This window comes from Notamacropus eugenii, chromosome 5 (assembly GCF_028372415.1).
Source record: "Notamacropus eugenii isolate mMacEug1 chromosome 5, mMacEug1.pri_v2, whole genome shotgun sequence".
In the NCBI taxonomy this organism is placed as follows: Eukaryota; Metazoa; Chordata; class Mammalia; order Diprotodontia; family Macropodidae; genus Notamacropus; species Notamacropus eugenii.
In genome coordinates, this window is record NC_092876.1 from 408663566 (window position 1) to 408735654 (window position 72089).

A 72089-nucleotide genomic window follows, 5' to 3' on the forward strand; every position below is an offset into this window, starting at 1 on the left:
AGTTTATATTTTGTAGATACTCATTCATTTAATTTAGATTGCTAAATTTATTGGTTCATATTTGGGAAAATTCCTAACAATTGCCCTAATTTCCTCTTCATTGGTAATGAGTTCACCCCCTTTAATTTTTGATACTAGTAATTTGATTTTCTTCTCTCCTTTTTAAAAAAATATCAAATTAACCAATGATTTATCTGTTTTTATTTCCCCCTGCCCCATTAAACCAGCTTCTAGTTTTACTTTTTAGTTCAATAATTTTCTTACTTTTAATTTTAGTAATCTCTCCTTTGATTTTCAGGATTTCCAATTCTGGTTTTTAGTTGGGGATTTTTAATCTGTTCTTTTTCTAGTTTTTCTAGTTGCATGTCCAAATAATTGATCTGCTTTTTCTCTATGTTATTGATTTAAGCAATTAAAGATAAAAATTTTCCACTAAGTGCTGCTTTGGCTACACCCCCATAAATTTTGGTATGTTGTCACATTGTTGTCATTTTATTGTAAGAAAGTTATTAAGAGTTATAAATATTATCTTGCCACATAGAAATATAAATAGCTTAACCTTAGTGAATTTCTTATGTTTTCTCTTTCTTGTTCTTTTTTTTTTTTTTTTTACCTTTTTTATTTCCTTTGAGTATTGTATTGGGAGGTCAAATTTTTTATTCAGCTCTGATCATTTAATTAGAAATGTTTGAAAGTCCCCTATTTTGTGAAATGCCCATTTCCTCCCCCCAACCCCGCATGGTTATATTCACTTTTGTTGGGTAGTTGGTTCTTGGTTGTAATCCTAACTCCTTCACCCTCCAGTATATCGTATTCCAAGTCTTCTTGTTCTTTAATATGGAAGCTGCCAAATCCAGTGTAATCCTGACTGCAGATCAATGACATTTGAATTGTTTCCTTTTGGCTGCTTGCAAAACATTCTCCTTGAGTGTGAGTGGTCATGTTGTTCCTGGGAGTTTTCAGGCAGTGATGAGTGAATTCTTTCAATTTCTATTTTATCCTCTGATTCTAATACATCAGGACAGTTTTCTTTGATAATTTCTTAAAAGATGCTTAGGCTTTTTTTTTATCATGGCTTTCAGGTAGTCCAGTAATTTTTATATTGTCTTTTCTGGATCTATTTTCTAGGTAAGTTGTTTTTTCCAATGAGAAATTTCACATTTTCTCCTATTTTTTAAAACTTTTTTGATTGTGTCATATAGTATCTTGATGTCTCACAGAGCCATAAGGTTCCATTTATTCAATTCTAACTTATGAAATTATTTCTTCAGTCAGCTTTTTTACTTCCTTTTCCCTTAGACCAATTCTATTTTTAGGGAGTTATTTTCCTCAGTAAATTGTTGTATATCTTTTCCCATGCTATTGACTCTTTTTTTCATAATTCTCTTTCATCACTCTCATTTCTTTTCCCAGTTTTTCTCCTACTTCTCTAATTTGCTTTTTAAAATAATTTTTAAGCTTTTCCAGGAATTATTTTTGGACCTGACACTAACTTACATTTTTCTTTGAGGCTTCACATGTAACCACTTTGATACTAGTGTCCTCTTATAAGTTTATGCCTTATTACCATAGCAGTTTTCTGTAGTCAAGCTCTATTTTGGTTTTCTTTGTTCTTTTTTCTGCCTTTTTTGGTGACTTTTTATGTGAGAGTTGTGCTCTGGTCCTACACTGTCCTGAGTTTTTTGTGCTGCTGCTCTGGGTCTTACTGCTGGCTTTTGCTGGGGTTGGGGCTTAGCTGCTTGCTTTCTCTCGTGAGTAGATTTCCCTTCTGGCTTGTACTGAGGGGGTGTGGCCTCCCTGTGGGCCTTCCCTAGGTGTGGGGTTCAGCTGCAGGCCTGCTCTAGGGGTGGGGCCTTGTTGCTGGGTTGCTATGGAAGCAGGGCCTCTCTGCTAGCAGGCCCTGGAGGGGTGGCTTTGTCTTGATCTGCCTGAGGGGTAGGGCTCTACTCATAAACAGTTGTTTTCAGAGGTTCTTAATCTTGGATTCATTAACTTTATATATGCATATACCTACATGTGGATATATAGCTGTAGTTCTATATAAATATATATCTATAAGCATATAGCTATAGCTATTGCCATATATTCATAGAACTACATATCTACATAGATTTGTAGGCAGTAGATCAATTATTATATGTTTGTATTCCTATACAGCTATATAGATTTAGATCTATAGATATACCTACATATAGGTATATAGATATGTATGAATATAACTTAATAGCTATATTTTAATATAATTGGTTTCTTTTGTAATTCTATGTATTTTACTTTATGCATTTAAAAATATTACATAGGGCACAGTGGATAGAGCACTGATTCTGGATTCAGGAGAACCTGAGTTCAAATCTGACCTCAGAAATTTGACACTACCAGCTGTGTGATCCTGGGCAAGTCACTTCAACCCATTGCCTTGCAAAAAATAAAATAAAAAAACTATGTAGAGTAAGTATTGAAGGAGTCTAGGCTGGCTAACGAGTCCACCACACACACACACACACACACACACACACACACACACACACACATACACACACACAGAGCTTTAGAATCACTGACTTAGAATAATATTTAATAAATGTTTATGAATTTGGAGCAGTCCAATAGAATGTGACAGAAGACAATATCTTTTTTGGACAACAGAATATAAATTGGACAAAATATGAAATTTATTTATGTCAATTCACCAGTATACCAGGTGAAATATGAATTAAATATTTTCTGCTTTAATTCACCAGTTTACCAGACAGCATTCATGTTTTAATATTTATCAACAAGATGAGGAAATGGAGAAATATTTAGCTAATGAGTCAGAATCATTCAAACATAGACACAAACCAAGGACTAGGTGACTTCATGTATTTGGCTCGTTTCTAATACGTACTTTGTCTAATTCCTTTGGCTCTCTCTTCTCATTCAGGGCCTTGTAGATTCGGAGCAGCTTGGTGCTTCCCAGAATTTCTGATGTTCACATATGAAAGTCATAAGGCTTCTTCTTTCAGTGTTTCTTTGGTTAACTGTAGACTTTTAATTCATCAGAGAAGCCTTAAATTCTTCAAGTGAAGGACAAATCTTTTCTTAAAAACTCCAGCAAGAGAGATGTTACAGGTTGTCAAAGTAAGCTCTTCCCAAATCCTTGTTGTCAAAAGAATTCCCTTAATTCTGAAACTAAATCAATAAATAGATTAAAAAATTACCAGATTCAAAGTCTGTCTTATGAGCTGTGTTTGCTATAGTGTTATTTGAAGGTGTGATGAAAGGTCTCCTTGTCCAAAATTGTTCTCTTGTCACCCCTACCCTACTAACATGCCCATAGTAGCTGAAATTCTTCTGTTAATCACTCCTTTGTATTTAGGTTTTGAATGCCCCTGTTAAAATGAAAACATATGAGTTATAGGGATAACACACTGTGTCATTATCGTTCATTAAATCGTGTTGTAAGATTTGCTGGTGATGAGGAAAAAGGAGACAGGCCAGATGAGTTATTAGGGGAAGAGTTCAAGCAGGATAGACCGATTCTTTCTGTGTAGGGGCAAGGAGGGAAGGAAAGTGAGAGTGGATAAGGTGCCACAGTAGGAGGGCATAGGGTAGTCAGGAAGCAACAGAGATACAGCATGTGATTTATGGTCAAAGGACACGGGAGCAAAATCCAACTCTTTGAGGATCATGGAACTAGAACTAGAGAGGACTTCACAGACCAACTAATCTAATTCTTTCATTTTATAGATTAAGAAATTGGGGAGGAGGAGCAGAGCCAAGACAGCAGAATAAAAGTAGGACCTTGCTTGCCAAAAGCCCTCCAAATACCTGTGAAAATGATTCTAAACAAATTCTAGAGCAACAGAACCCACAAAATGACAGAGTGAAACAAATTTCCTATCTAAGACAACCTGAAAGGTCAACAAGAAAGATCTGTTGCATCAGGCTGGGAGAGGAGCTCAGCCCAATGCTGGCACAGATGGGCCAGAGCAAGACTTGGGGAACTGAATCACGGGCAGCTGTGGTGGTTTCTAGACTTCTTAGCCCACAAATGCCAAAAACAACTTAGAAAGTCAGTAGTAAAGGTTTGTCAGACTTGGGTGAGAGAGGAGCACATTCAGGCTCCACTTGCAGGGTGGCAGCAGTAGCAGTGGCTGCTTTAGGAGCTCTCGGCCCACAGACAGTGGGAGATGTGGGGGGATCAAGTGGTTGATTAGAGGGTGATTAGAGGGACCTCTTTGCTGGTGTAGAGGCTTTGCTTGTGCTTCAATCTGGGTCACAGTCCTGGGTGGCAGTCCTGGGATGAGGAGGAGTGCTGGTGTGGTGGAGTTTGTAGTGGTGGTGAATACAGAATCCTCCTCACAGCTCCAAGGCAGAAAAGAGTGCTTGTGGTCACTCACAGGCCAGGGCATAGGCCAGGAGAGGAGTAAACACCTCTCTTTTGATCACACAACCTTGAAAGAACTGAAAATTTACAGGTACCTAGAAGTGTCTCTGAAAACAGCCGCACAAAACCCTTGAAGCTTGGGAAGGTACACCCTCCACACTTGAACCAGAAACCTACCTTACCAAAGAGCTAAAAAATCAAATAATTGGCTGAGAAACTGAGCAAACAGTAGAAAAAAATCACACTACAGAATCTTATTTTGGTGACAAGGAAGATCAAAACATCCAACCAGAAGAAGATAAGAAGGTCAAGGCTCCTACATCCAAAGCCTCCCAGAAAAATATGAATTGGTCTCAGGCCATGGAAGAGCTCAAAAAGGATTTTGAAACTCAAGCAAGAGAAGTAGAGGAAAAATTGGGAAGAGAAATGAGAGCGATGCAAGAAAACCGTGAAAAACAAATCAACAGCTTGCTAAAGAAGACTCAAAAAAATGCTAAAGAAAATAATACCTTAAAAAATAGACTAGCCTAAATGGCAGAAGAGGTCCAAAAAGCCAATGAGGAGAAGAATGCCTTAAAAAACAGAATTGATCAGATGGAAAAGAGGGTCCAACAGCTCGCTGAAATAATTCCTTCAAAATTAGAATGGAGCAAATGGAAGCTAATGACTTTTTTGAGAAATCAAGAAATTATACATCAAAATCAAAAGATGAAAAAATAGAAGACAATGAGAAATTGAGGGCAGTGAAGTTACACAATTTGCCTATGATCATACAATTAATAAGGGTCAGAAGTAGAATTTGAACTTAGGTTTTCAAACTTCAGAACCAGTATTCTCCTTATGTTACCATTTTTTCTTCCCTATTTAATACCTGTGTAACTTTAGACAAGTCACCTGTTTTCTCTCAGCCTCAGTTCCCTTATATCTAAAATGGCAGGGGATAGGGTTGAACTATATGTTCTCTAATATCTCTTCTCACTCTAAATCCTATGATCGTGAGGACCCTGAACAGGATGAGGAGGTGTATAAAGGGAGGAGAATTATATCCCTTAAGTAGGATTGTTATTTTTGTTGATCAGTCATTTCAATTGTGTCTGACTCTTCATGACCCGATTTGGGGTTTTCTTGACAGAGATATTTGAGTAGTTTATTATCCCCTTCTCCAGCTCATTTTACAGATGAGGAAACTGAGGCAAATAGGATTATGTCATTTACTCAGCATCATGCAACTACTAAGTGTCTGAGGTTAGACTTGAAATTAGGTCTTCCTGATTCCAGGTCCTTTGCTCTAGCCACTGTGTCATCTAACTGCCCATTGGGTTGAACTAGATACACTCTAATATCCCTTCTCATTCTAAATCTATGATCATGAGAACCCTTAAAAGGATGATAGGTGCATAAAAGGAGGTGAATTTGTAACCTTAGTGTGGGATGTGTAATACCAAAGACCCACTTCTCAATTTGGCTTAAGTATAGGTCTGTCAGAAACCATGCCTCTGTCTTTTTTTTTTTTTTTAGCATCCTCTTCACAGCAGCTGGTTATTATTCTGTGCACATAGTAAGCATTCAATAAATGGATGGATGAAAATGAATGAATGAACAAATAGATGGATGAATGAAATAACTTATGGATGAATGAATACCAGAAATAAAGTGACTTCTCTCTTTTCAAAGCTGCTATTTGTTTTGAAAAACCTTTTTTTTTTACTTTAGGAAGTATGAACATTAGGCCTCCTAAATTGAATCTTTTCAATTTCAAGAGGCACTGTGAAAGCTTCTGACTTCAGATTAGGGATTTGATGAGGTCCTGTGATACTTGCATTCAGTTCTGGAAAAGAAGTAAACCCTACCTCCTTCTAGAGATCTTTCAGATTAAATGGCAAGAGATTAGCCAGCCTAATAGACTAATACTGCTTAATAGTGGCTCTAGTGAGCAAAGCTGGACTTGGGCAGTTACAAAACCCAGGGTCATGGGAGGGAAGTGACTCACAAGGATGCCCTGCTGGCTAGTATCCCAGAAAAAGAATTCCATTTACTCCAACCAGGGCCTTCTGCAGGAATTTTGTCCCAATGGGACTCCATAAATAGTTATGGGTTACATAATAAGCAAAGGGGAGATGACCACTGTCCCTCTTTCCTTCACAGCCTGACACCATCCTACTTTTCTCATGCAGTTCTCTAACACATAACTCTATTTTCTAGCTAAATTAGAACACCCTATGTATGATGGCTATTATATTTTTTGCTTTCTCAATGGATGGGGGAGGGAACAGAGGGAGAAGGAAAATTTGGAACTGAAATTAAAATAAGATAAAATAAATGAGAACACCCTTCTTTCCCTGAAAACAGTCTGTCTTTATTTATACCATTCTCTGGATGTATGATACTTTTCCTTCTTTGTTTTGCTTCTCTAATTCTTATCTATTCTTTGTTGTTCATTTTTCATTCTCAAAGAGAACCAAGGACATCAGGAGGTGATGTCTTATCTTGAAAATGAATTAGATTTAAGTGAGGCAGAGCTATGCAAAGTCATCAGCCTCACTCTCTCCCAGAGTCATCTGAGTCCAGGGCAAGACATAGGTCAAGATGACTAGTGACAGCCCCAGAATTCAGCCTTTAAAGTCTACCTCAAATGCCATCCTCTACAGGAAACCTTCCCTGATGTCTCCTAGGCAATAACATTCCCCTTAGACTATGTAAATTTCCTTGTCTTGTATCTCTATGATGAATTTATGAATGATTTGGGATTATAGCTATCTGTGTATAGGTCATATCCTTCTAGAATATAAGGTCCATGAGAAGAATTATATCTTATCTAAACTTTCTCTCTACCAAAGCTTATATAGTGCTCTGAACACAATAAATACTTAATATTCATTAAATTTGTTAATTAAATATAAATGTTCATTAAATTTATGTTAAATATTTATTATTTACTAAATTGAATTGAATCCCCCTACCACTACCACCAACCCCTTCCCCCAAAACATACTAACAAATGCTCTTTTACTCTTCAAGTTACCTTAAATTTGCTTATTTGCATACATTTTATAACTTGTGTAGAATGTAAACTTGGGTAGAATGTTCTTCTTGAGGGATGGATTATTTCATTTTTGTCTCTGTATTCCTCACTACTGAGCACCAGGAACCCAGGAACCTGGAGGGTCTTCCCTTGAGTTTCATTTTTTGGTTATTTTTTTTCTTTTATTAAAAGAGGCCATTTCTTGATTAACTACTGAAAGAGACCTATTCATTTGAATGGGTGTATCTCACTCAAAGTGAAAATCTGATAAGACCTTAGCCTAAAATGGCCAAGGTCCTGCATTGAATCCTGGGTCATCTTCATTCGCCCTGATAAATATCTGACCACTGGATCCAGATGGCTCAGGAAGAGAAAGTGAGATTGGTGACCTTGCACAGCCCTCCCTCCCTCAAATCAAGGTCAAATGCAAGTCATGTCATCATCTTGACATCATGGTCCTCTTTGAGAATGAAAAACAAACATAACAATATCCAAGTACAATGCTCTGAATGCAATAACATTTTATAAATGTTTATTGGATGGAATTGAATTCATCCCAGTGGATAGAGTGCTGGCCAGTATTCAGAGAGATGAATACTTCCTGAGTTCAAATCCAGTCCCAGACACTTACTGGTTGTATGATCCTGGGGAAGTCACTTAATCCATTTGCCTTAGTTTCCGTATCTATAAAATGAGCTGGAGAAGCAATTGCAATCCACTCTAGTATCTTTGCCAAGAAAACCCCAAATAAGGTAACAAAGAGTCAGACACAACTGAAAAAAGATTGAACAACAATGAGCACATGTTATGTTAAGCACATGTCATCTAATCCAACCTGAATCTGAAGCATAAAGTCCTTCCATAGCATCCCTGATAGCTGGACACACAGCCTACTTAAAGACTTCTAGTGATGGGGAACTCACTACTTCATGAGATTTCAACAAAATTTGTTGTTAGTTATAAAACTCAGGTCTGATCATGTGATTCTCCTGCTCAAGGATCTCTGGGGGGTCCCTAGTGCCTTTTGGAATAAAGTGTAAACTTCTCTGTTCATTAGTTGAAGCCTTTCACAATCTGACTTCAGCCTGATTAACACATTTTTTCCCTTTCACATATTTTACTTTCTAGTCAAATTTTCCTACTTGCAGTTCTCTGTATATTGCATGTCTTTGGACAGGCTGTCCCCTGTGCCTGAAATATTCTGCCTTCTTACCCCTCTCTTTTGGCAAGTGCCTTCAAGGCTTCATTCAAAGACTACCTTTAAGAAGTCTTACCTAGGCGGAGCCAAGATGGCGGAGTAGAAAGACACACATACACATAACTCCGAACCCACAACCCACAGAACATCTGTATAAAGTAACTCACGGTGAATTCTGGAGCTGTAGAGGCCACAGAACAGTGGAGCAAAGGAGATTTCTGTTCCAGAGGGACCTGCAAACCTCTCGCAAAAGGTCCGTCGTGCTGCGGATGGGGAGCCCAGCCCAGCCCTGCCGCGGCCACGGCACCGAGAGATACAGATCCAAGCAGGCTTCAGGGACGGGATCTCCAGTGGCCGCGTGGGTCCCTCCACCCACAGGTGATGGGAGTCGGTGAGAGGGTCTCTTTGGTGGGTCAAGAGGGGAGTGGGGTGCCCCCATAACTCAGGCCCCCTCGGGAGGCAGAAGCTGAAGCAGCGGCAGACCAGGGTTCCCCAAGCAGGCAGGAGCCCGGATACATTGTTGAAGGTCTCTGCATAAACCCCCTGAGCCCGTGAGGTAGCCCTGCTCCCACCTGAGCACCTGAACTTAACCTCACACTGAATAGCTGCCCTGCTCCCACCCAAAGCCCTGAGGCTGGGAAGCAGCATTTGAATCTCAGACCCCAAGCGCTGGCTGGGAGGATCAGGAGGCAAGGTGGGTGTGAGGAGAATATTCAGAGGTCAAGTCACTGGCTGGGAAAATGCCCAGAAAAGGGAAAAGAAATAAGACTATAGAAGGTTACTTTCTTGGTGAACAGGCATTTCTTCCCTTCCTTTCTGATGAGGAAGAACAATGCTTACCATCAGGCAAAGACACAGAAGTCAAGGCTTCTGTATCCCAGCCCACTCAATGGGCTCAGGCCATGGAAGAGCTCAAAAATAATTTTGAAAATCAAGTTAGAGAGGTGGAGGAAAAGCTGGGAAGAGAAATGAGAAACATGCAGTCAAAGCATGAACAGCAGGTCAGCACCCTGCTAAAGGAGACCCAAAAAAATGCTGAAGAAAATAACACCTTGAAAACTAGGCTAACTCAATTGGCAAAAGAGGTTCAAAAAGCCAATGAGGAGAAGAATGCTTTCAAAAGCAGAATTAGCCAAATGGAAAAGGAGATTCAAAAGCTCACTGAAGAAAATAGTTCTTTCAAAATTAGAATGGAACAGATGGAGGCTAATGACTTTATGAGACACCAAGAAATCACAAAATGAAACCAAAAGAATGAAAAAATGGAAGATAATGTGGAGTATCTCATTGGAGGAGCAACTGGCCTGGAGAATAGATCCAGGAGAGACAATTTGGAAATTGTGGGACTGCCTGAAAGCCATGATCAAAAAGGGAGCCTGGACATCATCTTTCATGAGGTTGTCGAGGAGGACTGCCCTGGGATTCTAGAACCAGAGGGCAAAATAGATATTCATGGAATCCACAGAACACTGCCTGAAAGAGATCCAAGGAGAGAAACTACTAGGAACATTGTGGCCATATTCTAAAGTTACCAGGTCAAGGAGAGGGTGTTGCAGGCAGCTAGAGAGAAACAATTCAAGTATTGTGGAAATACAATCAGGATAGCACAGGATCTGGCAGCTTCTGCATTGAGAGATCGAAGGGCAAGGAATAGAATGTTCCAGAGGTCAAAGGAACTAGGACTGGGACCAAGAATCACCTACCCAGCAAAACTGAGTATAATACTTCAGGGGAAAAATTGGTCTTTCAATGAAATAGAGGACTTTCAAGCATTCTTGATGAAAAGACCAGAGCTGAAAAGAAAATTTGACTTTCAAACACAAGAATGAAGAGAAGCATGAAAAGGTGAACAGCAAAGAGAAGTCATAAGGGACTTACTAAAGTTGGACTGTTTACATTCCTACATGGAAAGACAATATTTGTAACTCTTGAGACTTTTCAGTATCTGGGTACTGGGTGGGATTACACACACACACATGCACACACGCACACACACATAGAGACAGAGTGCACAGAGTGAATTGAAGAGGATGGGATCATATCTTAAAAAAAAAATGAAATCAAGCAGTGAGAGAGAAATATATTGGGAGGAGAAAGGAGGAAATGGAATGGGGCAAATTATCTCTCATAAAAGAGGCAAGCAAAAGACTTATTAGTGGAGGGATAAAGAGGGGAGGTGAGAGAAAAACATGAAGTCTACTCTCATCATATTCCACTAAAGGAAAGAATAAAATGCACACTCATTTTGGTATGAAAACCTATCTTACAATACAGGAAAGTGGGGGATAAGGGGATAAGCAGGGTGGGGGGGGATGATGGAAGGGAGGGCATGGGGAGGAGGGAGCAATTTGAGGTCAATACTCATGGGGAGGGACAGGATCAAAAGTGAATAGAAGTAATGGGGGACAGGATAGGATGGAGGGAAATATAGTTAGTCTTATACAACACAACTATTATGGAAGTCATTTGCAAAACTACACAGATTTGGCCTATATTGAATTGCTTGCCTTCCAAAGGGAAGAGGTGGGGAGGGAGGGAGGTAAAGAAGTTGGAACTCAAAGTGTTAGGAACAACTGTCGAGTAATGTTCTTGCCACTAGGAAATAAGAAATACAGGTAAAGGGGTATAGAAAGTTATCTGGCCCTACAGGACAAAAGAGAAGATGGAGACAAGGGCAGAGAGGGAAGATAGAAGAGAGATCAGATTGGTGATAGGGGAGGGGATAAAAGGGGAGAAAATTTGTAACCCAAAATTTTGTTAAAATGAATGTCAAATAAATAAATAAATGCTTAAGAAGTCTTACCCAGTTCCCTAACTTGTTAGTATCCCAAACCAGAAATTACAGTACATTCATTTATACATGTCCTGTATTTATGTACAACACCTTGTATGCCCAAGTGCAATGTCAACTTCTTGAGTGAAAGGATGGTCCCACTTCTGTATTTGTATCTGTAGCACCCAGTACGTATATATAAATATATATATGTATATGTACATGTATGTATTATGTATATCTATGTGTGCATGTATATATAATAGGCATTTCATAAATGCTTGTTGGAGGAAGCTAGGTGGCTCCATAGATAAAGAATTAGACCTAGAGTCAGGAAAACCAGAGTTCAAATCCAGCCTCTGATATTCATTAGCTGTGTGACCCTGGAGACAAGTCCTTTAGCTCTGTTTCCTCATCTATAAAATGAACTTAATAACACCTACCTCCCAGGGTTGTTGTGAGGACCAAACTAGATAATTATTGGCACAGTGCCTGGCACACGGTATGCACTTAGTAAGTGCTTGCTTCCCTCCTTCTTTGATTTATTGGTTAACTGCTACTACTTGAGGACCAATAACTGAACCTAGGAAATGGAGCGGGGATATTCCTTATGCATGGTGGTCTGGACAAAGAAAATGCTGAAGACAGTGGGGAGCAAGTCTGAGGCAGATTCTGGACCTACTGCTTCTTTTTTCTCTCTTTGTAGGAATAGATAGCACTCAAGTAGCTTGTTCTATGAGAGAGCTGGACATTTAGTTATTTTGTAATCTCTTTCTAAAATTTTTGCTTGAGGATTCAACATGTCTGTCCAACCCATTTTAGCAGTAGGGCCTTTTTCTCGGTGAATTATTTCTTGCACTTAAATCTGGTGAGCCAGGGTGGAGTGAATGAGACAGTGAATTTAGCTCTAATAGAATTCCTCTGGGTCCCATCAAGTCCAGCTCCTGCTCAGACAATAAGGGGTGACCTTTCCAGACAGGATATGACAACCCACACAATTAACATGCATGAGCGAAATGGGGTCATTTCTGCTGTCCAGTCTCATCTCCCCTCTCCTTATTCCTGTACCCTTGATGACTTTTGTCTACAAAGAAAAAAAAAAACTGGGACAACTTTAGCCAAATGTCTGTGTGAGAATCTGTCTTTCCTCATTAAAGAGCTTTCTGAAATGGCAGTGTGTGCAGGGGTATCTGAGGTCAAGACAAAGATGACTACATAGGATTTGGTGTTTGTGGATATTTTTTAATGGCCTCTAGAGTTTGTCATTTCCGTCTCTCTCCGTAAACAGCATCATTCTCAGAAATGAGCCAAAAGCAAAAGTTGTAGGAAACCAGCCTTGTTGCTGGTTTATAGCTGGATTATAGGAGATTTTTCTTCAAGACCCCACTTCACATTCTGTGATCCATAACATTTTTGAAACAAAAAACAAATTGTAAGCTCTGGTTAATCAAACAAATCAAGAATTTCGCAGTTATCCCCTTTGCAACAGCAGTTAGGGCTACATGCCTTCCTTCCACCAATCAAATATTTGTCTGGCTCTTAGTCTATAAAATGTCAAGGCTCTAAATGAAGAACTCCTTCACTCCATGCCCAAATTTCTCTCCCCCAGCAAATTAGCTTGCACAGTAACCAGGCCTGGGCACCCACACACAACACAGCCATAGGAAATCTCTCCCTATGCTTCTAAATTTGCAATCTGCTTTGCAAATATATCGTCAGGCAACTTTGGGGAAGAGATGACATTTTTGGCTATCTTCTGGGGCATGGGATCACAAGGCTTAATCATGCAGTTTAAACACACACACACACACACACACTCAAACTATTAACTAATACTTAAGAACTAGCAATCAAGGAAGTCTTGAGTTTGACTTCAGAAGGGGAGGAGAAATTGATAAATGATCAAAAGATATAAACAGGAAATTTTCAGATGAAGAAATTGAAATCATCTACAGTCATATGAAGAAATGCTCTAAGTCACAATTGATTAAAGAAATGCAAATTAAAACAGCTCTGAAGTACCACATCACACCTATCAAATTGGCTAACATGATAAAACAGGAAAATGATAAATTTTGGAAAAGATGTGGGAAATTTGAAACACTAATGCATTGTTGGTGGAATTGTGAACTGATCCAAACATCCTGGAGAGTAATTTGGAACTATGCCCAAAGGGCTATAAAAGTGTGCATTCCCTTTTACTCAGCTATACCACTACTAGGTCTGTATTCCAAAGAGACCAAAAACATGGGAAAAGGGCCCACGTGTACAAAATTATTTATAGCAGCTCTTTTTATGGTGGCAAAAAATTGGAAATTGAGGGAATGCACATCAAGTGGGGAATGAGTGAACAAGATGTGGTATATGAACGTAATGGAATACTATTGTGCTATAAGAAATAATGAGCAGGTAGATTTCAGAAAAACCTGGAAAGACTTAAATGAATCAGTTCTGAGTGAAGTGAGCAGAACCAGGAGAACATCGTGTGATGATCAACCATAATCGACTTAGCTCTTCTCAGAAATACAAGGATCAATTCAAATCAATGAGAAAAAAATTCCAAAATACTCATGATGGAAAATGCTGTCCACATCCAGAGAAAGAACTACAGAGTCTGAATCCAGATTGAGGAATACTATTGTTATCTTCTTTCCCATGGTTTTTCCCCTGGGTTCTAATTCTTCTTTACAACATGACTAATGTGGAAATATGTTTAATATGATTGTAAATGTATAGCCTATATCAAGTTGCATGCCATCTTGGGAAAGGGAGAGTGGAGAGAGGGGGTGAAAATTTAGAACTCAAAGTCTTATAGAAGTGAATGCTGAACATTAAAAACAAATAGCTAAAAAAATTTTAAAATTAGTAAGTTAAAGAAAAAAAGAAGGGGTGGAAAGAATATAGTGCTGCTGTCTGGAGAAGTGGGAAAGAATCTCAAAACATACAGGCTTCTAGCAGAAATCCTAAATGTTATAGATGTCAGGCAAAGATTTTTCCAAGAACACTCAAAAAATAGGTGGCACATAATTGATGTATGAGGGCCATAGCATTTACTCTGAGTGATTTCACTGACATAGACCCAGGAACCAGATCTAGGTCACTGACTGGAATTCTGACATAAAGGATCCTTTAGTTTTATCCTCTTGGTCCAGCCATGGGGCAAGAGTAAAGGAAGCAAAGTTGTGCAGTGGAAAGTGCAATAGATTTGGAGAGAAAGGAAGGAAGCAATGGAGGAAAAGAAGCAAAAGAAGGAAGGAAGGAAGGAAGGAAGGAAGGAAGGAAGGAAGGAAGGAAGGAAGGAAGGAAGGAAGGAAGGAAGGAAGGAAGGAAGGAAGGAAAGAAGGAAGGAAGGAAAGAAGGAAGGAAGGAAGGAAGGAAGGAAGGAAGGAAGGAAGGAAGGAAGGAAGGAAGGAAGGAAGGAAGGAAGGAAACAATTTATTAAGTGACTACTATGTGCCAGGCATTGGGCTGAGTGCTTTAGAAATATTATCTCATTTAATCCTAGCAGAAATCATGAGAGGTAGGTGCTATTATTATCCCCATTTTACAGTAGAGAAAACTAAGGTTAAGTGACTTTCCTCTAGGATCACAGAGCTAGTAAGTCTCTTAGGCTGAACTTGAAGTCAGATTTTCCTGATTCCAGGCCCAGTGCTATATCTACTAGACCACCTAGCTGCCTCATAATTCTGGGTTCTCTCCTTACTTCTCTCAGCCTTAGTATCCTCATTCATGTAATGAAGGGGTTGAATGAGAAGGATTCTAAGGTCTCTTTCAACTTTAATTGATGTATTATGTATTTAATTGATGTATGGTGCGTATATGTAATTGATGCAGGATGTATTTAACTGACGTGTGAGTGCCATATAATCTTGTGATATTGAGGATTTTCCAATAAGTTTTTGTATATGCCACTCGTAGGAACCCAACATACACAGAGTACACTTACTGGCATCTATGTAGGCGAGAGAACACTGGAACTGGGGTAAAGAAGACCTGAGCTCAAATTCAGCCTCAGACTCTTAGTACTCTGTGTGACCCTGGGCAAGTCACTTAGCTTCTGTCTGCCTTAGTTTCTCTATCTGTAAAATTGGAATAATGGCACCTGCCTCCCTAGGTGATTGTATGGATAAAAAGAGTTAAAATTTGAAAAGAGCTTTACAAACCTTAAGGCTTTATATAAAGGATGGCAAACATGTTAACTTTACCTGTAGCATGATGGAGTAGGCAGTGACATCATTCATTTTACGGACATGACACAAACCTTTGCCTCCTCTTGCCAGAATTCCACAATTCTCTCCCTTTATAGTCTGCTAGAGTGCCTGAAATTTCACCATTCAAGCTTCACTATTTTCAGTTAAGTCATTTTGTTTTCTAAGAGTTCTCTGTTAAAATATGAGTCAACAGTTCGATGTGCCAACCAAAAGAGCTAATCCAATCTTGGGCTGCATTAGGGAGGGCAAAGCTTCCAAGAATAGGGAATGGTGATGGTTCCACCATACTCTGCTCTCCCCACATCTCATTTGGAGTATTGTATTCAGTTCTAGGAAGGACAGTGATGAACTGAAGAATATATATGGGAGAAAAACGAGAATAGTGAATGACCTTGAGTTCCCATCATATGACCAGCTGAAGGAGCTAAGGAATGCTGAGCCTGAAGAAGGGAAAACTAGGGGTGGGGCAATAGGAAGAGAGACATGAGAGCTCTATTTAAGTATTTGAGTTCTTTAAAAAGGAATTAGATTCATTCTGATCTTAAACGCCACTGGAGTGTAGATGCATTAGACACCTTTAAGATGCCTCAAGACAGAAAGATTCCAAGCTTCTCTGAGTTTTTAAACCCTCATCGACTATTAACATTTTTGAATTAGTTTATTAAATCCTTACCAACTTGTCACTGAAAGCTAGGTGGCTGTGGGATGAAGTAAGTGATTATGGGACAGAAACATAGATTCCTTAAGAATGGCTTAAGAAACTTAAGCCAGAGTTAAGGGTGACAAAGATTATTGATGTTTTATAGTGTCTGGGATATAAGAACAAAGGACGAAGTCAATGGATAGGGTTCATATTGGGGGTGGGAGGGAAGGAGGAGGAGCGATAGGTTAGAAAGAAGAAGAGAAAACTCCCCACATAGATTTCCTTGGGTCACCATTTGAAAAGAGAAGAGCTCTCTCCTTCCAGAACAACCATTTTACAAAAGCATTTGAGTTCCAAGAGCATGAGTGCTTCAGCCTCTAGTAAGGACTTGCTGAAGAAAATTTGAAAAAAGATAGAATGTTATCTGATCTTCTGCCCACCAGACTATTGTGGGAAAGGGGGCAAGAGCAGGGAGCTCTCTCCATGAATTTTTGTTGTTTTTCTAGCAGGAGACAACTTAGGAGGTCAATTTACTAGCTGTGAAATGCTTTTAACATTCACTAAAAGCTATGAAATTTCTGTTTCTCTTCTGTGAGAGAACTGGGCTGCCTCCTTTCACATTGGAATGAGGAATTGTATTTGGAATCAACACTCGTTTTATTTCTTAAAGTCTTCCCAACCTTTTCCCCTTCCCTCTTCACAACCCACTAATTAAATCCAGTTTTTTGGGTTATTTGAATTCTCATTTGTGAAATATATATATATATACATATACATATACACACATATATATGCATGTATATGTGTGTATGTATATGTCTGTGTGTATATATGTGTATGTATATGTCTCTGTATGTGTGTATAGTGGAAACACTAAAGAACTCTGGAGAAAAAAAATAATACCCTTTAGGAATAAATGGATTTTAAGCATTGTCTCCAACTCTTGTCAAAGGCATTGGTGGCACCACAGTGATACAATGCTAGACTTAGAATTAGAAAGAATTGGATTCGAATCCCACCAATGGATTCATCCTAGCTGTGTGAACTTTAACCCTCTATCCTCACATAACCTCTTGGCACCTCTAGCAACTCCCTAGAACTTATTTAATTTAGCAAGTGGAGCTGCTCAGCTGACAAATACATCACAGATTTTCCCAAAGACTCCTCTTTCCAGCTCTTAACAAACCTTCAAGAGGGTTCACACTAATTAAAATTAAGCCTCAGAGTAGTAAAAATTATACCCTCTGGTACAGTGTTACAGACAAAAGTAAATATAATAAAATATTTCTTTCTCATAGATAGGTCCAGCATGGAATGTGGAATGAACATTGGTCTTGGAATTGGAAGAATTAGTTTCAGCACTTTCTAGTTGTATTGAATTTTAGGAGTTTTTAGGTGACCACAGTGAAGAGTGCTGGTGCTCGAGTCAGGAAGACTCTTCTTTATTGAGTTGAAATCTGGCCTAAGACACTAGTAATATGAACCTGAGCAAGTCACTTAACCCTGTTTGCCTCAGTTTCCTCATCTATAAAATGAGTCAGAGAAGGAAATGGCAAATTGCTCCAGTATCTTTGCCAATACACCCCCAAAAATGGGGTTACAAAGAGTTGGACATGACTGAAACAACTCAGGAACAAAAAAAAAAACAAATTACTATAGGTTCATACAGGTTAGCAAATAGCTGAGCCAGGATTTGAACCCAGACCCTGTGGCAAAAAAACCCAATTATCTCTCCATTAGGGTAAACCATTTAATTTCTCTGTTTCTTCTTGTTTTCAGAATTGTTTTTAATGGTGTCTCAGAAAACATGATAATATCTCATTCTCGTCTTTGTGGATGGGATTCAAAAGGAATATTCCAAAGATATACTGCTCTTCTACTCTGATTCCTATGTGTGTATATAGATACACACATGTATACATGCATGTATACATATATACACATACATGTATATACATACATATACATATATGGGTGTATGTATATGTATACACACATATATAGAGAGAGTGTTGTAAAGGTGAATAATCACTTCTCGTAACTGAATAAGAGAATTTGAATATAAAATTATCTTACGGAGGATCATAGAAAGTATCTATTTCTATTATTATTATTATTATCAGTATTATTATTACCACCTTTGACTCCAAGACTTTATCCCTCTTCTGATTTTCATCTTTAGGGCTCCTAATGGGTCAGCTTCAAGCTCCATTGTGTCCCCCCAGGCAGGCAAATTCTCCCAAAAAAGACACAGAGAGATTTTGCCATGGAGGGATGGTGAATGAATGGTAAATTGGCAATTTGGGTTGCTTGAATGAGAGTAATCAGGGTGTAGGCAAACAGAAAGCTTGATGTAAGTTGATTGGTTCTCTGATCTCATCAATGTGGGTGGGTCCCTCACTGGTGCCTTGATTCATGCCTTCTCATCCTAGACAAAATTTTTTCATACTCTCTCATCCATTCTTCCTAAATTCTGTAAGTCTATTAAAAGTCTATCCCTGTGTACCAGTCTAGCACTTGGGCTATGAAAAAAAAATTAAATAAGCCTTTGAAAATGTGACTTACTATGCCAGTACTGTATGTATTCAGGATACTAGTAACAGGTTATGATATTAAACATTTTGTTGGTCAAAAGAAAGAATTTTGGGGCAGCTAGCTGGTGCAGTGGATAAAGTGCCAGACTTGGAGCCAGGAAGATTCATCTACCCAAGTTCAAATCTGACCTCAGATACTTACTATCTCTGTGACCCTGGGCAAGTCACTTAACTCTATTTGTCATAGTTTCCTCATTTGTAAATTTTAGCATGATTGGTTTCCTTTGTAATCCTATGTGTTTTATTTTATATAGTTGAAGACATTCTGAGAAAGGATCCATAGACTTCCAAAGGGATACATGAGACAGAAAAAGGTTGATAACCTCTTAAGACTTTTTTTATCTAACCACAAAGCTAAAAAGAACAGCTATTATCTTTGATAGATATTATTAAATAATAGTAAAACCACCTAGATGGTATTTCTCCATCGTATTCAGTGTTGGAGGGCATTAAATTCACTTACTGCAGTTTAGTAAGAGATTCAGAATGAGGTCAGTTTCATCTTTTTTTTTTTTTTTTTTTTTACTCCTTTATGGAAAATGCAGAGGGAGTCAGATTCATTTTCCCTTTGTATCATACTACCAAGACTTGGATACGTTGAAAATTTATCAAGCAGCTTGAACTGGGAGGAGGCATTTGAGTTGCTCAGGCTTCACTTTTTCTTCAAATTTCCTGGTTTCACTCTGCAGTCAGTATCTCTTCTGCTCATTTTTCCTAGGGTCCCCGGTCAGAGGAAAACAAGTCAGTTCCTGAAAGCCTTTCTTCATTTAATTATAAAATTGAAATTTTTTTCATCAGCAAACATATGTTGTCTCTCCTTCTCAGGATTTCCTCCCCCTCCTCCACCACCCACCGGGGGAACAGAAAAACAAAACCTTTATGTATTTACTTTTAGTTTTCAACATTCACTTTTACAAGATTTTGAGTTCTAAATTTTCCTCCCTCCCTTTCTTCCCTCCCCCTTTCCCAAGATGGTATGCAATCTGATATAGGCTGTACTTGTACGATTATATTAAACATATTTTTGCATTCGTCATGTTGTGAAAGAAGAATCAGAACAAAAGGGAAAAACCACGAGAAAGAAAAAAGAGAGAAAATAGTATGCTTAGATTTGCATTCAGACTGTGGATGTGGATAGCATTTTCTATCATAACTCTTTTGAAATTGTCTTAGATCACTGCATTGCTGAGAAGTTAAGTCTATCAATTGGTCATCCCACAATGTTGCTGTTATTGTGTACAATGTTCTCCTGGTTCTGCTCCCCTCACACAGTATCAGTTCATGGAAATCTTTCCTAAAATTTGCCTGCTCATCATTTCTCATGGAACAGTAATATTTGATTACATTCATATACCCAACTTGTTCAGTCATTCCCCAGTTGATGGGCATCGCTTCAATTTTCAATTCTTGGCCACCATAAAAAGTAGTGCTATAAATATCGTTGTACATGTACATTTTTAATAATCTCTTTGGAATATAGGCTTAGCAATAAGATTGCTGCATTAAAGGGCATGCACAGTTTTATAGTCCTTTGGGTGTAGTTCCAAATTGCTCTTCAGAATGGTTGCATCAGTTTACAACTCCACCAACAATGCACTAGGGTTCCAATTTTCCTACATCTTCTCCAACATTTGTCATTTTCCTTTTTTGTCATATTAGCCAATCTGATAGGTGTGATGTGGTACCTCAGAGTTGAAAAAAAATTACATAGTAGTATTAGAGTAGATATAGTACATAAGCATAGTCAAGTGAAACAAATTCTAGCATTGGTATTGTCCAAAGATATTATTTCCCATTCTGTATCCTGAGTCCATCAACTTTCTGACAGAAAATAAGTAACATGCATTATCATTGCTACTCTGAAATGCTGGGAAACATTTCCAAACAAACTACTTCAGCAGCTTTCATTTGTCTGAGTTGAGAACCTTGGGAAGTAGTGCTCTATCGTGTTCTCATTTCATTTTGTATCTACAGAAGGCACTTCTTAGCTTTCTACTGGCTATCCCCTATGCCTGGAATGCTCTCCCTCCTTATCTCCCTTTGTTGGCTCAGTTTAAATCTCACCTTCTCCAGGAGGCCTTTTCTGGTCCTCCTCAATGTTAGTGCTTCACTTGGAGACTAGCTCCTATCCCATGTGTGTATGTGTATGTATGTGTATGTATGTATGTACAGAGAGAGAGACAGACAGACAGACAAATAGATAGATAGATAGATATAATATTATACACTGGCCAACACTAGGCCCTACCTAAAGCTCACTTCTAGACCCTCCTGGGTTGAGTGATTATCAATAGTAACTGCTGTCGTTTCCTCCCAGCTTGATGTCATTATTATTTTTTTTTTTTTGCCTCATTAAAGGGATCATCCCCTGGCTAATTCTTAAACGGGCCTATTCACTGAATGGGCCTTACTTCACCCTAAGCCAGTACCTGACTAGACCTTGGCCTAAAGAGGCCAAAGTCTCCCATTGCATCCTGGGTCATCTCCATTCATCTTGATGAATATCTGGTCACTGGATCCAGATGGCTCCGGAGGAGAAGTGAGGCTGGTGACCTGCATAGCCCTCCCTCACTCAAAACAAAGTCAAGTGCAAGTCATGTCATCATTTCTCTGATGGCATGGTCTTCTTCAGCAACGAAGGATGAACACAATGACAGCAACGACAAGATAGATAAATAGATGGATAGGCAGAGATATGATGCATATATTTGTATACGCATATATGTATATGTATATTTATATATATATATACACAAACACACACGAGTATATATGTATCTTTTATGTACGTAGCTGTTTGAATGTTGTTTCTCTCATTAAACTATAAGCCCCTTGAAGGCAAGAGGACTGTTTTTACCTTTCTTTTAATCCCCAGCGTTCAGCACAGTGCCAGGCACATAGTAAGAGCTTAACGAAAGCTTGTCAACTTGACTTGTGAGAGGACCCTGTGTTGAAGGGGTTCTACACACCCCTTCCCTCCATTACTTTCTGAGTCTCAGGACTTGTTCCTTCAACTGACACTCAGTTTCCTTCCATGGGGGCCAAGGCTATAACAAATACACGCTAATTCCTCTGGCTTTTCACCAGCTAATGACTTTATTTCCTATATTAAGGCTCTTTCCTCGTCCTATAGCACGTTTGCACTGCAAATTCTGGCCATCTCTAGCTCTACTAATGCAGTCCCCCTACTTACAATTAGTAGTCTCTAAAGTATCTGAAGTTGCCTACAAAGCTGATTTATGAGAAGTGATTTCCTTTTCCCACACTTCTCTTCCAGGTAGTCAAGGAAGCATTTTCCCTCCTACAATTATAGGCAGACATAGGCTGCCTTTACCAGATCTGATGGGAGGGGGGGCAGGAGGGAGGTGTGTGGTCTCTGTTCCTCAGTGTGTTATCATGTATTAAGGCATCCAGTGCCTGAAATGAGATTTGAATAAATGAGAACTATTTCCTGGCAAGTCATAAGCAAGTGAGTACTACTGTATTATTGGAAGGAAGGAACAAAGGATTGAAGGAAGGAAGCTGATGAAAAATTGCTGAGCTAGAGGTAGAAGGTGAGGGCTGTGCTCATTGAGGCAGGCCAGAAGATGACTAAAGGGAATACGTGTGCTCTCATGGTAGGGTTTGGAGATGCTCCAAGATGTGGTGTCTGAAAATCTGGTTTGGATGGTGTGGAAGCAGTAGCTCCTCCAGTTTTCTGGTGGGATATAGTTTCTCAAAGAGGAAGAAAGAATCCATGCTAACTCCAAGTGGGGAAGTCTCTGAGGCTATGAAAACCATGGTGCTATTGACCAAAAGCAGAACATGTGAAGGGCAAATGTTTGTATTTCTGTCCTTGTTATATCTTTGCTGAGAATATCTCTGAGAGAAATGATTATTCCTCTCTCATACTAATATCCAATTATTGAATTAAGATTAAAGGGTTTTCTACTTATCCAGAAATCAACCATTATAGGAAATCTTAGGAAAAACACAATTAAACTGATAATTGGTGAATGTCTGTTCATTTTGCTTGGTCAGACAGGTTTGGGGAAGAAATGGACTCTCTCTTTGATATGTATATTGGTAAGTCTCTTTGACCAGGACTTGGGTAATCCAAGTCATGTGCCCCTAAGACCCTTATTAGAATGAGCCCAAATCTCATTATAATATTCATTTTCTTGTTAATTGTTAACCAATTACAGTCAATTTCTATCCTCAGGAACACCCACCTTTCCAAAGACATATAAGCATTGAGTGGGTTCCATGAGGGTTTTTGGCATTTGAGAGTATCATTAACCCTTTAATTAATAAAATACTAGCATTATTAATAAAATGATTAGTTATCCAGAACTATGTCTCTTGAAACTTTTAAAGTCACATCTCTTCATAAAAACTTTTTTTTAGTGTACATGATTTCACCTGAGAAGACTGAGACTTTAGGACCACCCACAGTTAGAGAATGAGAGAAGATGAGCAGACACTGAAGGAGAAGCCTTTATGTGATTGTAGGAGAACTTAGAGAATATAGTTTCTTGGAGGTCAAGGGAACCAAAGGCTTGAAGGAAATGGTGATCAGCAGTGGCAAATTCACCCAAGAGGTCACGGAAAATGGGAATTAGAAAATTTTAATTAAATACTCAAAGGGTGAAAACCGAGAGGATGCCTATTAATTGGGGAATAACTGAACAAACTGTGGTATATGAACATAATGGAATACTATTGTGTAATAAGAAATGATAAACAGGCAGATTTCGGAAAAACCTGGAAAGATTTGTACAAACTGATGCAAAGTGAAATGAGCAGAACCAGGAAAACATTGTATACAATATCAGCAACATTATATGATGAGCAACTATTCATGACAGCTCTTCTCAGCAACATGATGATCTAAGACAAGTACAAAAGACTCACAAAGGAAAATGCTATCCACATACAGATAGAGATAGAGAACTGATGTACTCTGAATGCAGATCAAAGCATAATTACTTATTTTATTCTTTTTCATGCTTTTTCCCTTGTGATCTCTTCTTTCTTTCACAACTGTGACTAATATGGATATATGTTTTACATAGTAGCACATGGATAGCCTACATCAAATTGCCTACCATATTTGAAAGGGAGAAGGGAGGAAGTGAGGGAGAAAAAATTGGAAATCAAAATTTCATAAAAATGAATGCTAAAAATTGTAAAATTAAATAAATGCCGAAAGGGGTGGGTAGAGTGGAAGGGGATCAGGGAAAAAGATAGGATGGCATGGTCAATAAGAGAGTTAACCTAAGAGTCAAAAAGACCTATGTTCAAATCTTGTCTCTGACACCTCTGGACTAAGCAACCCTCAGTTGCCTCTAACTATGGCAGAGCAGACACCTTTCTGCACTGGTATAAGATATAATTGGTACATTATTATTGTTATATATTTCCTCACCTGGGAGTTCTTATATGAATGAAATGAGAGATGTAGACCCCAAATCCAAAGGACTGGCAGGTTGTATGCTGTATAGTTTAGAGTTTTCAACCTAGAGTTGTTACTCTAGAGAGTGACAAGATTGACAAATAAGTTAGAGACGCATATACTGAGTAAAGGATTTACATAAAATACATAAATAACTTTAGCACTATTTTATCCAACATATGTAGAAATTGTATGTGGGTTGATCTGTGTCTTCATCTCATCTCTTTGCCAAAAACATGAATGGAGCAATTAACATTTGGTCTCATTTTCTTTGTGATGTGTGTATGCATATATATATACATACACATGTAAAAATATATGCATATGTGCATACATGTATGTATTTATACACGTGCATGTATATGTATCTCTATGTATGTATGTATGTATATACTTTGACTAGAAGAAATATTGATGATCAAACCAAGTTTCACTGGGTAGAAATTTCAGGGAGTCAGATTTCAGATATAAAATGAAGCTTAGCAACAATTACAAATGAATGTCTAATAATGCAAGAAACTTCCTTTCAAATAATGAGTTCCTCATCACTGAAGATATTTAAGCAGGGAATGATTCATATACATGTATGTATGTATTCATTATATGTGTATACATGTATGTATACATGTGTGTATTTATGTATGTATACATATATGTATACATATAAAATAGAGAGGATTCATATATTGGGTAAGGAGTTGGACTAGATGAAGGATTCTTAACCTGGATTCCCCAAACTTTTAAAAATATGTTAATGACTATTTTAATATAATTATTTCTCTGTGTAATCTCATGTATTTTGTTTTCTGCACTTAAAATTTATTAAACTGAGAAGGACCCATAGGTTGCCCCAGACTGCCAAAGGGGTTCATGATACACAAAAAAGGATAAGAACTGAACTAAATACTATCTAAGGATCCTTTTTTCCCTTAAGATTCTATGCTTTTATGATATTGAATGTCTTACTATGGTAGTTTATCATGCGTTTAAATATTTTAAAGATTAAGGAGGAGACCTAAATCTAAGATATTGATAGAAATAGATAGATAGAAAAAAAGTAAAAGAAAGAAAGAAAGAACAAAAGAAAGAAAGGAAAGAAGGAAGGAAGGGAGAGAGAGAAAGAGACAGATTCATGTGTGTGTGTGTGTGTGTGTGTGTGTGTATTTGTTGCTTAAATAAATGAGAAGGGTTGAGAAACTCTTAGAAGCTCATTCAGGTATCCATGACCCCAGATTCTATCTTCTGCTTGGTCAAGGACTTCCTATGTAGTCTTGAGTAAGTCTCACAACCTCTGTGCTGTTAAATTCACTAATCTAATAAAAACAGGCATTATGACATCCACTTTCTATGAGTATTGTAAGACCTAAGCCAGGGATGGGGAAACTAGGCTTATGGGCTGCATCTGGATTTAAATTTTATATCACTTAACCCTTAAGGCAAATACAAAGAAATTATATACTCACTTATGCTAAAATTTGCAAAACTACAATATGCCAATAAAAATATTTAGAATACCATTAAATCCCATATGATGAAGATGTTACTCAAAAAATATGATGAGATGTGACACTTTCCATTTTCTATAGTAGGGATTTGGAGTATTTTTTCTGTTAGAAATGAACAAAAAAATATTCAGGAACGCTCATGCTTTCAACTTTTATGTATACAGTAAAATTTTTGGAAATATATTTAATGTATCATATATAATATATGTATATATCACATATACATATATCCCATGTTATGTTAAAGATAAAATAAATATATTGAAAAAAACATTAAAATAATGTTTTATCAATGTATATCCATTTTTTAATTTGAAACAATTATGTACACAAACACATACCTATGCTTGAAGACTTCCAGTGAGAGAGCATTTACTACACCCTGAGGCAGACCATTAGATTTTTGGATTGTTTGAACTGTTATGCAGCTTTCTTGCATGCATCAAGCCTCAATTTCTCTCTCTAAAATGCAGTTCGGTTCAATTCAACATTTATTAGGAAATTAAACTATTGTGTGTAAGCCACTACACTACCCTTTGAATCTACAGAGACAAAAATGATAACAGTCTCTTCTCTAAAGGAGCTTATATTCTACAAAAGATACATGTACACAGATGATAAGTAAATGCAAATACGATATAATGTCAAGACGGACCAATTGGCCCTAATTCTGCTTCTAAGGCTAAATAAAGCAAATCTAATTCTTCTTGCATTTGAAAGCCGTTCAAATACTTGAAGAAAAACATGGAAACAATTTCCAACCCCATACACACACATCACTACCCGCCACCATCTTGTGTTGCAGATTAAGTATCAGTAAGATACAAGTTTGAACTCTGCCTTAGATACCTACTAGCTGTATGATCCTGAGCAAGTTTTTTAACCTCTGTCAATCTCAGTCTCTTTATCAATAAAATGAAGTTGGGTTTTTTAACCTCTAAGGTACATTCAGCTAGGTGGCACAGTGGACAAAGTGCTGGGCCAAGAGTCAGGAAGTCTCATCTTCCTGAGTTCAAATCCTGTCTCAGACACTTACTAGCAATGTGACTCTGGACAAGTCACTTCACCCTGTTTGCCTCAGTTTCCTCATCTGTAAAATGACCTGGAGAAGAAAATAGCAAACTGTTCTAGTATCTTTGCCAAGAAAACCCCAAATAGGGTCAAAAAGAGTTGGAAATGACTGAAACACAACTAACACAACAATAAGGTCCCTTCTTATTCTACATCTATGATCATATGATTCCTTTTCCAGGCTAAACATCCTGAGTTCCTTCAAGTGATTCATACATGGCATTGTTTTTAACCTAATAAGTGTCCAGGTCCCCCTCCTTTGGACGTACTCCAATTTGTCAATATCCTTCCTAGAATATACCTCTCCAGAATTAGCGTGTTATTCTAGATGTGGTCTTAACAGCCCAGAGTATGGTGGGACTATTTATTTCTCATTCTCATTCTTAAAAAAAGTATAAAAAAACCAAAAAACAGAAAAATATAGTTTTTCTTGTTTCTATAGCCTTAATTAATTTGTGTTTGTATCTGTGTTTATTCAGTGACTTTATAAAGCTCTAACAATAACAATTGCTGTTGAATCCAATGGAATAGGACACTGTGATCTCTCTTTTCACTAATAAAAATTATAGCTACCATTTACATTTGTAGTTCAGATGTTTCAGTTATGTCTGATTCTTTGGGACCCCATTTGGGGTTTTCCTGAAAAAGGATATTGTAGTGGTTTGCCTTTTCCTTCTCCAGCTCATTTTACAAATGAGAAAACTGATGTGAAAAGACTTAAGTGACTTGCCCAGGGTCATATAGCTAGGAAGTGTCTGGGGCCAAATTTGAGCTTAGGTCTTCCTGACTCCAGGTCTGGCATTCTCTCTACTGCACCACCTAGCTTCCTCCTGTTCCTTTGTATAGCACTTGACAGGGGCTGTGCTAAGCACTTTACAAATCCTTTTGCTCTGAACTCAAGTGGGCATGGAGTAGGCTCAATCCTCAAACAGTCTGACCTTCTAAAAGGGTCAGATTCTTTTCTTCAGCCTCTTTGACTCAATACACTTTCATCCTGCTGCCCCAAGGGAAAAATTTATTTAAAACTTGAGCTTTGTTTAGATTTAGAGTCTTTCCAAAGGGAGAAAGAGAAAGGTCCTCGATGTACAATGTAAATCTGGTATAGGACAAAATTTTTCCTACACACAAAAGAAATACTTATCACAAAATACCCCCACATTTGTGTGTTACTAGAAAGATTTAAAACAGGACACAATGAATTATAACTACTCTACTAGGAAGTTGATATTTAAAATATAAAAACATAAATATATACACATTTACATACAAATATATGTTCATGTGTGTGTGTGTGTGTGTGTGTGTGTGCGTACAAACATTTCACCTAGATTTTGCACTGTCCAAATAGTTCCCTACAGCACCACATCCTGACAAGTTGGATCAAGGTTTGAGCTCCTTCCTTTGTAGATGATATATATCCTCTCTGCCACCAGTAATCTCTGGTAGAAGCCCTCAGATCTCCTAATTTCTCCAACTCACAGGGTTGTATTCAAGACTTGACATGCCAGTGTTGGAACTGTTATACAATCAGCTATATTCATGAAAGAACAAATATAGATGAGACAGACCAAAACTCAGGCTCCTACTTGCCTAGGCAGGACATGTGTTTTGGCTACCATGAGCTCATAGTTTAAAATTTCTGATGGGAGGAAAGGGCAGCATCTCCTTCCACCCCTCATTGGAGTTCTTGCTACCCAGAAAACTGAAAAAGACAGGAGCAGAGTCATTCTTAAAGTTGCACTAAATCATTGGCTTTCCCTGTTCATTGGAATGCTTTGTCATCACCAGAGGACCCAAGTCCTTCATCTCTGATTCACACATAGACAGTACCAGGTAAAGCATCATTGCTCATGCCCTGTTACAAAGTATTAACCTTTTGATGGGTAGAAAAGAAACACCTCTGCCTTCTAAATTTTCAGACTTACTGTCTTACTGGCATAATTTTTTAAAGTCCTTATGTCCCACTTTCTAGAGATAAGAACCACAAAGGCTTTTAAACAAAGGCTGCTTCTACAGGCCCCTGACTCTTATGCCAGGTAGATCACGGATCTTTCAAGTTTTCTAGTGTGGCGCAACCTATTTATGAACCTGGGTGCAATTTGTTCATGAATCTCATTTCATCACCACAAATTCCCAGATTTCACTGTGTCCATCCTAGAAAGGCCAAATGCTTGCTGGGTCACCTTTCGGAGGCAAATAGTCCCCTTTAACCAAACAAGCAAGCAAGCAAATGTTTATTTGCCATATTCTATTTTCCAGGCACTAAGAGGGTTCCATTAGGAATGATTTTCAATATCCCCCTTAATTCTAAAGTAATCACCCAATGAGTTTATTATCCCTAATTGGGAAAAAGGACCATAGGAAAATATCTTATTTTTCTAGACCAGGGATTCTTAACCTTCCCCCCCTCCCCATATCATGGATTCCTTTGGCATTCTGGTGAAGTCTATGGACCCCTACTTAGAATAATGGTTATAATTCCATAAAGGATAGAAGACATAAGATTATAAAGGAAATCAATCATATCGAAATAGTGTTATCAAAATATTTTTTAAATTATGGATTCCAGTTTAAGAACCCATATTCTAGACCTTAAGTCAGATTTTGGCAGAGAATATTCTTTGCTATGATGGGCTAATTTTTGACAAGTTTGGTCATGAGCATACACAGTGGGCCTTCACTCATCTAGTAATGTATACACCACAATGGGTCAGGTTGACATGACTACCAACCTCTAATACTCCTCTACTAATGTATGCACCATTACTTCTACCTTCAATTGTGACTAAGTTTATGATAGCCCCACCCAAATTCTTCTACTCATTGGAAACTTGTAGAAAGTAGGGAAGGAGGGAGCCAGTACAGGTCAGGGTACACCAGGTCTGGTCCATTTCTGTTGCCTAGGCACAGAGTTCAATTCAGACGGGAAGCCATCGAAAGATTGGCTAACCTGTTTAACTGCCACCACACAACAGAGCTCTCTATCTTTCCACATATCCCAAGTCCAATGAATAATCCTTATAACCCATCTCATCACTTGCCTAATCCCAACCCTTCAAATACTCATAATATTTGGTCCCCAGGTATGGTGGTCTTAGGAGATCTACACAAATTTTGTAGTTCCAATTCTGACTCCAGGAGAGTTATTATCCCAGAAATATGGTTTTGCCTTGGTGGTAATCCAAATAACTTACAGATGGTCATTTCAACATGGAACAGTAGCCCAGGAGATCAAGTCCCTATAGGTCAAAGTAGGGATTCAATGTGAGATGTTCACTTCCCTGCTTTTTAGGAACACTAGGGATTGCATTGCATAATCCAATCAATTTGGGGGACTTTTAGGAGGATCTCATTCCTTTCTGATGACTGCTAGATGAACTGCCTAGAAGAGACATATACCATATTTAACCAATTTATTTATTATTTATTTAACTCAACTCTAAGCTAGAGTTTCTACCAATAACTGGACTAACGTGATGTGTAAAATGAGGCCAAGGCAAAGCAGTTTCCCTCAAATTGACTATGTTATTGTAGCACCAACCTACCTCTGGAACCCCTAGTCTTAGGAGACTGAATCTACTTGTTGATCTGCCCTATGAGGGCATTCTTAGAAAAGAATACCAATATGGAATTCATATAATGCTCTACTTCCCCTGCTAGTGTCCCACAGTTTCTGTTTGTTTAAAAAACAAGAGCAGAGAATTACTTCACCATGAATGTTATTGCCATTGAATACCCGATGGATAATTTGGGAGGGACAGTAAATTTCACCAAATTAGACTTTTGAGGACATGCTACCTGGCCTGGATATGAAGGGTCAATGAACAGATGTCCTTCCTTACCTGGTGTAGCACCCTACCTAGTTGGGCTTAGCCCTGCAACACTGTTTAGAACTGTCTCACCCATCCCTATAAATCTGTGTGGCACAGGATCTAGGAGTCAAGAGACATGTTGGGATATTGGCTCCTTCCCACACACATCATAACACCACACAGAGCATCAAAGAGATGCCCTGGCTGGGCAGTGTACTACACTGGCATGACCTCAGTGATTGCCAGGTTGTACCATTTGGTTTGCATAGTGGGCCCTTTTCAAAGTTTGGTGAAGTCAGTATTTTAATACCTGCTGAACCAAAGAGTGGTCCTATCTGAAGAGTATCTTCATTTATTTCCAGGACCCCTACCTAGCTTGCTGAATGAGACTGACACTTGCAACAAAGTCAAATATTTGCAAAGTTGTTGAAATGCCCATTTGAGAAGGAGAAGGAATTCTTAAGACACATGAAAGGCTAGTGAAGAGTGTATATAAATCCTATAGTTGGCGATTCGTGCCTCTATGACAGACCTATTGAAGCTCTTTCACCTTTGTGGTATATCTGATTTCCCATCCTGATAGCTCCCATTGTTGCAGTACTGATGTGCTCCAGTGTTTTTCAGGGAACTCTAGCGATAGAGGATTGAACTCTAGAGATAGAGGAATTTATTGATCTGAATCAGTTCAGCTGCTATCTTGATACATCCAGATTCCTGGAAACAGTTCATTGTGGAGCCTGAGACATTCAGTACCACTAAAGGACCAATTCTCTCACAGGCCACATTTCATTCTTCTCTGCTATGGCCCTATACACACTACATTCTCAGAGAAGTTAACTCAGAGTCAGTTATATTTGGGTCATGAATGCACCACTTTTCAGAAACTCCCAGCCATTTCTATAACTAACATAGAAACCTAGAGCACTTGCAGAACTAGCAAAGCTGAATTAATGGCAGATCTACTGAATCCTCGCTTTATTAGGCTCAGCCTCACTGTTACCTGTGTTCCCCGTTATCACATTCTTTAAGAAGATGCAGTGTTTTTGAAAACTTGAATTTCAATAGCTGATGGCTTAAACAAACGTCAGGATTATATTATACAAATTAGAAGCTTTTTAGGCATTAAACATCAGTCAGACCTATTCAAATTTGATCTATCAACAAGAGGAATGGGGCACCTGTACATAAGGAAGATGTTGATAATTCCTACAAAACAAAGCAAAAATGAGAGTCAAGAAACTTTGGCTTTCATTCTGATTCTACTACTGATTAGCGGTGTGACTATATGCTTGATTAAAGTGATTGTTGACCCCTCACAAGTTGCTTTCCTTTTAGAAATGCAGATCTAAGAATTTGTATAGCAGGCTGTCCTGTGTATGCTAGGGTCCTTGCTGATATACTTATGCACTCCCTTAAATTGCCTCAATGGGGGCTGGTTGAGGCCCACACACAGCATTACACGATCATATTCCCCTGTGAGTTCCCCTATGTATTCCCTATGGTTTCCCCTCAAGCTTTGGTAAGGGCCGCTTGAGGCACATACAGATTCTCCACTCACTGACCAATGCCCGTTTTCTTTATAGGGCAACAGACAAAGAAGGCATATTGCCAACAATGGCCTCACAGGTTAACTTTACCATTATCATCTTTCAGTGCAAGTGGTGTAAATATCAATTTTGTCACCCCCATATCTCATGGCACATCCTCGGTAGGACTGCCTATCACTATGATTCTAGGAATTACTATCTAGGATCCTTGGGGCTATTCTGGGAGTTATAATCTAACACCTGGAAACTAGACATTGCCAAGGCCATGGATCCTGAGAAGCTAAATTCTAAAAAGGATAACAAAATCCTCCTTACATATACTAAGATTACTACTTTAATAAATACTGCTTTTTAAAATAATAATACAGTAAGAACAATTGGTACATGAATGTGCCTTCAAAAGTCTGTGACACTTTCCCATGAGGATGTGGAAAATTGGGTTCAAGCTTAGATAACACATGTTAAAGAGGTAACTCACACAGCCTCTGATTGCTAAAAGTCTTTTTCTCTTTCATGGGGGCAGTCCTTAAGCATAGTGAATCTATGTCCATGTATCATTTGCTCTTGATATGGACACTGCCACCAGTTGAGCCAGGAATGCAGCTAGGATACAGGTAAGAAGATGGGGAGTCTAAAATTCTCTAAACCAGGGGTGGGAAACCTGAGACCTCAAGGTCACATGTGGCCTTCTAGATCCTTGGGTGCAGACTTTTGACTGAGTCCCAGTTTTATAGAGCAAATCCTTTTAAGTTTAGAGACTAAAATTTTCAAAGCTCACAATATCCTCCTCTTTTCCCCTACATCCCAACCTCACAATTTCCTTTCAAGGGGATTCAGTAAAAATATCACATTCACTCACATTTCTAAAATCAGATATTTGACTATTTCTAGATGATCCCAGGTATGTGGCCAAGTTTCCTTCCCTTATCTGAATATAATTCTTATATTCTTGTGCAAGATCATTCCAGTTTGAGCGTCTTTTAGCACTTAGTCTAAAAGGTCTATAAATGATTTATTGAGATGGATTCTCACTCAGTTCAGGTTGGAGGGCTAAAGTGGGGTGGGTGGTTTTGACTCCAACCTTATACTATAAAGTAAATGAGCTGAGTTTTATCTTTCCCTACTTTACAAGGGAAGGTCTGCATAAGCAAGGTACTGGAAGTTCTACTAAAATGGGACATAAGCTTTCACCAAATTATGCACTAATGGAGTTCGAGGCACAGCCCTCATAGATTTCCTCAGTGACACATAAAATCGAAATGACAGAATTCCTAATAAAAACCAGTAGCACAGTTTTATACATGTTAAATGGTTAAGAAATACATAAGTTCTACAATAAATAGTGGTCACTAAATAAGTCTGGGTAGGCTGCAGCTCCCGACCTGTAGAACCATGGGTCATGAGAGAAGGGTTGGGGAGGAAGGGCAGTTCCAGCTCTCCTCTCTTCTCAGCTCCTACTGTACCAGAATACTCACATTATGGCACGGATTTGACTGTGGAAGTGGGCATCGGAAGTGTCGCAGTTTGTGAATTATTGTAAAATGGTTCCGTTTTCTACATTCTTGATGTTTCTTGAAGAATAAATCTCACAGAAGCAAAATTAAAATTCACAAAGTAAACTTGAAATTCAGAAATTCATGTTATGCTCAAAATGTTCCCTAATATATCAATTATGTTGGAACAAATTCTCGTTTTTCCAACACATGTTATAGCAGAACTGAATGTACTTTCCCAAAGTCACACAACTAATCAGTAGTAGAACCAGAATGAAAGCCAAAGTTTCTTGACTCTCATTTTTTTTCCTACTACATGTTTGCTTTGTTTGGGGGTTTGGGAGGGTTCAGGCCTGTTATTTCTCTCTACAGAGAAATTCCCAATGTATAAACTCCTTCCACCACTGAAGAAGAAAAATTCATCTGTAACAAAATATTAAGATAGCTGCCTGGGCCACTCAGAGATTGAGACTTTCCCAGGGTTACATAACCAGTATATGGCTATGACAAGACTTGAATTGAGACCTTTCTGAGACCTAGGCTGATTCTTTATCCATTGTACCAAGTTGTCTCTCTTTCTCCTATACCTATGCTGGTTTTATTGAAAGGACAAAATATGAAACGTTATGTGTGTCCTCAGGCAAATATGAAGTGCTCCAGATATACCTTTACTTTAAGAGGATTTGAGGAACAGTCAGAACCCAGAACCTGGGTTCAAATTCTGCCCCATACTTACTGTGTGACCCTGGAAAAGTCACTTAATGTCTATATACCTCAGTTTCCTTACCTGTAAGATGAAGGTGTTTGGATTCATTGTCCCCTAAGGTCCCTTCCAGATTTAAATCTAGGCTGTTCTGATCCTAAGAAAAAAAAATGAGGAGGAGCTTAGAATTGAGAGGAGAAGAGGATCTGTTTTCCTGGAAAGATAAGGTGATGTGAGGGTGAGTAGATCATAGACAGTGGTGGCTATGAAGAGCACTATGGTTTAAGTCTTTTTGTCTGGATAACTGACTGTTTCAATCACTGGAGCCAAAGGGAGATGATAGTTTTATACCTTCCCCATTCTCTCATCTCCTGAATGAACATTCAGCTTTTTGAAGTATCTTCAGACCTGTGAAGCAGGAGAATTTGAATCATCCCTTCACACCAGGATCCTGTTCAGGTACAGCTAAAGAGGAGGCAGGTGGTGGGGTGCTGGAAAATAGCCATTTCTTGCAAGTTGCTGCGAAAAATAGGTCTGCCACTGCAAATGATTAATCTGAAGCAGGGTCATCTCACCTGCTATCAAAGCTATACTGAGGATATGACAGATTGGGATGAGGCACTGAGCTCAGAGCAGTGGGGGATGGGGAGGACACCTTCTCTGTTCTAGGAGGCAAATAGTTGGAATGTAATTCAAGGATAATACCTGCTGGGGAGAAGGAAGTGATTCTCCCTAGGTGATGCTATACAAGAAATAAAATTTTAAAAGTCTGAGTCTTGTAAACATCCAAGTAAACTATATTTACAAACCCCTTGTCAGAACTAGGAGACCACAATTATAGGTTGTCAAGGGTTAAGGACCATGGAGGTGTGTGTGTGGGAGAATGGAGGGAGCTGCCATGCCACACTTGCCTCAATTCACTTGAATCCAACAAATATCGAATGCCTCTTGAAGGCAAAGTACTCTACAAGGCTCTGGGAAAAAAGACAGAGCCCCTTCCTTTCAATAATAATAGCTAATATTCATATGATATTTACTGTGCTAAGCACCTTAATATTATTTGATCCTCACCACAACCCTGGGAGATAGGTGCTATTATTAGCCCTGTTTTACAGATTGAGGAAACAGAGGTTAAATGATTTTCCTAGGGTCACACAGCTAATGCATGTTTGATGAAGAATTTGAACTCAGGTCTTCCTGACTCCAGGCCCAGTGCCCTATAGACTAAGTCATCCAGTAGTTTTCAGTGTAATAGAGAGATGAGACAACAATCCATTAGCTACAATACATAATATTGTATGAATACAATAGAGGTACAGATCAAGGTGGTATGAGGGAGGGGGTTCTGAGAGGTGAAGTTTTATTGGCCCAGGGCCTATGAATGTATAATAAAAAAAAGAATATCTTTCCTCAGAAGCAGACTGGGAGTCAGTCAAAGACTTGTGCTTTGTCTCCACTATACCTAACTTCTCTCTGACTCTGTTTGCCTACTCCGCTGCTGGCCTTGGTGCTGACCCACAGGCTGATCTGTTCCACTGTAATTGCCTATTTGCCATAATCAATGTGGCCAAATGAAACAAGCCCTGGTGTACATGGACCTGGGTTTGAATCTCCACTCTACCACTTAGTGACTTGTGACCTTGAGCAAGTCACTTAATTTCTCTGAGCCTCAATTTCCTCAACTGTAAAATGACAGGGTTAGACAAGATGGTCCTGTAAGGTCCCTTCCAACTGCCAATATATAGTTCCTTGCCTCAGGCCTAGGTTTGTTTCCAGCCCTTTCATTCACAGTTGCTTCAGAAGATGATGTAGTGTCCAATGAGACTTTCCATTTGGGTTTAATCCTTGGTAATACTGGTCATAGCTAATTAGGCAGTTCAGGCTAGCCTCTCCTTTACCTAAGGGAAGAGCAAGAGAATGTCCATCTGATTGAACTTCTGGACTATAAAGGCTTGTCCCCTTTGACTGAAAGAGAATACCCCTCAGGCTACCTGATGGGTTTATAAAACATTTCCCATCAGTGTTCCCCTTGATGCTTTTGAAAAACTTTTTTCAACAGTTTAAAAAAACTGGCAGAGAAAGGTGAAGAAAGTAGAGGGCTGTACACTGATTTATACCAACTCCTAGAAATGGCCCTGTCTGCTGTAATTTCCTGTCACAGCATAGTGAATGAATGAATGAATGAAAAAAAATTGTGAATGCTGAAAATAGAAAAGTAAGACAGTCTTTGCTCTCAAGGAGTTCATACTCTAAGGAAGGAGGTGACACATACAGGAGGTTTCAGCCACAAGTTAGATGGAAAGTCCTTAGGGTGCTTTGTAGTAGCCAAGCAGATGGCAATATCTTCTTTCCACTGATATAAATCACATCGGTTTCTCTTATTTTCAATTTCCTTTTGTTACATTTGAGTTTCAAGCTGTTTCCCTCTATCCCTCCCAACTCCGCACTAGAGAAAGCCAACATTTGACACAGATATATGTAGATATAGACATAAAAATATGAAACTACACGATGCATAGTTCCATATATCAGTTCTTTCAGAGGTAAATAACATCTTTCTTCATAGGTCCTTTGTAGTTGATTTGAATATTCATATAACTCAGAATAGCTTAATCATTCACATTTACTCTTTGAACAATATTGCTGTTACTATATACAATTCATTCTGCCCATTTCACTCTTCATAATTTCATGTAAGTCTTTCCTAAAATCAACCTGTTCATCATTTCTTACAGCAGTAAGTATAGTACAGTAATATTCCATCACAATCACATACAACTTATTCAGTCATTCTCCAAATGATGGGCACCCCCTCAATTTCCAATTCTTTGCCACCACAAAGAAAACTGCTATAAATATTTTAGAACGTATAGGTCCTTTTCCTCTTTCCCTGATCACCTTCTGAAACAGACCAAATAGTGGTACTGTTGGGTCAAACACATTGGTTTTTGATGTTGAATCATTAAACAATGCCAAGGACTTCATTGTCAAGAACTTTCTTTCCTAGGTCATCCATAGCTGTAGGTGCTAAGGAGGCAGGGCCAGAGGATATTGCCAGGTTACAACGCATCTCCTCAAGGGTTCCTACCTTAGACTATAGCTGAGGGATTGGGAGGGTGTAGAGAAGAGAGGAGTGGGCAGGCTGGCAGTAGGATGGTGGTTTGGTATCTCTAGTACATAGAGAGCATGAACTTGGATAAGATCTTAGAGCTTCCTTCTGCTTTCCATGAGACCCTGGTCTGAAAAAAGTCCAGCTGGGAGTGATACAGCCAGGTTGAAGACAACCTGAAGACAGCCACTAGTGGCATAATGGATAGAGTATGGGACTTGAAGTAAGGAAGAACCAAATTCATTTTGGGGGTGGGGTTCCTGTTTTCTTTTTTTTCCAGTGGGACAGGAAAGCAGACATGAGTGAAAAATAACCCATAGAATTTTGGAATTATATGGAAAAATCAGGACTAAGATGCCTGCATAGGATGATCCTCACAACAGCCCCGGGAGGTAGTTGCTTTCATTATTCCCATTTTACAGGTAGGAAACAGAGGCAAACAGAGGTTAAGTGACTTACTCAGGGTCACACAGCTAGGAATTGTCTGAGGCTGGATTTGACCTCAAGGAAATCAATCAAACAATCTGCATTTATTAAACACCTACTATATAAATCTCAAAACTATGAGGATATGTCTTCTTCCATTCTTATTGCAAACAACCCTAGGTTAGGGCTTCATTTACATTCGTGTGACTATTGTACCATTGTAAGAGCCTCTTCACTGGTCTTCCAGCTCCATTCTTCTGTTCTTCATTTAGCTGTCCAATTAATATTCTTAATGCACTTTTCTGACCACATCACCCTTCTACTCAAAAACTTGCAATGACTCTATTGCCCATCAAACAACTGTAACTGCATCCCAACATTCAAGAGCCTTCATGATCTGGCATCCACCTACCTTTAAAGCCTTATTTTATCCTACTATCTTTATGTCCTCTACATCCTAGACCTACTGGACTGTTCTCATTCCCCAGTTCTCATTATGGGCTCTACTGTCTTGTTCCTTTTCTAATACTAGTTTCCATTCCTTCAATGGAGCCACTTCCCAACTCTAACTTTCACCTCCTTCATGAAGCTCTCCATGGGCCCCTCTGAGCTACAAGGAGTCTCTCTCCCACCTTGAATTTCTCCTGACCCTTTAACAAGATCTTTCCTTTTCAATAATTGATCATACTCTTCCCTGTGGCTTGGCTCCTTGCTTAAATATTTTTCCTTTCTGTTAGGCTGTGAGGTCCATGAAAGCAGGGTCTGGGTCATATCTATGTTTGTATCCTTAATAAAATGATTGTAAAATTGAATTAAATTAAGTTTAAGTCTTTCAACTGGAAGTCTAAAATTTTCTACTGTGTAATAATTTCCTGGGTGTGCCTTCATACCCAGTTATAGATGTAGCCAAGATAAGCAACAGGGTAGAGCAAGTCAATTTTGAGAGGAGTTGGAGGAAGAAATGAGTCCAGAACAAGACATCTTTCCCCTACTATATAAAGGTTCAAGGAGAAAGCCTCTGACTTTCATGAGCAAATCATGTAACTTCAATAGATTTCAATTTCCTCTTCTGTAAAGAGGGAGTCGGACTACAGGGTCTCTAAGATCCCTTCCCACTCTCCAGCAATGACCCTATGATCTTAGTAAATGGGAGAGGTGGACAGGCCCAATGAGATGAGCTCTGCTGGTAAACTCCCAAGCTGCTAAAGAACTATGTGTTTTCTTCTAACCAAGTCTGACGTTTTCCGGATCCCAGACATGGCCAAGTGCCAAGTTGTTGGGACAGTTGCTTGAAGAAAACAGACTGCAACAAAATGGAAAGAACAAAAAATTTTCCAATTAGGACAGTGGGATTAAAAAAAAAGGAAAGAAAGAAAATATCTCCTGAAATAGAAAGGCAGAAAAATGCAAAGATGCCTCCTGCTCTTCCATGAGATTTTAAGTAGCCAATTAACAAGGTGTTAAGACTCTGGAAGCCTTCTGTCTAGATCATCAGTATATGTGATTGCTTTTCAGGATGGAGCTCAAGTTAAAATTAAACAGATGTAAAAGCATGCTTTGCAGCAAGAATGATCCTACTTGCAGCCTCATAAATAGAGCTACGGGCATTATTTTGGGTGCTGCACAATGAGAAAGGAAGATCAGAGAGAGCGAGGCCTCCTCCAGAAATCCAAAAAAACAGATGGGCCCTCTCTTTCCATCACAAAGAAAATATTTTCGAAGTTACCTACCAAACATCTCTCTGAGCTGACAACAGATGGTATCGACTTTCATTTGGTCTCTGTAACTAGTGCCTCATAGCATGGTGCTCCCAACAACAGATACATTATCTTTTTTAAATGGACTTCTCCCAGTTCCTCCACTCCAATATGATGGAAATATCAAAGCCCCTCGGACACATGCACACGGCACTCCTTGAATGGGTATTCCAAACTACTGGTTCAACCACTTTTGAAAGTGAAACTTTGACTCATTTTATCTAGATCTGCTTCATAGCCTTTATTTTCAAAGTCCCACCCCTGTGCCCCTGGACTCTGATCTGTCAGCATCCAGTTAACAAGCATTTATTAAATGACTACCATGTTCCAGGCACGGTACTAAGTACTGAGAATAAAATGAAAGGTAAAAGCCAGTGTCTATTCACAAGGATTTCATAATATGCTGGAGAAGACATGAAAACAACAGGGTACAAATATATACACAGCTATACATATATATATATACATACACACATATATGCACACATATATACATATACTCATATGTATATATATATGTATAGGCATCTAGGTGGCACAGTAGATAGAGCTCTAGACCTGAAGTCAGGAAGACCTGCATTCAAATTCAATGTCAGACACTTCCTAGCTATGTGACCCTTGGCAAGTCACTTAATCCTTTTTGCCTCAGTTTCCTCATCTGTAAAATGAGCTGGAGAAGGAAATGACTAATCTCTCCAGTATCTTTGCAAAGAAAATACCAAATGGGGTCACAAAGAGACAGACATGACTAAGACATCTGAACAACAACAAACAAAAATGCTAGCTATTATTTTTATCAGTGAAAAGAGAAGTGTCAGTAATCCTATTCCATTGGGTTCAACGGCAGTTGTTATTGTTAGAGCTTTACGAAGTCTCTGAATAAACACAGACTCATGCACATGTACATACATTCAGACTTAGATTAATTCCTTAATTAGTTCTTAAAAAGTTCTTTAAGAAACAATTAGTTGGCACAGTGGACAGAATGCCAGACTTGGAGTCAGAAAGGCTTATTTTCCTAAATTCAAATCTAGCTTCCAACCCTTACTCTGACCCTGGGCAAGGACAGGGAAAGGTTTCTTAGAGAAGGTAGGACTAAATTAGGTAGAGCTAAAGCTGAGATTAAGAAGACAGGTAGTCTAGGAAGCAAAGATGAGGAGAGAGGGAGTTCCAGTCCAGAGGGACAGTCAAATAAAAATGCTTAGAGATCAGAGGTGGTGCCTCCTTCACCCTACATAGCCCAATTCAGGTCCACATCACCCCTTCCCAGCCCCCTTTATGGCACCCTGCTTAACTAGCACATTTCCCCCTCCTCACTCCTTCCCAACTCTAACTCTGAGACAAGTACTCAAATTAGTACTACGATTCCTAGAAAGGGCACGTCACCTTTTTGGGTATGGTCAATGTAAGAATGTGTTCTGCTTGAATCTGCATATTTGTTATGAGCTTTTTATTTTTCTATTTTCCCCATTAGAAGTAGGAGAGAGAAAATAAATATTTGTTCATTAAATTTTTTTTAATTTAAGAAGTATAAAGAATCATTTACTAGTTATTATTCTCTGTGAACTCACTGTTCAAAACACTCCTTCCTGGAGATCACTTACTTGCTTATGTTGTCTTGCCCTATTAAAATATAAGTTTCTTGAGAAGAGCGACTGTCTTGACTGCTTGTAATTACACCCTTAGTGCTTAGCACAGGGCCTGGTACATATTAAACCCTTAACAAATACTTTGTCATTCATTCATTCATTCATTCATTCATTCATTCATTCATTCATTCATTCATGGGATCCCAACATTTGCCAGGGCATTTTATAGCCCCTAGTGAGTTTTCTGGAGCAACTAGGTGGTACAGTAGATAGAGGACTGGGCCTGGAGTCAGGAAGATCTATCTTTGTGAGTTCAAATCTGGGCTCAGACACTTACTAGCTGTGTGACCCTGGGCAAGTCACTTAACCCTGTTTGCCTCAGTTTCCTCATCTACAAAATGAACTGGAGAAGGAAATGGCAAACCACTCCAGTATCTCTGCCAAGAAAACTCCAAAGAAGGTGGTGGTGGTGGTAGAAGAGGAGTCACAAAGAATCAGACATGACTTAAATGATTGAACAAAAGCAACAGCCGACAAAATATACCTACCATGATGGAATAAAGGTTATCGCCAAAGAAATAATATTCATGGAAAAAAGAGATGGGCTGGTCTTGTGGAGACACCTGGGAATAACTGATGGATGGCCCATGTGCTCCACTGGTATCCCTGTGCTATCAAGAGAAAGCAAGAAGAGGTCTTATCATGTTGAATAGACTTCCTGTGTTGAACTTAGGGGAGAATATAAACAAAGTCATTGAACAGGATGAGCAGCAATGACTGGACATCAATGAGATCATAGTTACACTCAAGTGTAACTTAAGTTCACATTTAAAGTCCATCCTAGGCCTCAGTTTCTTCTTCTGTATAATATGATAATAATACCTAAAACACTTACCTTACCAAGGATCAAATGAAATAATGTATATAGACACTTTGTGGCCATAAGCTGCTCTGCAGATATGAATTTTTAGTATTATTGTCTGTCTGCAGCATCATCTTTTAGGACAGCATAATCTGTCCACTCTTTTAAAATAAACAAAATAAGGCAGATTTAGCTTCCTAATATTGTCTTCTTTAGGCTATTATTAACATCCACCTACATTCTCAGAATACATAGCTCCTGAAAGTGCGGCTGGCCATCTACTGTGAGCGGAGTGGCAGGTATTAAAGAGATTAAAGATGTGTCTGCCAATAAGCCACTGATGGATAATTGAGAGGTGATTGGATTCAATACCTAAGCCTCTTTCTGTTTTTCTTCTCTCATTAGCCCAAGACTGTTCTATTAGTTCTCAGGAAAAACCAACCACCTGGAGCCACATTAGAGCAGCCAGTGCCCATAGTGAATCAGCAAATTGCACAGGTCACCATCAGACCAAGAAACAGAAAAGGAGAAGGTTATAAAAGCATACGGTTTTCTGACTCTTTGACTCACATAATACTTGGTTTGAGACTAAGAGGTGTGTAAGATTGTCTGTTGGGCACAATAACTGTTAAAAAATAGTTGCATGAACAGATTCTTAAAATGTATATTGCATTAATATATATTGCAATATATTAATAATGTATGACTGATGAAAGGAATATTCGGCCTTTCAATATTCTTTATCATGCTGTATATCATTTGTCCACTAGCATATCCCTCCTGAGATCATGAAATGTTACCTATCTCATGTCCATCCTCTTTAGGTTTCTAAGTTTTCAGTCATGAGATTACTTCTTCAACAAACATTCATTAACGATCTGCTCTGACGTTCAGAAAGGAACACCAACAAACAGGGTGATTTTGTCTTTACTATGTTAAAGTTAATTGAAGTGAGAATAATCAAGGGAACACCCCCCCCCCCAATCGGAGCTCCTGTGGGATCCATCCCATGAATAAATAATCCATTTATTAAAATGCTTAGTAGAAACCCAGGCATTGTGCTATGATATAGATATGATATATCTATCATATATAGATATGATATATATAGATATGATACAAGCAAGACCGTCTTTTCCCCCAAGGAGTTAACATTCTAATAGGGCAAACCAACATAAATATGGGAGTAGGAGTCAGGGAAGGATATTTTGGTAATGGAAGTCAAAAGAATGGTGAGTGAAGTCATGGGGTGATTGACACATCCTTTCCAGGAATGGTAGCATTATTTCATTACCCTTACCAGAAGTAGGGGTGGAAAATGGGGGTAAAAAGAGTGGCATGAAGGAGGTTATAGAGTAACATAATGGCCTCAACTAGAGGTACAGTGATTAGGTATAGTGAATCCCCACCAATGAGAAGCCAGGGAAGAGTTTTAGAGTCTAAGTCTGAGTGAGAGGTTAGAGCCCAGTAGCATGAAGTGGATATGGCTGGAAAGCAGGTATGGGGATGAAACTTCGCCCTGGCCCCCTCTAGTGGGATCCTTGCTAAAGTACATGTGTGAATCTAGATCACTATTGGTACCCCTAACTTGGGGGTGGTGGTGAAGAGTGACTGAACAGGAAAAGCCTCCCTCTCAGTAGGTTTAGAAGGAGAAAACAGTTTCCATTCTCACATTCTTTTCTGCTCTTTCAGGACACTTCCAGATTTCCCTTGGACTTCTAGCAAAGTAGAAGATGGGGGCTTGCTCTCTCCTCCCTTCCCTCCTTCCCAGCAGCATCGGTGGGGGCTACATGAACACAAAGCAAGTGTATATGTTTGCCCGGGTTAGCCTAAGAAAGGATCTCAAGTCCTTACCTGCTTCTTCTTCTATGTATTTCCTTCCCTAGGCACAGGTGATCAAACAGCAATCCTGCGATGGATGTTTGCAGCCTTGATGGCTATCTTTTATGCTCAAGAACTCCAGAGTAATTGAGAAGTCTGGGTGCTCATTAGTTAAGGGATGTGCTTCCTGAATCTACTGATTTCTTAGAGAAGGCTGGTTCACTGCCAGGAGGATGAGCCATGCTTGACTTGGCTGGCCATAAAATTCAACCTTGAATGAATTAGAGTTCAAACAGTATAGACTGAGGTACAAGTGAAATCTGTTCATTATTCCCACAAGTCTCCTGGGAGGTTTTACCTCAGAGGTAATAGAAGTAATGGGCTTTTACCAGTCACTTGAGTGTCTCCTGTATTTTCTGTATCTGTTTATGAACTCCTCTGCACTTTTTCTCAAAACAAGCTATATGCAATAGAAGTTCACATGACATGTTATCCTTTTCTTTGTACAATTATCCCTTCCACATCATGGGAGGGTGGAGTGGGGTGGGGTGGGGTTAGAGAATGGCGTCTCCGGAATCAGGAAAATCCATGTAAAATTTTTTGGCCCTCCTTTCATACCAAAGAAGAAGTTTGAATTTTTTTTTCTTTTTCTTTTATGGGATGTTTACAGTACCTTATTATAAAATTTGGGTTGATATGATATAATACTATATATATCTTTTATGCATTTCTGAATTTCTAAGCTTTTTCTGTCATCCTTAGACCTTTCTTTATGTGTCATCTGTAGCTTGCACAAATTTCTAATGCCGACTTAAAATATATCAAAACCATGATAGAGAAAGTCGCCACATGGAAGGGAGAACTATACTGAAATGCTTATGTCTGTTGAGGATTTTGTCCATAATATTTTTTGCAAATTAGCCACTATGTATAAAGCACCAAACTAGAAGCTGAAAAATGGTAGGTAAGGCCAAGACCCTGCCCTCAGGAAGTTTAAAATCCAGTTTATTTATTCAAATAATCACAATACAAAATGGAATGTTTTAAAATCATTAGGAATAGATGTAAAGTAACATAAGATCAGATGAAAGAGAAATCATTTTCAGTTTAGGAAGAGGTGATAATATGAGGGAAGGCTACAAGGATGCCTGAAGGTTATCCCAAGTAATGTCTTATTGGTTGGGAAGCTAGAGCTGCAGGCTCCTTGTTTCCAACCCTCCCCTACTTCTCCTCTGCTGCCTTGATGTCCACAGTCATCCCCTTGCAAACCTCCTCTCACATGCTATGTCTTATTGCTGATTTCTCCCATTTTCTACTATAAATAAATATGTTACTGCTAAATGTTTTTGTTTTTCTCTCTCCTGACCTCATTCTTTGCTAGCTGTGCTAGTGACCAACAGAACAGATTCCAAATTTAGCTCAGGTAAATGAGCGAGAAAAAAAAATGAGCTAGGTTCTTCTCTCTGTTCTTAAGCTCTTAACCAAGAGTTAAAGTAAGACCTTATTTAAGTTTTATTAACTCTTTGTCTCAATACAGACTTAGGAAGATTCAGAATACCAGAAACCCAGAAAAAGGAAGCATAGAGCTTTTGTGAGCAGCTCATAAAATGAAGGTCAGCCAGAGAGTATGATGGCAACAGGTCAGGTCTGCTGAGCCTTAAGGTAGAATTGAATACTTTGCTGGAATGAATGGAGCCTCCTCCCTCAAATCAGTAAAAGTCTGGTGGGTTTTTATAGGATTATTTGGTCTAAAAGGACCAGGCTTTGAAGCATTAGGGGAATGGAGTGAGACTCCCAGACCTTGGGATTGGTGTTGATTCATGGTGGTGGGAGGGAGGGAAGAGTCCTGGGAAACTGGAAGCTACTTTACATTTAAACTTCTCCTTTCCTCCTAAAACATCTTTGGACAATTATCACTGGTATTACTCTGACAGAATGACTCGAGTTGTTTTAAGCTTCTTTGCGATATTTAGTAGATCTAGTAGGGGACTTTCTTTCTTTCCCTGTATTAGCTCCCAAAGTCTGCAATATGGTACACTAAGTAAAAAAAGCATTTTATTTAAGTAAAGTCTGTTTCTAATTCACTAATCCGCATTTTTATTTGCTTGTTAGTCTTTCTACTTGTTTTCCAAAATTTTTAAAAAGAATTTTACTGATTTTGACCAAATCTGGTACACAATGAGTTTCAAGATACACCATATTTCAATTTTCCATTCAACACAATGGCAGCCAATAAGAATTTTCAAATGAACATATCTTCTGTCCTTTTGTTTTGGACTTTTGTAAAATTTGGTAAATGGATCTGAATAGAAATTTTAGCAACAAATGATTAAATTGAGTGAAGGCTATCATTCACAGGAAAAAAAACTAGTTTTATGAGATATGGCTGGTCATTTGTAAAATTAAAATAGAACATGGCTTAATCTTTATTCAAAATTGAAGAAAGGACATTTGTATTTCTCTAGGGGAAAAAAGAGTTAAAAATATAAATGATTATTCTCTAAGGAGTTACAGGAGGGAACAGGGACACTATCCAATGAACTGAGACAAAATAAAGGAGTTAGACTAGCTGGACTCCTTGGTCTGTTCCAACTCTAGATCCATAGATCTAGATCCTTTGATCCTGAATAAGACAATGTGGTATAGTGGGAAAAAATTCAGACTAGAATTCAGGAGATCTAAAGCCAGCAGAGACTCTGGTGCTACATCCAAATCTGTGTGGTCTTGTACAAGTCATCTTACCCTCTGGGCCTCAATTTCTCCATCAGTAAAATTAGGGAATTGAGCTAGATAATGTTATGCCCTTTCTAGTTCTAATTCTCTAGAAACTATGATTGTGGAGGTATATCCAAGGGCAGATATGTGTTATTCTCTTAACCAGGTGACTTAGGGGGTCCATAAAAGGAGATAAGAGGTAGTAGGTAATGGCACTAGGTAAATGTGTTGGCTCCAATACAGATCCAAATCCATTCTATGAGAATGAAACTTTCTTTTATTTTTTTGATGGGAGAGGGAAGGTAAGGCACTTGGGGTTAAGTGACTTGCTCAAGGTCATACAGCTAACAAGTGTGTCAAATGTCGGAGACTGGATTTGAACTCTGGCCCTCCTGACTCCAGGGCCAGTGCTCTACTCACTGAGCCACCTACCTGCCCCAGGATACACCTTTCATGAAGTATTCTTTGGGGTGATAAATGCTAAGGAAGTGATCATTTTTTTAAAACTTCAGTTTAGTCTTTTGTGACAAACAATACACTTAAAAGAAGGGGAAATTAGTTAGGAGGTCCAAGAAGGTGAGATGTGTCCATGGAGGAAAGAGACGTTAGTTATCTGGACCTATCTGGGGTCTATGATCTTGTCCTCACTTGCTATAACCAAAATAATCCACGATATTAAATAAATCCAATCAACCATAAGGAGAAATATTCCTCCCTCTGTCAACTTTAGAATGAATACTTTTACCATCATCTTTATATATGGAAGTTCTTCTCTTTCTTCAAATGCCAAATTGGGTGCAACTTCCCCTGAGAAATTGCCCCTGACTTCATACCCCCTTCTCCAGATGAAAGTGAGCTTCCTCAGATTTCCCATAGCACTTTGCTTGGGCTACTTTTCCACTTATCTCTGCCCACCTCTCATCAGTTATTTATGTGCATATATTTTCCCGTCATTGGATTATAAACACTTTGAGGACAAGGTTTGAATTATGCATCCTTTTATCCCTAGGGCACAGAACAATTCTTGCATATTTGTTATTGTTCAGTTGTGTCTGACTCTTTGTGGCCCTGAAGGTCATACTATCTATGGTATTTCCTTGGCAAAAGAAAGATATTGGAGTGCTTTGCCATTTCCTTCTCTAGTAGATTAAGGCCCACAGAGGTTATGTGATTTGCCTAGCTATTAAGGGTCTAAGGCTAAATTTGAACTCAGGTCTTCCTGACTCTACGTCCAGTATTCTATTCACTGAGCCACCAAGCTTCCTTCTAATGTTTGCAGTAGAAGAAAGGAGAGGAGATGAGGAGAAAGGAGGGATGGATGGAAGAAGGAAGAGAGGGTAGTAGAGGGAAAGAGAAAGAAAGGATAGATGGAAGGAAGGAAGGCAGGAAGGAAGGAAGCAAGGAAGAAAGGAAAAAGGGGAAAGAGGGAAGGAGAAAGCTCTCAATTTCTCTCTTGTACCCAGGATAGAGCTACTATTCCGTACCTCTAGCCTCTGCCATTAGACAATACCTATGATGTATTTAGGATACACATGTATACAGGGTTTCACATTTATTTTGACTTTTGATCCTCACAATAACCCTCTGAGTGGAAAGGAAAGAGTATCTTTATTCCCATTTTACAGATAAGGAAATTATGTCTTAGAAAAGTTAAGGAACTTGCCCAAGTTTATAAAGGTAGAAAGCCAGGATTTCTGCCTATTAGTCAGGAGTTGTTTTCCCCCCCGGATCAGCTTTAAACAAAGACAATGTTCTGAACTGTCTATATGATGTGATTTGAAGGGTGCTGAGAAGCTTGCTCCTTGTACAAAATATTTCCCTTGTTGGCCTGCCACAGTAAATGAAATTATCACCATTAGTCACCCATTGAAGGCACTGAAGGTCTCTATTATCTTGAAAAGAGAACACATCCAGACGTTATTAACCTTAAAGCCTAACACCTCAGCTCAAATTAGTTTATTAGATTAGCTTCAGACTGCCAACAAGGTCCTGTGGAAACACTTTTACTCTTAGGAGAATAAATGAAAGCAGACAAAAATGGTAATGAAAAAGGGAGATGAAAGGGAACTATTTCTTTTTATTGACCTGCAGTTCAAGGTGCGCTCCTATAATCGTCATTGTATCCATTCTGTAGACAATAACAATAATAACTCACACTTACATAGCCCTTGAAAGTTGAAAAGTTTTCTGTTTATGATGGGGATTGAACCCTATGGATTCTGCAGGGGATGGGTCTATAGAGGCTATCCAATGGATCAGCCACATTTAGAAAAAACGTTTTCATTTGTCATCTTGATGTTTTTAGATAGAGTAGCAAATCTTGCCATGTCCTTTGGTCCCCTACCCCATGAGGGCTGAAGGGGAGGCAGGGGGAGAGGTTGTGCCAGATAGGTTTGGCTCACAAGTCAGGGGGTGAGCCCCACTCAGTGGACCTTAGCACACATTGAGAGAAAACAAGCAGCAGAGACAATATTACTATGATTACTATCTCCTGGAGGGTTGTTATTTTTTTAAAATAAAGAAATAATGTGGTTTGCAAGACTGCATTTCACCATAGCTCTGCACTGTGTAAACCAGGGGAGGCGAACCTGTGGCCTTGAGGCCACATATGGCCTTCAAGCTCCTCAGGTGTGGCCCTTTGAACGCTAACCCTAACCTTAACCCTAAATGCAAACTGGACTCAGTTAAAGGGCTGCACTTGGGGACCTAGAAGGCCACATGTGGCCTAGAGGCCCTAGGTTCCCCACTCCTGGTCCAAACAATTCCCCCCAGATTCATGATTTCAGTAATCCAAGCCAGAGCTTAGGCTCTTTCCCTGCATCCCCCCAAACCCTCTCCTCCCACGTCCAGGGGTTATCTCCTCTTCCAAAAAAAATAACAAGGGATATAAAAAGAGTCCTTCCAAACTAACTGGAGATACAGTTCTTCTAGAATTCACAAAATAGCCTCCAAAGCTAGAAATGTTTACTTCAGAGTTGAAGCTTGGTCACTATAATTAGGCAAAGAAATACTAAGCAGAAGCCACCAGTCTAAGGTTCAAGTTTGCCTTGATAAATGACCTCCAGCTGCCATGCCTGCACAGCCACCATGCTGCCCGAGTTGAGGAAAGACACTACATTTCACCCTCCAGGGGAAGTCTATTGAGGGAGAGCTATTTGTCACAAGGGAGAGGTGAAGCAAGGTGTCACTTCTTTTTTTAATTGGGTCACTTTTACTGGTTTAGTGGTCAGTTCATTCTGACAAAATGTTGGATCAGAATCCCCTCTGTATGTAAGGAGGATTTTGATATCCTCTTAGAGTTTAGTTTCTCAGGCTCCATGGCCATGGCCATGTCTAGTTTCCAGGTGTTCAATAATAACTCCCAGAATAGTCTCAAGGATTTTAGATAGTATTCTTAGAATCATAGTGACAGACAGTCCTACTGATGCTGCACCGTGAGATAAGGGGTGACATAATGTGATATTTACTATGCTTGCATAAAATGACGATATTACTAAAGTTAACCTTAATTGTTGACAAGATGCCTTCTTTGTCTGATTGCCCTATAAAAGCAAGTAGGCACTGGTCAGTGGGGGTGGGGGGGAGTCCATGGAGAAAACTATGGGGAACCCATAGAGGAATCTATGTGTGCCTCAACTGGTCCCCATTGAGGCTTGAGGGAATTTAGGGGAGTGCACAAATGTGCCTGTCTCGATTGACCCCATCTAGACATAGGGGTAGGGAATGCTGTAGACTATGTTCTCCCATAGCCCTTCTGAGAAGACTAGACTAGAATAAAGCTGATTATTAACCCCTCAGAAGCTATCTGCCTGTCTGACAAGATCAAGAGTGAAGCTATTAGAGGCCGGAGTCAGAAACCTCCCATGTGTTATTTGTGAAACACCCTCCCCCTCAGCCTGGAGCTGTTATGGTAACCAAAGGTTTGCTGCATCATCCCTTCAAATTTGATTTTATTATTTTTTTCAAAAGTTTTCACTTTTCTCCCTCTCACTCCCTGCCCCCCATATCACCATTAAACCAAAGGAGGGAGACATAGAGACAAAGAGACACACAAACACAGAAAAAGAGAGAGAGAAAGGGAGAGAGAGAAAGAGAGGGAAAGAGAGAGAGAAAGAGAGAGACAGAGACAGAGAGACAGAGAGATCATAACAAATACACAAAGTCTCATGAAGCTAATTACCTTCTTAGCCACATTCAGAACCTAATGTCTCATACTCAATGTTAAGTCTATCACTTACTTGTCAAAAATCGGATAATGTGTTTCATCTTTGTTCCTCTGGAATCATAGTGTGGCACTGCATTTATATGAGTTCTAAGGTCTCTAAAAGCTGTTTTGCTTTATGGTATTGTCACAAAAATACCCTAGTTCCACTCTCCTCACTCTGCATTAGTTCATATAGGTCTTCACAGTTAATCCTAAAATTTTCCATTTGACCATTTCTTACGGCACAACAATATTCTATTACATTAATAGAATATAATTTGTTAGCAGTTCCCCAATGAACATTTTTGTAAATATTGGTTCTTTTTTTGTGTGATCTCTTTGGAGTCTAGACCTAGAAGTGGCATCAACTCATTCAAAGGTTATACACAGTTTAGTGACTTTGGGAACAGAGTTCCAAATTGCTTCAAATCACTGCATTATCCCAAAATTACAAATCCTTCAGATGTAGGCACAAAACTACGTATGGGGTTTGACTCCTGCTATATATATACTCACAGCAACTGTGAAGAACATAATACAAATAATATTATTCTCATTTTCTGGATAATGCTAAAACTTTAAAATAAATCAAATGATTTTTTTGTCGGGGTCACACAGCTAGCTTCAGATGCATGAATTAAAACCAGGACGTCTGATTCTAGATATGACTGTAACTTTCCATTGCGCCATAATGAATGAATATAATATCCTTTTAATTCAGGTTCAATATTGGGATGGAATGGAGCTTCTAAGTCACTGAAAATTTAACAAAGGAGATTTACTTTGCCTTAAGAGAGCAGTAATAGGTAACAAGGATAAGGTGGCACTTAGCTTTTCTTGAAACAGCCCCCAAACACTTCTAGTCAATAAATGATCTGAGTATGGCAATTAACTTTGTCTCAAACACCTACCAAGTCTAAGACGCCCAGACTACAAGGGGTAGGACTTTTTATGACATCAGGGAAAGATGAAAACACTCTGGCCAATCTGTATCAGAAAACAGGGCCAAAGGAAGTAGAGTCAAGAAAATCCTGGTACTATCACAATAATGTGACCAATATTGAGGGAACCATGGACTTTGAAGAGCATTGTCCTGAGTATCTCTGACTGAAGTAATTCATCACCTTGTCACCAGTGATAATGAGCCTCTCAGAATTTAGCTAGCCTAGTCCTCAGACAATAGATATAAGGATTTCTAGTGGGGCCATATCTAAAATTCTAGAGTGGTATCTTAGATTAAGCTTATTAAACTTTTCTGACACATGCTCTTTTTTGATCCACACTTCTCCCTGCCCCAATTCAGCTTCATCCTTTGGGGACCAGGATGTGGCTTCAACAAACACCCCCAAATTGCATTGACTGTGTGCCACACCTTAGAACCCCAGAACGGATACTGATGGTTTCCTGGGGAAGGAAAGTGAGAAATCACTGAGATAAATTAAGTTTTTAAGTTTGGTGTGAAAAATGACACCCTCAGCCTGTGTACCAAGCTGAGGACTGATGATAACACAATCTTCCATTCCCTTCAGACCTATAGGAAACAGAATAAAAGTAATTTTATTAGGCAGACGAAGGCCCAATAATGTACACCGTCTGCTTGGAATTGTGAGCGCTGGTTCTTTCACCCTACTCGGAAAAGCAATGAAATGATCTCATAAATCTGTCATTGGCACCAGCTGCAGGGACACTCCCTGCTGGGGTGGAGCAGGGTACCTGGAGCTTGTGCCAGGGGAGCCAGGAGAAAGACTGAGAGAGAAATTGCCCTCAGAAGCAGGCTGGTGCCAAGCAGAAGCAGGGGAGCTGAGAACAGGATAGGGAGGCCCAAATGTTGCTCTCAACTCCCACTGAAAATTGGCTTGGGAATGAATTTGGCCACAGGGGAGGAGAAAAAGCTGGTTCCTTCCAGCAATACGCCTGAACAATCCTGGTCCGGTTGCTCTGGTCTAGGATGGAGTCAATGTTCTGACAACTATATCCGCTCATGAGCCAAACTTTGAGTGTTCCTTTGGCTTATTCCTCTCCACTCCCTCCATCCCACTGCCTGATAAATACAATCAAGAAGGAAAGATAGTTGTTCCTTCCAGCTGTTTGTCCAGATTCTTATTCCTCGAGGGGACAATTCCTTGACAGTACAATTTGGCCATCCGGCTCACCTAGATCCTGGCTCTCTCAGAATGACAGATGGAGCCGTGGCAAGTTAAAAAGGGGAGAGATCCAAGTAGCTGTGAGCAGCTTTAAAAATCTATGAAATGACAGGAAAAATAAGAGGAAGGGCCCTCCCTCCTTTCCCTGTCATGAGCTGCCAATTGCAAGAGTTTGGAGAGGAATAGGGAAGAGACAGGACTGTGAGTGATCTCCGCTAACAAGTATTCACCAAAACCTTTGATTTCCATAGAGACTGACTAAGTGTTTGCCATGTATAAGGCAGGAATTGTGGGGCAAAGTTGAGGAAGAGAGAAAATTAAAGAGTAGGGGAAAAATTTCTCCATGGAACCTTGGTTGGCACTGATAGCTGGGAAAACAAGAGAGAAAAAGGAACAGGTCAGATGAATTTAAAGCTACTGTGACCAATTCAAGCAGAAGAGTAGAAAATATACCATTATGTTTAAGGTTGACCCTACATATAAATGAATGGATGGATAGATGAATTAAAAATCATTTATTAAACATTTACTGCATTCCAAGCACTGTGCTAAATGCTAGGGATATCAGTACAAAGGAGAAAATAGAGATTGTCTTTTTGAACTCAAATTCTAATGGGGAAGATGACAAACATAGGGGACTGATCGCTGGGGTATTTTGGTTTGAAAAATTAAAGGGATAGTGAGTGAAGCCAGAATGGTGTAGATTGTCATGTGCTTTTCAGAAGCAATTGCAATATTGATTTGATTATGGTTCCAGAACTAGAAAAAATGTACATATTATATATATACATATATATATGTTGAAAGGAGAGTTTGGATGGAAGTGGCTGGCAAGGAGATGGCCTGGGGGACAGTAAAGTGAAACATGATTACCTCCCCCCTCCAAAAAAATGGTAGGCCAGAGAAAACATTCATCAGTTGGTGGAATGGGGGTGGGGGATAGGGAATACTATCCAGGGCAGAGCTGTAAGGGTTAAATCCTCCAGTTTTTCTGGACCAGGGCAAGAAGGCTTGAATGTATAGAGTTGGCCTAGGAGTGGAGTTTAGCACTGGGAAACCTGGCCAACTTATGGAAATTAACTGGATAACTGAGACAAAAATAAATGCATTATTAGCCTTGAATATATAGATATTTCTGAGGAAGGTCTTACCTTATCTTTTGGCCTTAATTATCTGAATAATTTATATGTGGTTTACTAGACCTAGGGTTAAAAGATCTGAAAATTAAAATAGTGTTCCTGTAACTTACTAGCCCATTTGACTGAAGGCCCATCACTTAATCCTTCTGCACCTCAGAAAAGTGGGCATAATAAACCCTACCTCCCTTACAGGGTAATTGTGTGAAAGAGCTCAGTGAATGTAAAGTATCACTGCTATTATATGACTTGTCTAAGATTACGCACTAGCAGAATAGAATTGAAGGATCTGACAACTAGAAATGCTCTTTTTTCTAAACTGTCTTTCCCAGAAATCTGATAAATATGATAAACTGCTTAAGTTCATCATGCAATGCTGTAAATGATGAATAATGGTTTAATATTATATCTCTCCCATGGAATATTTGTATTTTAAATTAATCCAAAGGCATAAATCGCTTATGGCAACTTCTAAGACAGTAACCAACAGGCCAGTAGGAGGCATATTTTGAGACAGGACAGTTTTGTAATCATCCCACACAGGCCATCACACAGGCCAGAGGTACGGGAACCTGTAGACTGGATACCCCTTGTAGCCTTCTAGGTCCTTGGGCACAGCCTTTTGACTGAGTCCAAGTTTTACAGAACAAATCCTTTTATTAAAAGGATTTGTTCTGTGAAGTGTGGATTCAGTCAAAGGACTACACTTGAGGATCTAGAGGGCCACATATGACCTCAAGGCCACAGATTTCCTCTGACCTAGACATTCATCTACACTGCTTTCCTAAGACCAGTTCTACTAAGTGGGGTCCTTTGTCATATCACTGTTTTTTTTTGTTGTTGTTGTTGTTTTTTGGAGGGGGGGGAATATATATTTTTTTTATTTTTTATTTTTTTATAATTAAATTTATTTATTTAACGTTTAACATTCATTTTCACAAAATTTTGGGTTACAAATTTTCTCCCCTTTTATCCCCTTCCCCCCCCAAACACCAAGCATTCTAATTGCCCCTATCACCAATCTGCTCTCTCTTCTATCATCCCTCTCTGCCCTTGTCTCTGTCTTCTCTTTTGTCCTGTAGGGCCAGATAGCTTTCTATACCCCTTTACCTGTATTTCTTATTTCCTAGTGGCAAGAACATTACTCGACAGTTGATCTTAACACTTTGAGTTCCAACTTCTTTACCTCCCTCCCTCTCCACCCCTTCCCTTTGGAAGGCAAGCAATTCAATATAGGCCAAATCTGTGTAGTTTTGCAAATGACTTCCATAATAGTTGTGTTGTATAGGACTAACTATATTTCCCTCCATCCTATTCTGTCCCCCATTACTTCTATTCTCTTTTGATCCTATCCCTCCCCATGAGTGTCGACCTTGAATTGCACTCTCCTCCCCATGCCCTCCCTTCTATCATCCCCCCCACCCTGCTTGTCCCCTTATTCCCCACTTTCCTGTATTGTGAGATAGGTTTTCCTACCAAAATGAGTGTGCATTTTATTCTTTCCTTCAGTGGAATGTGATGAGAGTAGACTTCACGTTTTTCGCTCACCTCCCCTCTTTATCCCTCCACTAATGAGTCTTTTGCTTGCCTCTTTTATGAGAGATAATTTGCCCCATTCCATTTCCTCCTTTCTCCTCCCAATATATTTCTCTCTCACTGCTTGATTTCATTTTTTTTTTAAAGATATGATCCCATCCTCTTCAATTCACTCTGTGCACTCTGTCTCTATGTATGTGTGCGTGTGTGCATGTGTGTGTGTGTAATCCCACCCAGTACCCAGATACTGAAATGTTTGAAGAGTTACAAATATTGTCTTTCCATGTAGGAATGTAATCAATTCAACTTTAGTAAGTCCCTTATGACTTCTCTTTGCTGTTCACCTTTTCATGGTTCTCTTCATTCTTGTGTTTGAAAGTCAAATTTTCTTTTCAGCTCTGGTCTTTTCATCAAGAATGCTTGAAAATCCTCTATTTCATTGAAAGACCAATTTTTCCCCTGAAGTATTATACTCAGTTTTGCTGGGTAGGTGATTCTTGGTTTTAGTCCTAGTTCCTTTGACTTCTGGAATATCCTATTCCATGCACTTTGATCCCTTAATGTAGAGGGTGCTAGATCTTGTGTTATCCTGATTGTATTTCCACAATAATTGAATTGTTTCTTTCTAGCTGCTTGCAATATTTTCTCCTTGACCTGGGAACTCTGGAATTTGGCCACAATGTTCCTAGGAGTTTCTCTTTTTGGATCTCTTTCAGGCGGTGTTCTATGGATTCCTTGAATATTTATTTTGTCCTCTGGTTCTAGAATCTCAGGGCAGTTTTCCTTGATAATTTCATGAAAGATGATGTCTAGGCTCTTCTTTTGATCATGGCTTTCAGGTAGGCCCATAATTTTTAAATTGTCTCTCCTGGATCTATTTTCCAGGTCAGTTGTTTTTCCAATGAGATATTTCACATTATCTTCCATTTTTCCATTCTTTTCGCTTTGTTCTGTGATTTCTTGCTTTCTCATAAAGTCCTTAGCCTCCATCTGTGCCATTCTAATTTTGAAAGAACTATTTTCTTCAATGAGCTTTTGAATCTCCTTTTCCATTTGGCTAATTCTGCTTTTGAAAGCATTCTTCTCCTCATTGACTTTTTGAACCTCTTTTGCCAATTGAGTTAGTTTTCAAGGTGTTAATTTCTTCAACATTTTTTTGGGTCTCCTTTAGCAGGGAGCTGATCTGCTGTTCATGCTTTGACTTCATGTCTCTCATTTCTCTTCCCAGCTTTTCCTCTACCTCTCTAACTTGATTTTCAAAATTCTTTTTGAGCTCTTCCATGGCCTGAGCCCATTGGGTGGGCTGGGACACAGAAGCCTTGATTTCTGTGTCTTTGCCTGATGGTAAGCATTGTTCTTCCTCATCAGAAAGGAAGGGAGGAAATGCCTGTTCACCAAGAAAGTAACCTTCTATAGTCTTATTTCTTTTCCCTTTTCTGGGCATTTTCCCAGTCAGTGACTTGACCTCTGAATATTCTCCTCACACCCACCTCACCTCCTGATCCTCCCAGCCAGCGTTTGGGGTCTGAGATTCAAATGCTGCTTCCAGCCTTAGGGCTTTTGGCGGGGGCAGGGCTGCTATTCAGTGTGAGATTAAGTTCGGGTGCTGAGGTCGGGGCAGGGCCGCCTCTCAGGCTCAGTTCCCTCAGGGGGTTTATGCACAGACCTTCCACAATGGATCCAGGCTCCTGCCCCCTTGGGGAGCCCCGGTCTGCAGCCACCTCTCAGCTTCTACCTCCTGGGGGGCCTGAGTTATGGGGGCACCCCACTCCCCTCTCGACCCACCAAAGAGACTCTCTCACCGACCCCTGTCATCTGTGGGTGGAGGGACTTGTGCAGCTGCTGGAGATCCCGTCCCTGAAGCCTGCTCGGATCTGCATCTCTCGGTGCCGCGGCCATGACAGGTCTGGGCTGGGCTCCGCGTCTGCAGCACGACGGACCTTTTGCGAGAGGTTTGCAGGTCCCTCTGTGGGTGGAGGGACCCGCATGGCCGCTGGAGATCCCGTCCCTGAAGCCCGCTCGGATTTTTCCTCTCGGTGCCGCGGCCGCGGCAGGGCTGCACTCAGCTCCCAGTCCCGGCGCCCAGTCCGCAGCACGAAAGACCCCCCGCGAGAGGTTTGCAGGTCTCTCTGGAACAGAAATCTCCCTCGCTCCAATGTTCCATGGCCTCTGGGTGCAGAATTCGCCGTGAGTTACTTCCCTGTAGCCGTTCTATGGGTTGTGGGTTCGGAGCTATGTGTATGTGCGTCTTTCTACTCAGCCATCTTGGCTCCACCCATATCACTGTTTTTATCAAAATCAAATGGGAACATGTGTTTGAAAGTCCCTTGTAAATACAAAGCACAAAGATCAACAACTATTTGCACTTAGCAGTTTTGCCAGAATGAGCCTGAACAAGACGTTTTCCGCACAAGAGATCACCGTTCCTTCTCTTATATTGGCCCTTTCCCTCTTTATCAGAGAAAAGTCCCATTATGCCTTCTGAAAAGAGTTGTTTGTCTCGTTTTTCTTCCTAGGTTTCCTCTGCCAACCACAAACACAAAAATTAATTTGTGAGAAGGATTTGTTAGCATAAGCACTGGTTGGGAGTTTGACACAACATTGGAAATATTGTGGTTATTATGATCAATTGGAATGAAATGGCTCAAATAATTGAAGATCATGGTGGGGGTGGGGGGAAGGGTAGGAAGTATGCAAAAAAAAGAAGAAAAAGACAAGTTCTACCAAAAGACCAACTGGAAAAGTGACCTACCAAGGTAACTGGGTTAACTTAAGAGGTAAATTACATTCTAAGTGCCTTTGACCATTTTCTGACAGGAATTACTAACTTCCCCCCCTCCCCCCATCAATCCAATAAACTCCAGTGACTCCCTATGACCTCCAATATCAAATTTTAAACCCTCTGTTTGTTTTTTAGAACCCCTTATAATCTAGCCCCTTCCTCTCTTTCTAGTCTTTGCCCTCTGTCTACCTTTCAATCCAGTGACATCCTTGCTTCTCCTCTCATAAGACACTTGGAGTATTTTCACTGGCTGTTGGAAAGAGGTGGGGGAAGGTACTAGTCAGGCAGGATGCTGTATACTTGGCAAGAAACCAGGTAAGATAAGGTAAATGTCACTAAAATCCATTGACACTGACCTCCTTGTGGTTACTTACACACAATGCTCCCTGGTCCATATCTAATATTTATATTGCCCATCTTCCATGCCTGCAACTCTCTCCTTTCTTATCTCTACCTCATGGCTTCCCTGGCTTCTTTTAAATCTCTGTTAATCTCTGAGAGTTTTCCCCTCCCAGACTGATATCTTTGTGATGGTAAATTAGGCCATCTTTTTGTCTTGTTATTACATAGACCTTAGACATTGAGAGAGCATTGCTTCAGATAAACTGTCACCTAGGAAAGACTTTAATTTAGAAATGCCAAGGTCATCCAAAGCCATCACTTTTGTCTTGCCACTAGACTTCAATGACTCTGGAGAAGAGAGTGAGGTTGATGACTTTGTGGAAGTTCTCTGCCCCACTTAAATCCAATTCACTTGAAAGTCAAGACATTGCCTTCATGAATGTCATGGTCCTTTTCAAGAAGGAAGGATGAACCATAGCAATGAATGACAAGGTCTTACCTTCTGTAGGAAGTCTTTCCCATTTCTCCTTCACCTTAATGCCTTCCCTCAGATTATCTCCAGTTTATCTTATTTATATATAATCTCCAAATATATCTTGTTTACTTACAGTTGTTTGCATGTGGTCTCTCTCATTAGACTGTGACCTCCCGATTGCTTTTGTTCCTTTTCTTTGTATCTCCAGGGCTTAGCACAGTGTCTGTCACACAGTAGGTACTTAATAAATACTCCTTGTCTTGACTTGATTTGACCTGAAGCTCTGATACAGCAATGTGAATGTCCAATGACCTGACTCATTAAGTCGGTAAGATCTGAGTTCATATCATATCTCGGAAATTTACCAGCTATGTGACCTAGGGCAAATCATTTAGCTTCTCTAAGACTCAATTCATCTTCATCTTCTTCATCCCTATAAAATAGGAATAATACCTGGAGTAGTTACATAGAGCTGTGAGGTTCAAATGACATAATATTACATATTTGTGGCCAATAGATGGTGCAGTGGATACAGTAAAGGACTTACAGTCAGAAAGTCCAGAGCTCAAATCCAACCTCAGACTCTTACTAGTTACATGACCTTGCTCAAGTCATTTAACTTCTGCCTCAGTTCCCTCATCTATAAAATGTGGATAATATTAGCACTTATGTCTCAAAGTTGTTATGACTGTCAAATGAGATATTATTTGTAAAGTACTTAGCACAATGCCTGCAACATAATGATTGGTTACTTTGTTCTTTGTTCTGGAAGAGAGCCAAAATGGCATTACTATGTTAGAGTCAAGTTACAATGTATCCAACTGTGATCAGAACAATGCAAGCTCAGAATGCTCTGCCCACAGGTCAGGCACAGGTAGTCCATGTGAACATTTGGGGTAGATACTCTAAATCTGCACATCCTGCATTTCCTTTTAGCTGTTTCAATTCTGCTTTCCTTACAGAACACAGCACCTTTCCTGATGTGGGCATGCCATGCTGAGTAGTCCTGTGCCAATGTCTTCCATGTTACAAAATCAAACCAAAGTTCTTAAGAGAGACCTTGAGAGTGTCTTTGTATCACTTCTTCTGACCACAATGTGAACACTTGCCCTATATGTGATCTTCATAAAATAGTCTTTTAGGCAATACGTTTCGTATTTGAACAACATGACCAGCCCATTGGAGTTGTGCTTTCTACAGTAGAGTTTGAATGCTTGGCAGTTTGTTACTACTTAACCAGCCTGTGTCTCAGTTTCCTCATCTGTAAAATGGAGACAATAATAACACCTGCCTCTCAGAGTTATGGTGAGGACTAAATGAGACATGTAAACTCATGTAAAATACTTTGTAAACCTTAAAGTGATTTACAAATGCTAGTGATTATCATTACATGAAAAAATACTCTGCAAACCTTAATGCAAACACAATGTAGTATCCATCACTGTCAATACAGTAGTATAACTAGTCTCTGTTTTTCAAACTTCCATTAACCACTACAGTGCTCTGGGAATGGGATATTTGTATTAGATTTATTTTCTGGAGGAGGGTTAAACGGAATTCTCCTTATGCTTCAGCGTTGGAAACCTTTTCAGTTGTTGAAAACCTTTCCAAAAATGGGTATTCCCTTTCTTGCTTTAGTAAGTAGGACTATTGTTGTTATTAAGAATGTAAATGGCTATTTGATCGATGAAGTTGGACCTTTCAGTGCTTTAGCGTCATCTTTCTGCATCTTGATTCTCATTATGCTAGACTGTAGCCAATGCTTGGGATGCAAGTGAATCTGTATTGACCTGAGGACATGCCCCTGGAAACCATTTCTAATAAATACCCTTTTTAAATTTCACAAAGTGCTGTCCTCATAGCAATTTTGTTAACTTGTATTATAGTTGCTCGGTTCTCTTATCTCCTTCCTTCTACATTTATGGACTTCTCAAGGGCAGAGGCTATGGCTTCTCTATCTTTGATGAAACTAGTGCTTGCCCACGCGCCCTAAGCATGATACATTTTTCCTTAGTTAAATTAAATTGGTGACTTGACTTCTTTCTTCTAAAAGCTGAGTACAGCAAAATATTTCAGTTCATTGAGGATTCCAATAGGTTGTGCTCTGGTTTTGCTCAATCAGATTTTATAGTATTAAGAAAGAAATCTTCATTAGTACTAATGGGTCTAGAAATTTAGTATACACACAAACCATTGTTACAATAATTATTCACTACACATCACGTATGATGTATAGTCATCTGTGCTAAGTATTATCAAAGATATGAAATTTAGGTGAAACCTGCTTTCTGACCTCATGAAGCTTACAGTCTAATAATTATGAAGACCAGAAAGACTATCTGCTCTAACCCCCTAATTTTGTAGATGAAGAAAGTGAGTTCTGAAAAATGTAAAGTAACTAAAAAAGTAACTGGCAAAGCCAAAATTCAAACCCAGAACCAGTACCTTTCCACTAAATAGTATCATTATTAGATAACTCTAGAGAACTATCTTTAAAGGAACAGAAGTTACTTTAAAAGAAAATGAGGAAAAAGTCACGTGGTCCAATCCAGGTTCTGTCCCTGATTAGCTGTGTGACCTCAGGTAAGACCCTTAACTTTACTACAATTCATATTTTTCCTCTGTAAAATAAAGGTAACATTATACTACCTACCTTACAAGGTTGTTGCATGCAAAGTATTTTGTAAGCCTTAAACCCCTACTTGGTATAGTAGATAGAGTGTGCCATGCCTGAATTCAAGAAGACTCATTTTCCTAAGTTCAATTCTGGTCTCAGACACTTGCTACCTGTGGGACCTTGAGCAAGTCACTTACTCCTTTTTGCCTCAGTTTCTCCATTTGTGAAATGAGCTCTACCCTCAAGAAGTTTACAGTCCAAAGGAGGAGACAAAATGCAAACTACTGTATCTATATCTATATCCACACACATATGCCATACACACATATGTGCATGTAAACACAGATATAGATATTTGTAATAAATTGGAGGTAGCCTCAGAGGGAAGGCACTAGCATTGAGGGGAACCGGGAAAGGCCTTGAACAGAAGAGGTGAGCCTAGGGAACCGGAAGGAAGCCGGGGAAGCTAAGAAAGAGAGAAATCCAGGCAAGTGGTAAAAGAAAGAAGACAAGGTGGCCACAACCAGGCCACATGTCTACAGCAGGACAGGACATTCTGCATAGATTTCTGGGAATGGATACAATCTCATTTAGAATGAATTCAAACCATGTCATCCAAAATCCTCTGGTCAGGTTAAGAATTCCATTGGTCTATTGAGAATCCACAGGAACCATTGCAAAGCATCTCCTTTTTAGAATGGGGATGCATTTTGAATCTTAGCATAGCTCTTTCCACATACTAGTAAAATGATACGTATTTCAGAGAATAGATATTCTGCTCCCATCCCTAGAATTGGTAAATTGTTCACCAAAGTCCCTGGAAATATGCTACCCTCCCCAAAAGTGGGAGAAATTGAGATTTTTCCCATCTCCAAAACCAAATGATTCTGTGATAGGATGCCAGTCTTTCTTGGCCACAATTGGCCCCATGTAGGCAGCTCCATATTCTCTGGGAGACTTTGCCAATAACATACCCTCCTTTCTGGCCAACGTTAAAGCATGCCAAGGATGCTGGTTTTGGAGGAACTTTGGCTCTAGAAGGGGATGATTGAATTCCTCCTCCCTCCCTCGGGTTTGACCCAAGAGAGTGGAAAGCTCAGGGAGCGTGGGAGGTGAGGACCTAAGGGGGCTTGAATGGGAAAATCTCCTACAAAGTGCAGCATTGTGGGATGTATAAGGCTTCCATTGTGCTGAGTTTTAAGCCTTCTATTACAGAGAGCTTAATGCAATGCCATTCCTGCCTACAACATTGTAATTTACACTGTCTGTGAACCTGCTGGGGTGGAGACTGAGCTCTGTGTTACCCAGATTTTCCAAGCCTATGGGTGCCTTATCTTGGGGAGTGAGTGGGACTTTCTTTGCCTAGGTAATCTTCTCTAGCAGAAAGGGAGGAGGAGTGTGACAGAAGAAAAATTTTCTTTACTAGGAAATTTAGATTCAGCAGAGGTCAGAACTGAAACAGACCTCAGCGAATGTCTAGTGGTTCTCAAATAGTGGTCGAGGGATGTCCTTTCCCTCCCTCCCCCCCCATCCCTGAGTCCCTTTTAAGGGGTTCATGAATCAAACTATTTTCATAATATTAAGATTTTTAATGTCTTATTTGGTAAATATCAGCATATATAACACACTTAAACAAAACTGAGAATGGAGGTCCTCAATCATTGTCTCCTACTCCACTAACTGCCAATAGTGGCAGTTAGATGATTCTGTAGAAAAAGTGTGCTTGGAGTCAAGAATACCTAAGTTCTAATCTGACCTCAGACCTTTACTAGCTGTGTGGCACTGGGCAAGTCACTTAAACCTCTGCCTCAATTCACTGGAGAGGTAAATGGCAAACTACTCCAGTATCTTTGCCAAGAAAGCCCCATGGACAGTATAGTCCATGGAGTCACAGAGTCAGATAGGGCTGAACAGCTAAACAGCAACAACTGCTGTACCAGGTACATAGCAAAAGTAAGGCATATGACCTAGTTCCACAGAAAAAGACTATGTTAATAATACTTGACTAAGTACCGAGAGAAATGATTATTAATAACCAATATTTGGGGAAATTCAGATTTCCGTCTTTTTTCTTTTATCCTCATTAAAAGACCCATAGACCCTGATGGTAGAACTAACTTTTTTCTCCATCCAGACCTCTGTCTAGGTGGGTAAAGCATTGTGATCTACTCAGATTTGGGTAGAGATAAATTCAGTGAATAGATTGCCCAAGGCCGAGAGTAACTTAGAAATAAATGATGTAATCAAAACTCAGGTCCAGCCCTCCCCCCCCATCGTAATATTCATTTTCTCATTAATTGTTGACCAATCAGAGTTGATTGCCACCCTCAGGAATACCCTTCTTCCTATGGGTAATATAAGCAGTTGAACCCACAGCCATGGTTGTCTTTGGTCTAAAAGAGAAACAGCTAAATAACCATCCTTTTATTCAAATGCTGACATTATTAATAAAATGATTAAATTATCCAGAAATTATGTCTCGAACTTTTTTAAATGCCATAGTACTAATATGCTTTGTAAGCATTCAAGAATTATATAAAGTGAGATATTATTAAAGCAAGTTGTCCCCGCTACTGAATATTTTATGGAATGCCTGGTACTTGGGTATAGATAAAAGAGAACTGAGTCAATCAGCTTTCCTTTGGGGATGGGAAGGGGAGTACTTAGGACTAGTCTCTCCTTCATCTCCAACAATTTCAGTCTCTTATTCTACATTCATTCAAAGAAAGGGATTGGGGACTGGGGATTCTGGGAGTCTGAAGGGAATATAAGAGAAAGAGTGAGAATCAGTCTCATGATTAATACACTAGACAAATGAAATAAATTTGGAACCATAACAGTCCTTCTCTGAATAGAGATCTGACTTGTGTGGAAGGAATCCATCTTAAGCTAGAAGGGACCTAAGAGGCCATCTGATTGTCCAACTCCTCAAGTTGTAGTTAAGAAAAGTGAAACCCATGGAGGTTGAGACTTTGCAAAGCTAAGTCAGGAAATGCTTAGTATGTGACAATTCTTGTTTAGCTGTCTTTCAGTCCTAACTCTTCATGACCTCTTTTGGGGTTTTCTTGGAAAAGATACTAGAGTGGTTTCCCATTTCCTTCTCTGGCTCATTTTACAGATGAGGAAACTGAGGTGAACAGGGTTAAGTGACATACCTAGTAAATGTCTGAGGCCAGAATTGAACTCAGACAGATGAGTTCCTGGAGTCTTCCTGACTCCAGGCCCAGCACTCCATCCACTGTGCCATCTAGCTGCCCTATTATGTGCCAAGCACTACACTAAGTACTAGGGATACAGAGAAAGGTAAAAAAACAGACCCTATCTTTAAGAAGAGTACATTCTAATGTGAAAATGACATATGTGTGTATGTGTGCATGTATTGCATTCAAGATATATACTCTGTAAATTAAAGGAAATCTATGAGGGGAAGGCAGTAGCAATTTGGGGACCAGAAAAGGCCTCCTGAAATAGATGAGTTTGAGCTTAGTCTTGAAGCAAATCATGGAAATTAAGAGGCAGAGGTAAGAGGAAGAACATTCCAGGCCTGGGGGTTAGCTACCATAAAGGCATAAAGGCACTAGTTTGAAGAACTGAAAGAAGGCCAAGGATTTGGGCCCAGGTGCTCTGACTTCTCACCAAGTGCTCTTTCATCTGCACCACAGATACTTGTCTATGTCTGTCTTAACATGTTCTACATATATTAGGGAAAGAAAGGAGCAAAGTGGGTATTTATGCTAAGATGTTCTACAGATGTTTAGATGACACATGACTTGGCCACATTGGACCATCTGGCTTCTTAATGCCTGAAAACGAGTAACAAAATTTCTTCTAGGTCAAGTTCAAGGGAGTTTCCACTTGGAGCAAAACCAGAATTATTAACAGCAGATATTGCAGAGGGACTCAACCTCTGTAACAATGAAGAAAATAGAGTGAAATGTAAGTATTTGATGCAAAAGGTGAGAAAATGAAGGAAAGGTGTACCACAGTTTGAATATAATTGATATTTAAACACTCACATAAAATTTAGAAGTTACTCTATAAAAGGATCATTCACTAGCCAAATGGATTTTCCACTTTAACTTTCACGGAACCATCTTAGAATCTTAAGGGATCTCAAAGGTCTCCTACCTTGAGCCGTATGTGAAGCACGAATCCTTTCTGTAACACCCCCAAGGAGTCATCCAGGCTTTGGTTGAAGAATTCCAGTGATCAGAAAATGTTGTCTCCCAGCATAGCCTCTTCTGTTTCTAGACCCTTCTAATAGCTAGAAAACTCTTCCTTGAATTGAGCTGAAAACTACCTCCTTGGAACTTAAATCCACTTATTCTACCACTTTTCTCTTTGACATAAAGTTGCAAGTCAAGAAATTGGCCAGAAAAATGAGCAAATGACAACAAATTTGATCACAAAAAGCTACTATGATGTTAGAGAAGACCAAGATATAAACTCAAAAGGCAATGATGTGAAAATAAATGCAATAAAAGCCTCAAAGAAAAATGCTAATTGGATCCAAACCCAATAAGAATTCCTGGATGTGTTAAAAAAAAAAAAGAGATAAGATTAGTAGGGGAAAAAATGCAAAAAGAAATGAGAGTAATGCAAGAAAATTATGAAAAGAGAATTAATAGCTTAGTAAAAGAGGCACAAAAATAAATGCTAAAGAAAATAACACCTTAAAAATAGAATTGGCTTAATGGTATAAGAGAATCCAGCAATCAGTCAATTAATTAATTTATTTATTTATTGAAATGTTAAAAAATAGGAAGGAAAGAAAATGCACAAGAGGGAGAGGGGAAGGATGGAAGGAAGAAAAGAAGAAAGGAAGGAAAGAAAGAAGGAAGGAAGGAAGGAGGAAAATTAGGAAGGAAAGAAAGGTGGGAAAGAGAAAGAAAGGAAAGAAGGAAGGAAGATGGTAAGGAGAAAGGAAGAAAGGAAAGTAAGGAGAGAGGGAAGAAGGAAGGAAAGAAGAAGGGAGAAAGGGAAGGAAAAAAAGGAGGCAGAAACAAGTATTTATTAAGCATTTAGTGTACATGTGTAAGTACTGGGAATACAAATGTAAGCAAAGTTAAAGACATTCCATACCCTCAAGGAGTTTATATTCTAAAAGGTGAAGATATCATACAAAAGGGAGTTGAAAAGTGGGAGGAGGGTAAAGGTACCCAGCATGGTTTGGAAGTTCAGGAGTCAGGAACAAGCGCAGGAGAGGAATAAATGCCAACCTGGGCTTCCCCACAAAACGAAGGCTCCAAGACAAATGAGCCTCTTCACAATTAGCTAGACTGGTCCTTGGAAGACAGAATCCACCTGTTCCTAAGACCATTCTAGAGAAGTCTTTCCACATGGCAAATCCTGTCAGAGTTTGTACTCCACTTGAATAACATTTGCATAACCTTTTTACCAGGATGTAGCCTTGGGGTAGGTTAAACAAAGTATATGCTGAATAAATACAGAAGAATTTTATAGGGGGAGCAGTTCCAACTGGACCAATCAAGGAAAGCTTAAAGAAGGGGGCATTTAAATGAAGCCTTCAAGGTAGCTAGGAGTTTCAAGAGGCAACAGTGAGAAGAGACTATTCCAAGTATGGAGACAGGCTTTGTGAGTGGAGAACAGCAAAGTGGTCAGTTTGAAAGGTCAAGTTGATGAAGGGGAATAAAGTGTAATCAGCCTGGAAAGAGAGGGTGGGCTATGATTACAAGGAGTTTCAAATATCAAAGAAACTGTAAAGAAATTTAAATGTCAAACAGGGGCGTTTGCATTTTTTCCTAGAACCAATGGGGAATTACTCAAATGTCTTGAACAATAGGGTTGTGGCTTAATAATACTTCATCAGGTTATTGTGTATGTTTTCCTTAGAGCCCTATAGAAGTATGAGTTATTATTACCTGTATCACTGAATTCTTGTGAAAATTAAATTAGATTAGGGGTTCTTAAACTTTTTAATATCATTGATCTCTCTGGCAATCTGGTAAAGCCAGCCTATGGACCCTTCCTCAAAAAATGTGTTTAAATGCAGAAAATAAAGTACATAGAATTATGAAGGAAACCAATTATACTGAAATACAATAACCAAAATATTTGAAAAATCTAAGAGATTCCAGGTTAAGAACCCTTGAATTGGATAATGTATAAATCTCTTTGTAAGCAGAAAGTGTTATATAAATATGAGTTATTAACATAAAGCTCGTATCTTTTATTTTTGTTGGCTTTGTTCAGTCATTTTAGTCATGTCCAATTAATTATCCATGACTCCATATAGGGTTTAGCAAAGACAGTGAACTGATTTGCCATTTCCTTCTCCAGCTCATTTTACAGATAAGGAAGTTGAAGCAAACATAGTGGAATGGCTTGCCCAAGGTCACATAGCTAGTAAGGGTCTGAAGCCAGGTTTGAATTCGTGATGATGTGTCCCTGACTCCAGGCCCAGCACTCTATCCACAGCAACACCTAGATGATCATCTTTTATTTTACAAAGCTGTAGAAATAGCACTCCATAAACAATCACTGATGAGAAAACATTCCTATTGACTTCATTGGAAGGAGGTAAAGGATGGGAGAGACTCTAGGTATAAAGTGCTGCATACACTTAGACAAATTTGATACTAAGTAGCTTTTTTTAAATGGAGTAATATGTAATAACCCTCAGGAGGGAAAGATCTCTACAGGCTGTAATCAAAAACTGAATCGAACAAGTCTAAAGCTAATAGGACTGAATGTAAAGTCCTATACTTAAGCTCAAAATGTCAATTCCACTACTATAAGTTATAGAAAATCTGACATCAATTCATATAAAATATTTTTTTACAGATTTTAAAGGTCTTCATTTTTAATCATAATAGCTAATTTCATTTCGAGATAAGTGAGGATTTCCGGAGAAAGGCAAAGGACTACAAATGCAGGATGTAATATATTCTGTCAGGTGTCCTTGGATGTGTGGTTTTGCTTAAATGTTTTTCTTTGTTCAGTGGTGGGGGCAGGAGAGATGTGTGTGTATGACTGAATCAAAAAATACTTTTTAAGTGCTTGCTGTGTGCTAGGTCCTGTGCTAAGAAAGAAAAGGAGGGTGATTGAAAACAGCCCTTGACCTTAATAAGCTTCCATTCCAATAGAATGAGATATCACATAAAGGGCAATGGGCACCAAAGAGGTATATTTGGTTTGTAAATTTGTAGAGATGGTGAATAGAGCTCTTCAGAAGTACAATTATGTACCCTTTCCAGAAGTAATAATAGAATTGATTTGATTATGGTTCCAAAACTGAAAAGGAAGAAAATATTAGAAAGATGTCACGTATGTCAGCATGGCAGCTGGTGAGAAGATGATCTAGAGATAGATACATAGATAGAAAGTAAAATAGTGTTTGGCCTCTCCTGAAAGAGTGACCTTTGGTGAGGCATTCCCCAATCAGAATAGCAAGGACTCCAAGGTAGGGATCTTAAAGGCAATAACTGTGATCCAAAAACAAATGGCCTCAATGAAAACATTTTTAAAAAATTCAATTGAACTTTCAGAAAGATTCCTTCCAAATTCTTATCCACCTTGATTTTTATTGCATTTGACACTGTTATAGCACTTTCTTAATACTTTTCTTTCCCTTTGTAAATCTTCCTTTATTATAAAATCAGGGTTTTTCTACTTGTCTGGGTTTTTTTTTTTTGCTGGTTTCTCTTCTTTCCATACATCAGACTATAAATGTTCTGCAAGACTGTTATTGGCTCTCTTCTCCCACTACATTTCTCCCTTGATAATCTCATCTAGATAGGTATCCATATTGTCCATGAGCACTCTCTCTCTCTCTCTCTGTCAAAGGTACAAAGAGAGAGAGAGACAGAGAGAGAGAGAAAGAAAAAGAGAGAGAGAGAGAGAAACAGAGAGAGAGAGAGAGACTCTCTTTGTACCTTTCCTTGAGCTTTGTGAATTGTGTGCTTGTAAGGGTTAGTTGGTGGCAGCACACTGGAGGAGGACAAGGAAGATAAGATGGAGAAGAAAGAGGAGGAGGCATATAGAAGTCACAGAAGTTCATATACAGAAAGGACCTGCATCATCTAGTCCAACCACCTGACACTTGTATTCCATCTACAACATTCCCAACTTGGTTGAAAATCTCTAGTGATGGAGAACTCATTATATCACTAAGTAATCTATTCTATTTGATGTTATTTCTAATTCTTAGAAGGTACTTCTTTACATCAAGCTAAAATCTGCCTCTCTATAGCTTCTGCATCTTAGTCTTACTCGTGGTCTCTGGAGTCACACAGGATCAAGCTAATTCCTGTTCCATGTAACAGGCCTTTAAGTATTTAATACATGCAATCTGAAAACAGAATAAGCCACCTTGGGAGGTATTGCTTCCTGTCACTGATCTCATCCAAGAAGCAGCTGGTCAGGTGCCTTCTAGGTTAGACTCTTGAGGATGCATTTCAGGTATGGGTAGGAGGGCACAGCAATTGCTGCTGGAGTCTTAAACAAAAATGTTCTACAAGGAGTCAGGACCAGTTTCTAGACAAAGTCATTGCTTTTGACTTTCATTTGCATTCATTTTACATTGCAGCTAAAAGGTCTTAGCACATTAATGAAAACAATTTCTCTAGGGGATTGCCTACCCCATTGCTTTTAAATTTCCTTTCCTGGAAGATTACAAGGGAAGGATAAGGGGTACAAGCCAGCCTTGGCAGATATGCATAAATGATTTGCACACTAAATAAAACCCACTGGAATGCAATCATCCTCACATGAATTTTCACTGTCCTTCCCCCAAAGTGCATTGACAGAACTAATCAGGACTCAAAAACATTTGGCAATTGTTAATTTTATTCAAATCCCAAGGACAATTGCACAATAGTCTTGGCAAGAGAGGTTACCTATTTACGTCTTACATAGCTCAAATTTCTTCATAGTTCAAGCAGCTCTGTTGTTAAGAGAAAGCTGGTCTACTGCCAGCTGTGGCATTGTGTATATCATGGATATATTTCCAATTAGACAGGAGCAGAAGGTTGCCCTCAAAGAAAGAAAGGAAATTGACAACTCCCAATACACTACCTTAGGAAGAGAATTTGGCACCCTGGGGAGAATCTCAGTCTGAAAAATAGCTGCCTTCCGATTAGGATTTCTACAGCTGATCCAGGGTGCAGGTGGGGAAGAAGTTTAATCCATTCATGACCCAGAGAGTTGGCATCTGGCATTCCTCACTGCCCCCAAACACCTTACCCCGAGGCTGCCTGAGCCCCAAGGAGATGGGATGATAGCAGAGGGACTTCTGCAGAGCTGCAGCTGATTGACATAAAGGGTTATTTATGCAGTTCTACAAAGAGACTCAAAGCATGACCTCATGGAATCAAAGGATGAGTGGCAAAGGATTTAGAATCATGACACAGCTGCCAGTGTGGAAAATGTCTCCCCAACCATTAGAGTTTCTTGTTTTGGCTCCAACCTAGCGCTTAATGAATGAGTGAATGAATATGCAATAAAACAGTAAACTATTTTTCAACTCTTACTATTATTATTGGGAAGGAAATAAGTATTTATTAAGGACCCACTATATGCCCCTATATGCTAGTACTACACAGGGTCACACAGCTACTATCTGCCACTGGAATTGACAGCAGGTCTTCCTGATTCCAGGCCCACCTAGCTGCCTCTCATTACTACCATTACTATCTCCTACAGCTGTTACTATCACTACTGCTATCCATATTACTGTTTTTGGTGTTGTTCAATTGCTTTTCAGTCATGTCCAACTCTTTGTGATCCCATCTGGAGTCTTCTCAGCAGAGATACTGGAGTTGTTTGCCATTTCCTTCTCTGGTTCACTTTACAGATGAAAAAACTGACGTGACTTGCTGAAGGTCACACAGCTAATAAGTGTCTAAGGCTAGATTCAAATTCAGGAAAATGGGTCTTTTTGACTCTAGGTCCAGCCCTCCAGCTACTGTGTCACCTCACTTCCTGGCTATTATTATTAACGTTTTAATTAATTAATTAATTGATATGTTCCTCCTACTACTATTCTTACTGTTGCTACTATTACTACTACTACTGTTACTGTAACTATTACTATTGCTGCTGCTGCTACTACTACTACTACCACTACCACTACCACTACAACCGCTACTGAATTGGCTAGAAAGCTGGCCTTAAAGCCAAGAACACCTCTGACATATCCTGACTGTATGACCCTGGGTAAGTCATCTCACTTCTTAGAG

At 39.3% G+C, this 72089-nt stretch overlaps 1 long non-coding RNA gene across 1 annotated transcript; it reads right to left on the reverse strand.

Moving 5' to 3' along the window:
• Positions 1-19781: 19781 nt before the first annotated feature.
• Positions 19782-42104, reverse strand: LOC140506952 (uncharacterized). Its single transcript, XR_011968168.1, has 4 exons — positions 41805-42104; positions 34460-34532; positions 25760-25851; positions 19782-20495 (listed from the first exon to the last, which is right to left on the reverse strand). It is a non-coding gene; the product is annotated as an uncharacterized lncRNA (long non-coding RNA).
• Between the last annotated feature and the right edge of the window lie 29985 nt (positions 42105-72089).